Source organism: Arachis hypogaea, chromosome 7 (assembly GCF_003086295.3).
Source record: "Arachis hypogaea cultivar Tifrunner chromosome 7, arahy.Tifrunner.gnm2.J5K5, whole genome shotgun sequence".
Classification (NCBI taxonomy): Eukaryota; Viridiplantae; Streptophyta; class Magnoliopsida; order Fabales; family Fabaceae; genus Arachis; species Arachis hypogaea.
The window spans coordinates 60,328,272-60,393,290 of record NC_092042.1 but is presented as its reverse complement, the minus strand read 5'-3'; the positions used below and the strand labels follow the sequence as shown (position 1 = coordinate 60,393,290).

The following is a 65,019-nucleotide window of genomic DNA, read 5'->3' as shown; positions in this document are numbered from 1 at the left end:
TCGACAGGGCCCGACATGACGAAGTCAGCTCAGAAAGATAAGTTACAAAGATAAATCCCTGAAAGAGACCTGAACAAGGTCCAAGAAAGAGGATTATCAAGTAACTCAACAGGGCCTGACATGACGAAGTCGGCCCAGAAAGAGGTAAAGCTATAAAAGGTAATCCCCGAAAGAGACCTGAATAAGGTCCAAGAAAGAGGATTACCAAGTAACTCGACAGGGCCCGACATGACAAAGTCAGCCCAGAAAGATGTAAAGCTACAAAAGGTAATCCCCAAAAGAGACCTAAATGAGGTCCAAAAAGGAGGATTACAAACAAAATCCCTGCCTACAAAGGCACCAAGATGAGTGCAAGCAGACATGATATAAAAACTACTAAGTTATGATAATAGCAAGCTTCAGAGGCCACCAAAATCAGCTCTGAAAGCTCGGAAACTACTTTGTTTTTCAAAATAAAGTTGCTAAACAAGTAACCAAAAGAAGTACCAACAGTCAGCAAAACACCATAAAGAGTTCAACAGCCCACAAGCGGGGCTATTTACATTAAACAGGAAGAAAACTCAATCAACATTAGAAGACTTCTCAGCAGCATCAACTCGGGGTGAAGGAGGACGAGTCTGAAGAGGCACCGCATCTACCGTCCCATCGTCTCGGTTCAAGATTTGGCAATTCGATTCCCCTTCTGGATGATTGATCCCAGCAGTAGAAATCAGAGAAGTCGGCACAACAGAAGTCTTGGTAGCAGGTAGTGAAGGACGATCATCATCATCATCATCGGGATCGTCAGGGATAATCTTACCATCCTTAACAATATTGTCCAGGCTGATAAGGGAAAGGTCGAGATCTGGCGCAAGAACTCGAAATTGCTCTTTCATATTCTCATAAGCCGCAATAACACTACCTACAAGATGACTTTGAAGTTCGATGTAATTGGCCTGAACAGATTCCAACCTACTCCTGAGCTCCATAATCTCTCTATAAGTAGTAACATAGCTATCCTTATGTTTTAGCGTCGTATCCTCGGCCAGTTGCGCGGCAGCCGCCAGACCAACAGCCCGGGCCTTTTCCCCCTTCAGCTCTTTTTCCAGCTCGGCCACTTTCGCCTCAAGCTCCTCCTTCAAACCCTTAATTTGGTCAAACTCTGATTTTGCCTCCTCCATAAAAGCCTTGGTAGCATAGATAGGAAGATCTTGAGCAGTTCGGTATAAAGCCGCTCCCATGTGTGCCAGTGTAATACCACTCCGAGTAACAAAATCTAAATGACAAAGAATGGATACATCGTCGGTAGGCATGACACCATAGGGAGTAATCTGTTGGTCTACAAACCCAACTGCATCAAAGTCGGGAGCACCAAGGTTAAAAGGCTCGACAGTCCGAGGTCTTTTTGGAGGAGGAGCGACTGAAGGAGCAAAGGTACCAACTGAAGTCTGAGGCAGATCGATCAAACGAACCCGGGGAGCTGGGATCATCCTCCTCGGCCCAAGAGAGCTCGGGACAGACGGCTTCGACAAAACCTGGGAGGACCCTTCTCCGACCACCTTGGCCGGGACGTTCTGAGCCGCAGTAGCCTTCCTCGCCTTCTTAAAGGCCTTCAGTGAGTCATTATTCTTCGACATCTCTAAAAAACAAGAAAAATACAATGACTTATGAATATCCAAAAAGGAAAGTAGAAAATAAAAGACATGGGAACACAGTTTATAAAATACCCAGCATAGCACGAATCAAGGATGGATCCCCCAGAAATTTCTTGGTTTCAAGATGAGGAGGTTCCCCCCAAATATCCTCCAAAGCAGCGACAAAGGCCTGCTCGACCTCGTCTAACATCTCTCAGGTATACCTAGACACAACTACATTCCTGTGCCACTCTAAAGGAAAATGAGGCTTGCCATTCTCATCCAGGAAGAAAGGGTGAGCTCCTTCAACAGCTCGGATCTTGAAGAAGTAATTCTTAAAATCGCGGAAAGACTCATCATACATGGAGAAGACCTTATGTCCCTGGGCCGACCTAAAAGAAATCCAAGAAGCTTTCTTTTTGGTAGTTCCAGGCTTGGTCAACACAAACAGATACAAAAAAAGGGTTAAAGAAGGCTTAACACAGAATTCATGGCAAACCAGCTGAAAAATCTTAATAAAACCCCAAGAATTCGGATGAAGCTGAGATGGGGCCACGTTACAAGACCGCAACAAGTCGGTCTCAAAGGAAGTAAAAGGAAGGGTAATATCCATCTGGCTAAAGAAGAAATCATATGCATAAAAGAAAGGATGCTCCCCCTGGGTCGAAACAGGAAAGCAGACCCTGTCATCAGAATCGGATTCCACCAGCTCATAGTTGCGTTCTTGATTCTCACTACTACATATCCGATGGTATTTTCTAATCTCCACACAGAACTCCGCGTTAGCTAGAGATACACATAGCAACACAAGGGGGTCCAACCAGTCGGACATCCCCTCAGGAACCTTAGAGGACGCCTCGACAATATTTTTGCGAGATGACTGATGAGCGGATAATTTGTATGCTTTTTGGCATTGTTTTTAGTATGTTTTTAGTGTAATCTAGTTAGTTTTTAGTATATTTTTATTAGTTTTTAGCTAAAATTCACTTTTCTGGACTTTACTATGAGTTTGTGTGTTTTTCTGTGATTTCAGGTATTTTCTGGCTGAAATTGAGGGTCCTGAGCAAAAATCTGATTCCGAGACCAAAAAGGACTGCAGATGCTGTTGGATTCTGACCTCCCTGCACTCGAAGTGGATTTTCTGCAGCTACAGAAGCCCAATTGGCGCGCTCTCAACGGCGTTGGAAAGTAGACATCCTGGGCTTTCCAGCAATATATGATAGTCCATACTTTGCCCAAGATTTGATGGCCCAAACCGGCGTGGCAAAACAGCCTCAGAAATTCCAGCGTTAAACGCCGGAACTGGCATAAAACTTGGAGTTAAACGCCCAAACTGGCATGAAAGCTGGCGTTTAACTCCAGAAAAGGTCTCTACACGAAATTGTTTCATTGCTCAGCCCAAGAACACACCAAGTGGACCCAGAAGTGGATTTTTACGTCATTTACTCATTTCTGTACACCTTAGGCGACTAGTTTACTATTAATAGGATCTTTTGACATAGAACCTGAGGACCTGATGACACTTTACACCTTTCTTTGTGTACTTTCCACGGCATGAGTCTCTAAACCCCATGGTTGGGGGTGAGGAGCTCTGCTGTGTCTTGATGGATTAATGCAATTACTACTGTTTCTCATTCAATCATGCTTGCTTCCATTCTAAGATAATACTTGTTCTTAATCCGGATGAATGTGATGATCCGTGACAATCATCATCATTCTCAACTATGAACGCGTGCCTGACAACCACCTCCGTTCTACCTTAGATTAAGTAGTTATCTCTTGGGTTCTTTAACCGGAATCTTCGTGGTATAAGCTAGAATTGATGGCGGCATTCAAGAGGATCCGGAAGGTCTAAACCTTGTCTGTGGTATTCTGAGTAGGATTCAATGATTGAATGACTGTGACGTGCTTCAAACTCCTGAAGGCGGGGCGTTAGTGACAGACGCAAAAGAATCACTGGATTCTATTCCGGCCTGATTGAGAACCGACAGATGAATTCCGCTATGCTGTGACAGAGCATATGCAATCGCTTTCACTGAGAGGATGGGAGGTAGCCATTGACAACGGTGAAACCCTACATACAGCTTGCCATGGAAGGAGACTTGCGTGTTTGAAGAAGAAGACAGTAGGAAAGCAGAGATTCAGAGGATGGAGCATCTCCAAACCTCAACCTATTCTCCATTACTGCAAAACAAGTAATCATTTCATGTTCTTTTGCTTTTCACAATCAATCCTGATAATTTCTGATATCCTGACTAAAATTTACAAGATAACCATAGCTTGCTTCAAGCCGACAATCTCTGTGGGATCGACCCTTGCTCACGCAAGGTATTACTTGGACGACCCAGTACACTTGCTGGTTAGTTATGCGGGATTGCAAAAGTGTGATTGCAATTTCGTGCACCAAGTTTTTGGCGCCGTTGCCGGGGATTGTTGAGTTTGGACAACTGACGGCTTATCTTGTTGCTTAGATTAGGACTGTTTTATTTTTGTTGGTTTAGAGTCTTTTAGTTGAGTCTAGTTTCATATTCTAAGTTTGGTGTCAATTGCATGCTTTTGTTTTTCTTTTAATTTTCGATTTTTGCATGTTCTTAGTCCCTTTTTGATTCATAAAAATTCTAAGTTTGGTGTTCTCTTTGTATTTTTCCCTTAAAAATTTTCGAAAACTGTGTGTTTGATTTTCTAAAAATTTTAAGTTTGGTGTCTTTTTGTGTTTTTCTCTTTCCTCTTTTCAAAATCAAATCTTTTTCATAAAAATTTTTCAATCATATCTTTTTAATTGCTGTTTCCAAAATCTTTTTGATTAACTAATTGATTCAGTTTTCAATTTGCTTTGATCTTGTTTGCTTTTTGATTTTCGAATTTGTCTTCAATTTTCTTTTGTTTTATTTTATTTTTTTTCGTTTAATTCAAAAAAAAAAAAAACAAACAAAATTTATCTCTTTGCAATCATTATCATTTCCCTTTTGTCCATTATGGACTTAAGTGGGATCAATCAGTCCAAAAGGACTCTGGGGTCATATGCTAACCCCATTACAGCTGCATATGGGAGTAGCATCTGTACACCTCCCATCAAAGCAAGCAGCTTTGAACTAAATCCTCAACTCATTATCATAGTGCAGCAAAATTGCCAGTATTCCGGTCTTCCACAGGAAGAACCTACTGAGTTTCTGGCACAGTTTTTACAAATTGCTGACACAGTACATGATAAAGAGGTGGATCAGGATGTCTACAGACTATTACTGTTTCCATTTGCTGTAAAAGATCAAGCTAAAAGGTGGTTGAATAACCAACCTACAGCAAGCATAAAGACATGGAAACAGTTGTCAGACAAATTCCTGAATCATTTTTACCTTCCTAAGAGGATGACACAGCTAAGGCTGGACATCCAAGGCTTTAAACAAGAGGATAATGAATCCCTTTATAATGCCTGGGAGAGGTATAGAGGTATGCTAAGGAAATGTCCCTCTGAAATGTTTTCAGAGTGGGTACAGTTAGACATTTTCTACTATGGGCTTACAGAAAAAGCTCAGATGTCTTTAGACCACTCAGCTGGTGGATCTATACACATGAGGAAGACAATTGAAGAAGCTCAAGAGCTTATAGACACTGTTGCTAGAAACCAATATTTGTACTCTAGCAATGAGTTCTCTCCAAAAGAGGAAGTCATGGCAGTAGTCACTGACCCTAGTCCTCAAGAACCGATAACTGAGCTTAATCAACAATTGCTCCTAATGACAGAACAGTTAGCAGACTTTAAAGAGATGCTCCATGAAACTAAAGTTGCTAACAAGAGCATAGAACTGCAGTTGAATCAAGCAAAACAGCAATTATCTAAACAGATAACAGAGGAATGTCAAGCAGTTCAACTGAGGAGTGGGAAGACCCTGAATAACACTGCTCAAAAGAGTAAAAAGCCAAACAAGGAACAATTGACAGAGGACAACCAAACCACTGTTCAAAATCCCTCTGAGGACAGTAAGAGCCCAGAGAGGAATGTCATTGGCGTTCAAACGCCAGAAAGGGAAGGAAAGCTGGCGTTAAACGCCCATTCCTTACCCAGTTCTGGCGTTCAAACGCCAGAAAGGGGGGAAAAGTTGGCGTTAAATGCCCAATTTCCTCCCAATCCTGGCGTTCAGACGCCTGGGGAGAATCAGACACCTGAGAGTGCTGACAGTAATCCCTCTAACAAGGCTTCTTCAACCACTTCTGTAAGGAATAAACCTGCAGCATCTAAGGTTGAAGAATATAAAGCCAAAATGCCTTATCCTCAAAAACTCCGCCAAGCGGAACAGGATAAGCAATTTGCCCGCTTTGCAGACTATCTAAGGACTCTTGAAATAAAGATTCCGTTTGCAGAGGCACTTGAGCAAATACCTTCTTATGCTAAGTTCATGAAAGAAATCTTAAGTCATAAGAAGGATTGGAGAGAAACTGAAAAAGTTTTTCTCACTGAAGAATGCAGTGCAGTCATATTAAAGAGCTTACCAGAAAAGCTTCAAGATCCAGGGAGCTTTATGATACCATGCACATTAGAAGGTGCTTGCACCAAGACAGCTCTATGTGATCTTGGAGCAAGCATCAATCTAATACCTACATCCACTATCAGAAAGCTTGGGTTGACTGGAGAAGTCAAACCAACCCGGATATGCCTCCAACTTGCTGATGGTTCCATTAAATACCCATCAGGCATAATTGAGGACATGATTGTCAAGGTTGGGCCATTTGCCTTCCCAACTGACTTTGTGGTGCTGGAATTGGAGGAGCACAAGAGTGCAACTCTCATTCTAGGAAGACCCTTCCTAGCAACTGGACGAACTCTCATTGATGTACAAAAAGGGGAAGTAACCTTGAGAGTCAATGAGGATGAGTTCAAGTTGAATGCTGTAAAAGCCATGCAGCATCCAGACACACCAAATGACTGCATGAGCGCTGACATTATTGACTCTCTGGTAGAAGAGATCAATATGGCTGAGAGCCTAGAATCAGAGCTTGAGGACATCTTCAAAGATGCTCAACCTGATCAAGAAGAACTAGAGGAGGCAAAGGAATTTTCAAAAATTCCTCAGGAGGAGGATAAGCCTCCCAAGCCTGAACTCAAACCACTACCACCATCCCTGAAATATGCATTTCTGGGAGAGAGTGACACTTTTCCAGTGATTATAAGCTCTGCTTTAAATTCACAGGAAGAGGAAGCACTGATTCAAGTGCTAAGGACACACAAGACAGCTCTTGGGTGGTCCATAAGTGATCTTAAGGGTATTAGCCCAGCTAGATGCATGCACAAGATCCTGTTGGAGGATAATGCCAAACCAGTGGTCCAACCACAGAGGAGGCTAAATCCTGCCATGAAGGAGGTGGTGCAGAAAGAGGTCACTAAATTACTAGAGGCTGGGATTATTTATCCTATTTCTGATAGCCCCTGGGTGAGCCCTGTCCAAGTTGTTCCCAAAAAGGGGGGCATGACAGTGGTTCATAATGAAAAAAATGAACTGGTTCCTACAAGGACAGTCATAGGGTGGCGCATGTGTATTGACTACAGAAGGCTCAATACAACCACCAGAAAGGATCATTTTCCTTTACCATTCATAGACCAAATGCTAGAAAGACTAGCTGGCCATGATTATTACTGCTTTTTGGATGGCTATTCAGGCTACAACCAAATTGCAGTAGATCCTCAGGACCAAGAGAAAACAGCATTCACTTGCCCTTCTGGCGTGTTTGCCTATAGGAGGATGCCTTTTGGTCTGTGCAATGCACCTGCAACCTTTCAGAGGTGCATGCTCTCTATCTTCTCAGATAAGGTAGAGAAATTTTTGGAAGTCTTCATGGATGACTTCTCAGTATATGGAGACTCATTCAGCTCCTGTCTTAATCACCTAGCCCTTGTCCTGAAAAGGTGCCAAGAGACTAACCTGGTTTTAAACTGGGAGAAATGTCACTTTATGGTGACTGAAGGGATTGTCCTTGGGCACAAAATTTCAAGCAAGGGAATAGAGGTGGATAAGGCAAAGGTAGAGGTAATTGAAAAATTACCACCACCTGCCAATGTTAAGGCAATCAGAAGCTTTCTGGGGCATGCAGGATTCTACAGAAGGTTTATAAAGGATTTTTCGAAAATTGCAAAACCTCTGAGTAACCTGTTAGCTGCTGACACACCATTTGTGTTTGACACACATTGTCTGCAGGCATTTGAGACCCTGAAAGCTAAGCTGGTCACAGCACCAGTCATCTCTGCACCAGATTGGACATTGCCATTTGAACTAATGTGTGATGCCAGTGACCATGCCATTGGTGCAGTGTTGGGACAGAGGCATAACAAGCTTCTGCACGTCATTTACTATGCCAGCCGTGTTCTAAATGACGCACAGAAGAACTACACAACCACAGAAAAAGAGTTACTTGCAGTGGTCTATGCCATTGACAAGTTTAGATCCTATCTAGTGGGATCCAAAGTGGTTGTGTACACTGACCATGCTGCTCTTAAATATCTACTCACAAAGCAGGATTCAAAACCCAGGCTCATCAGATGGGTGTTGCTTCTGCAAGAGTTTGATATAGAAATAAGAGACAGAAAAGGGACAGAGAACCAAGTAGCTGATCATCTGTCCCGAATAGAACCAGTAACTGGGGCGTCCCTCCCTTCTACTGAGATTTCTGAGACCTTCCCAGATGAGCAACTATTTGCCATTCAGGAAGCTCCATGGTTTGCAGATATTGCAAATTTTAAAGCTGTGAGGTTCATTCCCAAAGAGTACAGCTACGTGCAGAGAAAGAAATTAATTTCAGATACCAAGTACTACCTCTGGGATGAACCATATCTCTTTAAGAGATGTGCTGACGGAGTGATCCGCAGATGTATACCCAGAGAAGAAGCACAAAGGATCCTATGGCACTGCCATGGATCACAGTATGGAGGACATTTTGGAAGTGAGCGAACAGCCACTAAAGTCCTCCAATGTGGCTTCTACTGGCCTACTCTCTATAAAGATTCCCGAGAGTTTGTGCGTAACTGTGACAGTTGCCAAAGAGCTGGTAACCTGCCTCATGGATATGCCATGCCTCAACAAGGGATATTAGAGATAGAATTGTTTGATGTATGGGGAATTGACTTCATGGGGCCATTCCCACCATCATACTCAAACACTTACATTCTGGTGGCAGTGGACTATGTATCTAAGTGGGTAGAAGCAATTGCTACACCCACTAATGATACCAAGACCGTACTGAAATTCCTCCAGAAAAACATTTTCAGCAGGTTTGGCGTTCCCAGAGTGCTAATTAGTGACGGGGGCACTCATTTCTGCAATAAACAGCTACACCTTGCTATGGTTAGATATGGAATTAGCCACAAAGTGGCAACTCCGTATCATCCACAGACAAATGGGCAAGCTGAGGTCTCTAACAGAGAGCTAAAAAGAATCCTGGAACGGACTGTGATAGCCCGAAGAAAGGATTGGGCAAAGAGCTTGGATGATGCTCTGTGGGCATACAGAACAGCATTCAAGACTCCTATAGGAACCTCCCCATACCAACTGGTGTATGGGAAGGCCTGTCATTTGCCTGTGGAACTGGAACATAAAGCCTACTGGGCAACCAGATTCCTAAACATGGATGCACAGTTAGCTGGTGAAAAAAGATTGCTCCAGCTAAATGAGCTAGAGGAGTTCAGACTCAATGCTTTTGAAAATGCAAAAATCTATAAGGAAAAGGCAAAGAAATGGCATGACAAGAAGTTGTCAACCAGAGTCTTTGAGCCAGGACAAAAAGTTCTGCTCTTCAACTCTAGGCTCAGACTGTTTCCAGGAAAACTCAAATCCCGTTGGAGGGGTCCGTATGTGATTACAGGAGTGTCACCATATGGATATGTTGAGTTTCAGGATATTGATTCTGACAAAAAGTTCATTGTTAATGGACAGAGAATCAAACATTATCTTGAAGGCAATTTTGAGCAGGAATGCTCAAAACTGAGACTTGCGTGATTCTCAGTGAAAGTCCAGCTAAAGACAGTAAAGAAGCGCTTGCTGGGAGGCAACCCAGTCATTAGGAGGTTATATGATTAGTTCTTACAGAGGCAAATATCAAAAATAAAGGAATTCACAGAGTTACAGAAGGATTCAGCTCAAAAAGCAGAGAAAATGAGCTTACTGGCGAAAAAACGCCAGTAAGGGGCATTTTGGGCGTTAAACGCCAGAATGGGTACCATTCTGGGCGTTTAACGCCAGGAATGGTGCCATTTTGGGCGTTAAACGCCAGAATGGGCACCATTCTGGGCGTTTAACGCCAGGTGTGCAGCATCCTGGGCGTTCAGAAAAACGCCCAGTGATAAAGGTTTTCTGGTGTTTAACGCCAGCCAGGGTACCTGGCTGGGCGTTAAACGCCCAAAAGGGGTGCCAATTGGGCGTTAAACGCCAGAATGAGTGCCATTCTGGGCGTTTAACGCCAGAAAGGTGGGGGGACCACATTTTTGTTTTCAATTCAAATTTTTTCAAACTTTCCTCTTTTTACCCATACTCTTCTACATAAATGCACTTCAACCTTTCATCATTCACTTTCAAATCTTCACAAATCAAAACCATTCTTCAAATCTATTTCAAATTAATCCCAAATTTTCTTCAAAAAAACTCACCCTTTTCTCAATTTCTTTCCATATCTTCTCAAATCTCCTTTCAAATCTCTCTTTTTTTTCGAAAAAACTCTCCCCCTCACCTTATAAATTCGTGTTTGGCTTCCTCTTTCCACCACACCATTCGAATTTCCTCTTCCTCTCTCTCTCTCTTCTCTTCTTTCTTCTCTTTTTGCTTGAGGACAAGCAAAACCTCTAAGTTTGGTGTGCTTTTCCGTGATCACTAAGCCAAGATTCATCAAGATCATGGCCCCTAAGGGAAAACAAACCAACTCAAGAGGAAAGAAAGAGACTAATCCAAAGAATCTTTGGAATCAAGAGAAGTTCTTAACCAAAGAACATGAAGACCATTATCACAAAATAATGGGTCTGAGGTCAGTGATCCCGGAAGTTAAATTTGATCTGAAAGAAGATGAATATCCGGAGATCCAAGAGCAAATTCGAAACAGAGGATGGGAAGTTCTGACCAATCCTGAAATAAAGGTTGGAAGGAACATGGTTCAGGAATTCTACTCTAATCTGTGGCTAACAGATAAGCAGAGAATGACTGGAACTGCTTACCATACCTACAGAACTATGGTCAGAGGGAAAGTTATGTACTTCCATCTGGACAAAATAAGAGAAATCTTCAAACTACCTCAACTGCAAGATGATCCTGACTCCTTCAATAGGAGGATGGTGAGAGTAGATAAAGGGTTGGATCAAGTTCTAGAGGACATATGCCTCCCTGGGACTAAGTGGATAACCAATTCAAAGGGTGTCCCAAACCAACTCAAGAGGGGAGACCTCAAGCCAATTGCAAGAGGGTGGCTAGACTTTATTGGGCGTTCCATATTGCCCACTAGCAACCGTTCTGAGGTCACCATCAAGAGAGCAGTGATGATTCATTGCATTATGCTTGGAAAAGAAGTGGAGGTCCATCATGTGATTGCTTGTGAGATCTACACAATTGCAAATAAGAATTCCACTGAAGCCAAATTGGCTTATCCAAGCCTGATCTCCTTGCTCTGTAAAGAGGCTGGGGTGAAGATGGGAGTAGATGAGTTCATACCCATTGAACACCCAATCACCAAGAAGTCAATGGAAGGACAAGTGCAAGACAACTCTATCAAGAGGAGGGCGCAGGAATTCCTCCCTGAATTCCCAAGAATTGACTACTGGACCAGCCTAGAAGCATCTATCTCCAAGCTGCAAGAGACTATGGAGCAACTGAAGGAAGAACAGCAGAATCAGAACTGCATGCTCTGCAAATTGCTGAAGGAACAAGAGAAGCAGGGGCGTGAACTCCAAGAATTGAAACGCCAAAAGTTCTCCTCTCAAGCTGAGGGAGCATCCACTTCTCAAAATCAAGGTTGTTGAGTCCTAACTCTGTGAAAACCTCTATCATTAGGAGCCTATGTTTGCGTTTTTTTTCCTTTGTTTTGTTTTTATTTTTCGTTTTTTCTGTTTCATTTTATATCTATTTTTTGAGTCTTGTTTTAATTCATAATTAATAAAATTGAAATTTTATGCCTTAAAGATATGAATGTCCTATGAATCCATCACCTCTCTTAAATGAAAAATGCTTTAATCACAAAAGAACAAGAAGTACAGGATTTCGAAATTTATTATTGAAACTAGTTAAATTAGTTTGATGTGGTGACAATACTTTTTGCTCTCTGAATGAATGCTTGAACAGTGCATATGTCTCTTGAATTTGTTGTTTTGAGAATGTTAAAAAATTGTTGGCTCTTGAAAGAAGGAAGAAAAAGAGAACTGTTATTGAGGATCTAAAAATCATTAGATTGATTCTTGAAGCAAGAAAAAGCAGTGAAAAAAAAAATTTCGAAAAAAAAAGAGAAGAAGAAAAGAAAAAAGAGAAAGAAAGAAATAAAAGTTTTGATCCAAGGCAACAAGAGTGTGCTTAAGAACCCTGGACACCTCTAATTGGGGACTTTAGCAAAGCTGAGTCACAATCTGAAAAGGTTCACCCAATTATGTGTCTGTGGCATGTATGTATCCGGTGGTAATACTGGAAGACAGAGTGCTTTGGGCCACAGCCAAGACTCATACACTAGCTATGTTCAAGAATCATTATGCTCAACTAAGAGAATCAATAACACTATCTGAGTTCTGAGTTCTTATAGATGCCAATCATTCTGAACTTCAAGGGATAGAGTGAGATGCCAAAACTGTTCGGAGGCAAAAAGCTACTAGTCCCGCTCATCTAATTGGAGCTATGTTTCCTTGATATTTTGGAGTCTATAGTATATTCTCTTCTTTTTATCCTATTTTGATTTTCAGTTGCTTGGGGACAAGCAACAATTTAAGTTTGGTGTTGTGATGAGTGGATAATTTGTATGCTTTTTGGCATTGTTTTTAGTATGTTTTTAGTGTAATCTAGTTAGTTTTTAGTATATTTTTATTAGTTTTTAGCTAAAATTCACTTTTCTGGACTTTACTATGAGTTTGTGTGTTTTTCTGTGATTTCAGGTATTTTCTGGCTGAAATTGAGGGTCCTGAGCAAAAATCTGATTCCGAGACCAAAAAGGACTGCAGATGCTGTTGGATTCTGACCTCCCTGCACTCGAAGTGGATTTTCTGGAGCTACAGAAGCCCAATTGGCGCGCTCTCAACGGCGTTGGAAAGTAGACATCCTGGGATTTCCAGCAATATATGATAGTCCATACTTTGCCCAAGATTTGATGGCCCAAACCGGCGTGGCAAAACAGCCTCAGAAATTCCAGCGTTAAACGCCGGAACTGGCATAAAACTTGGAGTTAAACGCCCAAACTGGCATGAAAGCTGGCGTTTAACTCCAGAAAAGGTCTCTACACGAAATTGCTTCATTGCTCAGCCCAAGCACACACCAAGTGGACCCAGAAGTGGATTTTTACGTCATTTACTCATTTCTGTACACCTTAGGCTACTAGTTTACTATTAATAGGCTACAAACAAAAGGAAACGAGTTATTAACCCAAAAACAAATTCGGACAATATGGAAGCAACTCGGACAACGCGACCTCAAGCACACAAACAGTAAAAGGAAAACCCCAAGACGCACAACGAGGTCCAGGGGCATCCTTTGGAGGCAATGACAGAGTAAAGTCTCAGAAAAAGCTACAAAGATAAAACTCTCTCCCAAACAAATAACATCCCGAGGAGAAAAGGCAAAAGTCAAAGAAAAGTCATCAACAAAAATAAAATCATCAATGGAGCAAACAAGTTATCAAAGGAGCAACCTTTTTCAAAATAGCAGTACGGAAATCAACAACAACAACGAAGCCCTAAAAAGAAGCCAAAACCAGGAAAATCACCCAAAGCATACATAAGGATGAAAGAAAGACCAGGAAACAGACGTCACAGCAATAAACCAAGCACAAAAACAAGAAAAAGGTTCAAGCTTTCCAACGTACAAAATCAGAGCGTCATCAAAGAAATCAAAAACAAAGTAGCAGAAATAAAACGGTGAAGAGAAAGCAAAACCAACCTGGAAAAAGGAAGAAAGCTTTGAAAGAAAAAAGCTAAAGAAGCAGAGCAGAGCAGCGAAGATCGACCGCGAAGCAAAAGCACTAGCAAATACCAAAGCGTCACAGAGAAAAAACGAGAATGCAGGATGAAAGCAGCGAAAAAAAGGGGAAGTTATAGGAAAAAGAAAACCGTCTCTTGGATACAAAATTCGAATAAAAGAACCAAGAGAAATGGGGCATTAAAAGCCAATTAATGAGGGTGTTAAACCCTTGCACGTTTCCAAAGCTAGAGCACTAAAGCGCGCTCTTCTAAAGAAACAGAAACGTTCCACATTCAAAAAGGAGCTCTACAAAGATAAAAGCGACAAAATGCTCGAGTTCAGTTTCTCCCGAGAAGGTTCGAAGTCCTAAAAACTAAAGACTTTACCTCCAAATAAAGACCGAGCTCGAGCAGGGCACTGTTCATACCCTGGGTCGAGCTGTCCGACCCGGGATATTCTACAGACAAAGTGACCGACCTCTTCATGTTAGGACGACCCGACCTCTTCTCAGAGAGTTCGGGCAAGTTAACAGGGAAGCCCAAAGAAGGGCCCTAAACAGAGGACCGCATACCAAAGCCCAAGGTAGTCCAAGCTTGTTGGGAGAAGGGCGGTTCCTTTGAAGATAAGATGATCTCACTCAAAAGATAAAGATAAGATAAGATAACTAACTTATCTTATCTAAGAAGGTCACTCTGCACTATTATAAATACACTGGAGCACCCAGGTATAACTCATACTCTGATTCTACTGAATACCTGCTTAATACCCTTGCTAACTTAAGTATCGGAGTCCCTTGCAGGTACCCCCACCCTCTGCGGATGAAGGAATCAGCACCGTCACCTAGTCCAACAAATCGGACACAATAGCTCCGATCATTACAGAAGATCTCATCTGAGATCGACCTTCAGTTTCAGGTAACCCTCGGAACAAATCCCGTAAAAGAACTTTTTTCTTTTGGTGGCTCGTTTGATTTTTTTGCGTTGTTTTGTTTGTTGATAAGCTAAGACTGTGAATTTGAAAGGTAGCTATCTTGATGGCCTTCTGGTGGTAATGACTTTCTTTTTTCTTTTTGGGATGTTGCTTTCTGAGAAAGGGTTTCTCTTTGTTCTTGCTACGAGTTTTGTTGGGAAGTTAGCCTTGTAGATTTTCCTGAATCTTTGTTCCCTGATTGCCTCCAAAGGATGCCCCAGGACCTATACCAAAAAAGGTCCAGGGGTCCTGGGGTTTCCTTTTGCTGTTTGTACTGTATTGGACTGTGCTGGCTGAGTTGTTTTGATTTCGTGCGAGATGTTTTTAGTAATCCAATCTCCTTTTCTTGTTTGTAGGACTAGTTGGCTATGTCTTCTCGCAAAAATATTGTAGAGACGTCCTCTAAGGTTCCTAAGGGTATGTCCGATTGGTTGGACTCCCTTGTTTTGATGTGTGTTTCTATGGTCAATGCTGAATTATGTGTGGAGCTTAGGAAACATCACCGTCTCTGTAAGAATAGAGATCAAGAGAAGAATTATGAGTTGGTGGCACCTGACTCCGAGGAGCAGGTTTGCTTCCCTGTCCTGACCCAGGGGGAGCGCCTTTTCTTTTATGCTTATGACTATTTCTTCAGCCAGTTGGACATCACCTTTCCCTTTACTTCGTTTGAGACCGACTTGTTGTGGTCGTGTAATGTAGCTCCGTCCCAGCTTCACCCAAACTCCTGGGGCTTTATTAAGATTTTTCAACTTCTTTGTCAAGAATTGAATGTTACCCCTTCTCAAACTCTTTTTCTTTATTTGTTTATTTTAACTAAACCCAGGATTTCTTCAAAAAAGAAAGCCTCGTGGGTTTCTTTTAGATATGCACAAGGACATAAGGTTTTTACCATGTATGACGAGTCCTTTAGGGACTTCAAGAATTATTTTTTCAAGGTTCGAGCTGTTGAGGGAGCTCGTCCCTTTTTTTTAGAAGCGAATGGTGAGCCATCCTTCCCTTTACATTGGCAGCAGAATGTAGTAGTATCCCGATATACGTGGGAAATACTTGATAAGATCAAATAGGCCTTTGTGACGGTTTTGGAGGATCTTTGGGGGGAACCTCCTCATCTGGATACCAAAAAATGTTTGGGAGACCCCTCCCTCGTCCGAGATGTATTGGGTATTACTTGATATATACTATTTCTTGTTTTTTCTTTTCTCCTTTTTTCCCAATCTGTAAAACTGTTGTTTTTCATTTTTCAAAAATGGTCAAGAATAATGATGCAATGAAGGCCTTCAAAAAGGCAAGAAAAGCTATTGCAGCTCAAAACACCTCGGCCTGGGTAGATGGGGAAGGGTCCTCTCAGGTCCCATTGAAGCCGTCTGTGCCGAGTTTTCCTGGCCCGAGGAGAATGATCCCTACTCCTCGGGTTCGTTTAGTGGATCCTCCACAGTCTTCCACTGTTGCTGTGGTTTCTTCTTTGGCCGTCCCTCCTCCTAAAAGACCTCGAACTGTTGAATCTTTCAATATGGATGCCCTTGATTTTGACCCCATTGGCTTTGTTGACCAGGAGATTGCTCCTTATGGTGCCCTCTCCATGGATGATGTTTCTCTCCTTCATCACTTAGATTTTATAACTCAAAGCAGCGTTAAGATGGCTCATATGGGAGCTGCCCTGTATCGAACTGCTCAAAATCTTCCTCTGCATGCTACCAAAGCCTTTATGGAGGAAGCTAAGTGAGAGTTTGATCGGATGAAGGGTTTGAAGGAGGAGCTCGAAGTGAAGGTGACTAAACTGGAGAAGGAGCTGGAGGGGGAAAAGGCCAGCTCTCTTGCCTTATCGGCTTCTGTGCGGTTGGCTGAGGACACGACATTGAAGCACAAAGCAGCTATGTCACGACCTACCCAGAAGTGATGCGTCTCAGGAGGGAGTTAGAGTCAGCCCGGGTTGATTATTCTGAGCTCCAGGGTCACCTTGTAGGTAGCGTAACTGCTGTTTATGAGAACCTGAAGGAGCAGGTTCGGGTTCTTGCCCCGGAGGTCGACCTTGTTTTGTTTAGTTTGGATAATATTGTGAAGGATGGCAAGATTGTCCCCAGTGATCCTGATGATGATGATGTTGTGCCTCCCTCTGAGCCTATCGCCAAAGCTTCTGTTGTGTCGACCTCTTCAGCTTCTGCTCATCCTGAATTAGATCCTGATTGCCAAATACTGAATCGGGATGACGGGACAGTAGACGCAGCGCCTCTCCAGACTCTCCCTCTTTCACCCTGTGCTGATGCTTCCGAGAAGCCTTCGGGTATTTAACTGATTTTGTAATTACTTGTGTAGATAGCCCGGCTTGTGGGCTTTTGAACTCTTTATTTTGCTGACTTTTGGCACCTTTTTAGTTGCTGGTTTAGCAACTTTATTTCCACAAACAAAGTAGTTTCCAGGCTTTTTGGGCTGAACTTGGTGGCCTCTGAAGCTGGCTATTATTATAACTTTGTGTTTTTATATCATGTCTGTCTGCGCTTGTGTTGGTATCTTCGTAGGCTTTGGGAGTGTTGGAACTTTGTCTGACATGATCGGCTTGATTCCTTTGCCTGATGCTGTTTTCAGCAATTCATTTTGTTTGAACTTTGTTCAGGTCTTTGTTAGGAATTATAATGCTGAGGTTGCCAATTTCTTCAGGTCGGTTTTTCGTCCGAGTTGTTGTTTGTAACCCTCTTTTTTGGACCTTATTTAGGTCTCTTTCAGGGGTTACTTATGTAGCTTTATATTTTGGGTCGACTTCACCAGGTCGGGTCCTCCTAAGTTATTTTGTAATCCTCTTTCTTGGACCTTGTTCAGATCTCTCTCTGGGATTACTTTTATAACTTGTTTTGTGGGAGTCCGACTTCATCATATCGGGCTCTTCTAAGTTATTTTTGTAATCCTCTTTTTTGGACCTTGTTCAGGTCTCTTTCAGGGACTACTTTTATAACTTGTTTTGTGGGAGTCCGACTTTATCATGTTGGGCTCTTCTAAGTTATTTTTGTAATCCTCTTTTTTGGACCTTGTTCAGGTCTCTTTCAGGGACTACTTTTATAACTTGTTTTATGGGAGTCCGACGTCATCATGTCGGGCTCTTCTAAGTTATTTTGTAATCCTCTTTCTTAGACCTTATTCAGATATCTTTCAGGGAGTGCTTTTATAACTTGTTTTGTGGGAGTCTGACTTCATCATGTCGGGCTCTTCCAAGTTATTTTGTAATCCTCTTTCTTGGACCTTATTTAGGTCTCTTTCAGGGACTACTTTTATAACTTGTTTTGTGGGAGTCCAACTTCATCATATCGGGCTCTTCTAAGTTATAGTAATCATCTTTTATAGGGTTGGCCAGACCTCTTTCCAGGGCTTTACTTATAACTTCGGTTTATGCGACTGGTCCGACTTCTTTTATGTTGGTCAACCTTTAAGTTATTTTATAGCAATCCATTTTATTAGGACCTCGTCAGGTCCTTTCTATGGATCACTTTCTATAACTTCTTGCATTATGCTGTTTTCATCTTTGTCGATTTTGTAGAGATTAGGTTTTAACCCTCATTTGGTCGACCTTTTAATGAATTTGATTTTCATTTTTGGTCTTTATCGTGATCGCGTAGTGAATTTGACTTTCACTTTCTATCGATCTGTAGTTTTATAATCGAACGATGAATGTTTCAGATTAATGCGGCTTGAGCATTTGTAGAAAACCTGAGCAGATTTTATTAAAAAAGAATGCAAATATATATGTGAGGGGTCAGTTCCCTAAGTCGGGTGATTTGTAGGTCTTGGCTTGGCGCCTCGTTAAAAAAACCCTTTCAGAAAAAAGAGTACGCCTTGTCCCAAGATCCTTTATCATCCCTAACTATAATACCTTCTTAGGTTGCAGGCGTGCCATGACCTAGGGAGCTCCCGCCCATCGGGTTCGGATAGTCTGTAGTAGCCCTTCCCGAGTACTTCTCAGTAGGATCCTTTCCAGTTTGCTGCCAGCTTTCCTTCTCCAGGTTGAGTTGTTCCGATGTCATTTCGGATTAGGATGAGGTCATTCTCAGCGAAAGCTTGTTGTATTGCCTTTTGATTATATCTGGAAGCCATTCATTGTTTTAATGCTTCTTCTCTAATCCGGGCTCCTTCTCAAACTTCTGGAAGTAGGTCGAGCTCTTCCCATTTGAAGTTGGGAGTTGGCTTCTTCGCTATAGTGGATCACTCTAGGTGACCTTTCTTCGATCTCTACTGGGATCATTGCCTCCATTCCATACGCTAATCGGAAGGGTGATTCCTTTGTGGGGGAGTCTGGCATTGTTCGATATGCCCATAAGACTTGTGGGAGCTCTTTGGCCCAGGCTCTTTTTGCATCCTGTAATCTCCGTTTCAACCCAGCCAGTATGACTTTGTTGGCAGCTTCGGCTTGTCTATTGGCTTGGGGATGTTCTACGGAAGTGAATTACTATTTTATATTCAAGTCGGCCACTAGCTGTCTGAAGCCTGTATCTGTGAACTGGGTACCGTTGTCTGTGGTGATAGAGTATGGAACCCCGAACCTTGTGACAATGTTCCTATATAGGAATTTTCGGCTTCTTTGAGCAGTGGCATTAGCTAGGGGTTCTGCCTCGATCCACTTTGTGAAATAGTCTATCCCCACTATGAGGAATTTGACTTGTCCCGATCTTTGAGGGAAGGGCCCGAGGAGGTCGAGTCCCCATTTTGCGAATGGCCAAGGTGAAGTTATGCTGATGAGTTCCTCTGGTGGGGCGATGTGAAAGTTGGCATGTTTCTGATATGTTGGACACGTCTTTACGAACTCTGTGGCTTCCTTTTGTAGAGTCGGCCAATAGAACCCTGCGCGAAGTATTTTTTTGGTAAGTGTGTGTGCTCCTAGGTGATTGCCACAAATGCCGCTGTGTACTTCTTCTAGGACTTCCTTTGCGTTAGAAGTCGGTACACATTTTAACAATGGTATTGAAATCCCTCTTTTGTATAGCGTATTGTTTATGATAGTGTAGTATTATGCCTCCCTTTTCAACCTCTTTGCCTCTTTTTCTTTTGTGGGGAGTGCTTCTATTTTGAGGTAGTTAATTATGGGATTCATCCATCCTTGATCCTGACCTGTTATGGTCTGGACTTTTTTTCTTCTTAGATTGATGAATTTTGTAGAATTTCTTGGATGAGGCTTCTATTGTTGCCCCCTGGTTTGGTGCTGGCTAGTTTTGAGAGTGTGTCAGCTCGGGCATTCTGTTCTCGGGGTATGTGACGGATCTCATATTCTCCGAGTTGTCCGAGATGTTTCCTAGTTTTGTCCAAGTACTTTTTCATAGTGGGATCTTTGGCTTGATAGCTTCCTTCTATTTGCGAAGTGACTATCTGTGAGTCACTAAAGATGATGAGCTTTTGAGCTCCAACTTCCCTGGCCAGCTTCAAACCAGCTAGCAGTGCCTCGTATTCCGCTTGGTTGTTTGAGGGTAGGAAAACCAAATTTGAGGGAGAGTTCGATTTGGGTTCCTTGGTCGCTTTCAACTATCACACCCGCACCGCTTCCAGTTTTATTTGAGGACCCGTTGACGTAGAGATTCCATTTTGTGGGGATTTCCAATGTATATGTAAATTCTGTAATGAAATCGGCCGGGTATTGTGATTTGATGGCTGTCCGCGCTTCGTATTTAAGATCGAATTCGGACAACTTGACTGCCCATTGCAAGATTTTGCCCGCCAGGTCTGTTTTTTGTAAGATCCCTTTTATGGGCTGGTTGGTCCGGACCCTGATGGTGTGGGCTTGGAAGTATAGACGGAGTCATCGAGATGTTAGTATGAGAGCGTAGGCAAACTTCTCTATTTTTTGGTAGTTCAGCTCGGCTCCCTTTAGCGCTTTACTGATAAAGTATATGGGTTGCTGCCCATTGTCGTCTTCTCGGACTAGTGCTGAGGCTACTGCCCGACTTCCTACTGCGAGGTACAATATGAGTGGTTCTCCTTCCCGCGGTCGAGTTAGGATAGGTGGCTATCCCAGGAATCTTTTGAAATCTTGGAAGGCCTGCTCGCACTCCGTTGTCCATTCAAACTTCTTTCCCTTCCTTAGAGTAGCGTATAAGGGAAGAGATCTTACTGCCGATCCGGCTAGAAATCTGGACAAGGCAGCCAACCTCCCGTTGAGTTGTTGTACCTCTTTGACACAAGTTGGACTCTTCATGTCGAGTATAGCCCGGCATTTATCCGGGTTTGCCTTGATTCCTTTCTGTGTGAGCATAAAGCCCAAGAATTTGCCAACTTCCACTGCAAAGGTGCATTTTGCGGGATTGAGTCGCATGCCATGTTGTCTTATAGTGTCGAATACTTGGGTTAGGTTGGACAATAGAATCTCTTCATTTTGTGTCTTTATGAGCATATCATCCACGTAAACTTCCATGATTTTTCCGATATGATTCGAGAAGACCTTATTCACTAATCTCTGATAAGTAGCTCCCTCATTTTTAAGACCGAAAGGCATGACGATGTAGCAGTAGTTTGCTTTTGGGGTTAAGAATGAAGTTTTTTCTTGGTCGGGTGGATACATTGGGATTTGATTGTATCCTGAGTATGCGTCCATAAACAAGAGGTATTTATATCCAGAGGAGGCATCAACCAGTGCGTCGATACTTGGGAGTGGATAAGGATCTTTTAGGCAGGCTTTATTGAGATCAGTGTAGTCGGTGCACATTCGCCACTTCCCATTTGATTTTTTCACCAAGACGACGTTAGCCAGCCATAGTGGGTATTTGACTTCTCTTATGAATTCTGCCTCTAGTAGAGCTTGTACCTGCTCTTCCACAGCTTGAGAGCGTTCTGGTCCGAGCTTCCTACGCCTCTGTTGCACTGGCCGAGATCCTGGGTAGACTGCTAGCTTATGGCACATTAACTTGGGGTCGATGCTTGGCATGTCTGCGGCCTTCCATGCAAAGAGGTCAACTTTATCTTGTAAAAACTGTATGAGTGATTCCTTTATGTCTCCATGTAGAATTGTGCCGATACTGGTCGTTTGGTCCAGGGTATCCCCAATCTGGACTTTCTCTATTCTGCCTTCAGGTTGTGGGCGGAGTTCTTCCCGCCTCTGAACTCCATCGAGCTCGATTGTGTGAAATTCTTTTCCTCTGCTTCTGAGGTCTAAACTTTCGTTGTAACAGTGGCGTGCCATCTTCTGATCTGCTTTTATTGTAGCTATCCCTTCTGGAGTTGGGAATTTCATGCATAGATGTGGAGTTGAGACTATTGCACCAAGCTGATTTAATGTGGTTTGGTCTATTAAAGCGTTATAGGCTGAACCTACGTTGACCACTATGTAATCTATTTTGAGTGTTCTTGATTGGTCTCCTTTTCCAAATGTTGTGTGCAATGAGATGTATCCTAGTGGTTGAATCGGGGTATCTCCTAGTCCGAACAGGCTGTTCAGATACGCGCTGAGTTCCTTTTCTTCCAAACCGAGCTTGTCGAAGGTAGTTTTGAACAAGATGTCGGCGGAGCTCCCCTAGTCTATCAGTGTGCGGTGGAGGTTTGCATTTGCCAGTATAACCGTGATGACCATGGGATCATCGTGTCCTGAGATTACCCCGGATGCATCTTCTTTAGTGAAGGCAATCGGGGGGATGTCGGGCGCTTCCCCCTTCCCCTCGACATGATATACTTCCTTAAGATATTTTTTGCGAGATGATTTGAAGACTCCTCCTCCTACAAATCCGCCGTGTATCATGTGGACGTGTCTTTCTGTGTACGAGGTGACTTCTCGGTTCATCCAACATCTTCTTCCCTTCTTCTTTTTCTTTGCTCATCATCCTGGGTGGCTAGAAACCGATCTAGCTTTCCCTCTCTTACTAGCTTTTCGATGACATTTTTCAAGTCAAAACATTCATTGGTGGAATGCCCGCGGATGCGATGGTATTCACAATATTCAGCTCGATTTTCTCCTCCTTTTTTGCTTTTGAGTGATCGAGCTGGGGGTATTCTTTCAGTGTTGCATACTTCTCTGTAGACATCCGCGAGAGACACCCGAAGGGGGGTGTAATGTGATATTTTTTTATTTTTTCTCCATGCCGATCTTCTTTCTTTTTGGATTCTTTGTCTTTATCCCGGGAGGTGAATTCGGATTTCGAGGTCTCTCATAGTCGAGAATTTTCTTGCATGTTGATGTATTTTTCTACTCGTTCTTGTATTTCGTTTAGAGATGTGCAGTATTTTTTCGATATAGATTGGCTAAAAGGTCCCTCTCACAAGACATTGATGAGGCCCATAATGGTAGCCTCTGTTGGTAGGTTCTGTATGTCTAAGTATGTTTTGTTGAATCTTTTCATGTAGTTGCGGAGTGTTTCTCGTTCTCCTTGCTTGATTCCCAATAGACTTGGAGCGTGCTTAGCCTTGTCTTTTTGGATGGAGAATCTGGCCAAAAACTTTTTGGCCAAGTCGTCAAAACTCGAGATGGACCTAGGCGGTAGATTGTCGAACCATCTAATTGCCGTCTTTGTTAAGGTAGTCAGAAAGACTTTGCAACGGACTGCATCTGAGGCGTCGGTGAGGTACATTCTACTTCTGAAATTGCTGAGATGATGGTCGAGATCTGTAGTGCTGTCATACAGAGTCATATCTGGGAGTTTAAAGTCTTTAGGGATTTTGGTCTTCATGATCTCTTTGGTAAATGGATCTTGTTCTTTGCGGGAGCTGTCCTCATGAGGGGATCGGTTGGCTTTGGTTTTGAGATCGGCTTCGAGTTTTAGGAGTTTATCCTCTAATTCCCGGCGTCGCCTTATTTCCTTTTGTAGGTCTTTTTCTGCCTCTCGTTGACGTAGGGTGTCTTCCTCAAGTTGTTTTAAACGATCTTGAAGCATCTCCATGGCTCCCGCGCTTGAATTCTTTTTGTTGTTAAGTTGAGGAGTATCCTTTGGGGTAGTGTCCGTGTTTCTGTGCGGCGTTCTATCCTCTAGATCTGAATTGTGATCGTTGTCATGGTCGTCCGCATTAATGTTGGGATGACTTCCAGGTCCCCAATGACGCCAATGTTCCGAGGGTTACCTGAAACTGTAGGTCGATCTCGGACAAGATCTTCTGTGCTGATCGGAACGGTTGTGTCCGACTTGTTGGACTTGGAGGTGGTGCTGATTCCTGCGTCACCGGAGGGTGGTGGTACCTGCAAGGGACTCTGATGCTTAAGTTAGCAAGGGTATTAAGCAGGTTTTTAGTAGAATCAGAGTATGAGTTATACCTGAGTGCTCCAGTGTATTTATAATGGTGTAGAGTGACCTTCTTAGATAAGATAAGTTAGTTATCTTATCTTATCTTTATCTTTTGAGTGGGGTCATCTTATCTTCAAGGGAACCGCCTTTATCTCTATAGGCTTGGGCTGCCCTTGGGTTCGGGTCGTGTTCCTCTGTTTGGACCCTTTATTGGGCTTCCTGGTAGTTGGGCCAAGCTCTTTGAGAAGAGGTCGGATTGTCCTGACCTAAAGAGGTCGGTCGCTTTGTCGGTAGAACACCCTGGGTCGGATAGCTCGACCCAGGGTATGAACAGGGTATATCCTATTCTACTTGCACTCCTAATATATTATATAATATATATGTAGAAGTTATGTATGTAGTAAAAAAAAGTGAATGTTAAAACCACAATCTTCCTCTTAAAAAAATTTGAAATAACCACTAAGTTAATTGCTGATCATATTATTTGTAATTTTATGTTAAATTTCTTTAAGATTTTATTATTTTTAATTTTAATTTGAATTTAGTTTTTTATTTTTTATTTTATTTATATGTATGAAATTTGAAATGGTTGAATTTTATATTTGCTTATTTTTTTTATTTTTCTACGGATAGGATCAGATAGAGTAGCGTTTAGAACTTTAGGATGAGGGTAGGATTAGGGTTGAAAAATTCTCAACCTATAAATAGAATAGAGTAGAATTTAAAAAAAAATTTTTATTCCGCAGATAGGGTTAGGATAGAATTCAAATCCTACCCCTATCCTACCAATTGCCAATCCTAGTTGCAATTCTCTTTCTCTACACTATAATATATTACTCCTCCTACACATTAAACTCCTCTTGGGTATTGTATATGTGTTTTTCCTCTACACATTTCAATACTCTTCATGTATAGCATTTCAATGCTCGTGAGGGTTTTTATCTCATTCTCATTTTTACATTCAGAATTTATTCTAGTTCACTATAATTCACTTGGATTGTTCGGTCTCTTTTATAATTATGTAAGCCATTATTAAATGTTTTCTTTATAAATTTACTTACTCTTAATTTCTATTCTGAATCTCTTTTTTGTTGCTAATCTATTTTTTTGAAATTATATTGAAATAGAAATAAATAAGATCGATTATAATCCAATCTAAAATATTACCATTTTAATTAATGTACGTTTGATTTGGATTAAATTGGATAACCTCTTTTAATTGGATTTGTTTAGATGTGAACATTCCTAGTAAAAAACTTTTTTCTTTTAATCTTACCGAAATACAATACGAAAGAAACAAAGATATCATCATAGAGCATAATTTATACCTACGAAATTTTATTAAAGTTAAACATTCTCTGGCATCATCTTTACGAAGAAATAGCTTCTCAATAATCCAATCCAATTATATGTTATAGAAGTTCTAGTGTCACTCATAAAATAGGTGACTCAAAAACATGAATATAATAAAAATCTAAATGAGACTAATTTTACCCATAATTCATAACAACAACCATGAAGGCATAATATATATCTCAAGAATATATTGATTGCAATAAACATCTTCTCCCTTTTGAAACTTTATAGTAGAGGAATTCAACAACTAATTAGCAACAAGATATAGCAACAAGATATATCTATTGTTGTTCTTCACTTTTTGGTGCTGCTTCTTTAATTTCATCTGCACCTTCATCCTGAAACCAAACCCACATATAAACCAAAATCAATACATATAGATTAAACAGAAGAATAATATTAATAACTTAGATTTTCTCTAAGACAATTGTACATACTAGAATATACAAATGACACGGTAAAAAAAAAACAAAACAAAACAAAAAGGCCATACCTGCGTGTCAGAAGTCCAAAGGGTAAGGTTATCACGAAGAAGTTGCATGATCAAAGTGCTATCTTTGTATGATTCCTCTCCCAATGTATCCAGCTCAGCAATTGCCTTGTCAAAAGCCTAATGAATAAATATTTGAAGAACGAAATTACTTGTAAGTAAACAATGTACTATCCATAAACTAATAGATGCACCAATAAACTTATTAACAAAAGTAATTAAGACTATGATTTTAATGGGTTTTCTAAAGATGAATTTATTGTTATTTTCAAAAGCACAAAACAAGGATTAATTCATGTAGAGAACCTAGCAATTCATGTAGAGAACCTAAAAAGGAAAAAAAGTTCATTGAAAGAATTAACATAGCTGCCCCAAAACGAACCTGTTTAGCAAGGCTACAAGCTTTGTCAGGAGAATTAAGAATCTCATAGTAAAAGACAGAGAAGTTCAAAGCAAGACCCAGCCTGATTGGATGGGTTGGAGGCAACTCCTCATTCGCAATATCCTGGAGCCAAAGTTAAAACAAGAAGTCAAAAATAAATAAACCACAAAATCACACATCTATTTTCCATTGTAAAAGCTTAGAAGGATGACAATTCTAATAAAAGCAAATAACGCTATAAGTCAGTGTCTATGAAAGTTTTAGTCAAATATTTTAGTCTTCGATAAATTTTAATGGCTAAATCATTTTCCAAATTTTATTATATTTAAAAAAAATAATTTTTTCATCAAATTATTCATCTATCTATAAAAAAATTAATAAGAGAATTTTTAAAAATTTATAGGTATTATTATGTTTTTATGAAATAATAATAAAAAATAATTTATTTAAGTTTTACAAAAATTTAACGTAAAAATTAATTTTTCAAATAAAATAAAATATTAAATATTAATTAATGATTAAAATTTGTTAAATTGATCAGAGATATTTGAAAGTTTATAAAAGTATTATGTCTTTATTAAATAATAATATAAAATAATTTATGTAATTTTTAATCAAAAATTAATATAAAAACTGTTTTAGTTAATAAAATAAAATATTTAAAACTAATGTAATAATTAAAATTTGTTAAAAATGAAATGATCCTACTAAATATTCAATGAGGAGTGATTTTTGTTCTAAAAGCAAGTAAACTGAACCTGAGCGGATTGGTAGGCGGCAAGGGTGCTCTCCGCAGCCTCCTTGCGGTCTGCACCAGACTTGAACTCCGCAAGGTATCGATGGTAGTCACCTTTCATCTTAAAATAAAAGACCTTGGAATCGCTGGTGGTTGCTGAAGGCACAAGGCGAGAGTCCAAAAGCTTGAGAATGCCATCACAGATGCTGGCCAGCTCAGACTCTATCTTGGAGCGGTATTCCTTAATGGTAGCCACATGTTCTGTGTTCCCTTTGCTCTCCTCCTTCTGCTCAATGGAGGAGATAATGCGCCACGACGCGCGTCGAGCGCCGATCACATTCTTGTATGCGACGGAGAGAAGGTTCCGCTCCTCCACCGACAACTCCTCGCCGTCGGTGGCGGCAGCTGACACCTTCTCCATGTACTCCACCATCTCCTCGTAGCGCTCAGCTTGCTCTGCTAGCTTTGCCATGTATACGAACTCCTCTCGTGGAGTGGGAGCACTTGCCATTGTTGCTCTGAAGAGATCTTGGTCCCTGGCTTGTAGAGAAAGAAAGAAAGAAAAGCGAATGGGAATTGAGAAATTAAATAGTAGCTTTTGCCTTTTATATGCTATTATTGTTGTTATGATGCGTTTTTTTATGGGGGAACCCGTAGGTATTGGGTTGTTGCTTATTCTATTTGTGATGGTGTTACCGATGAATGTTGCGGGTTTAGGGAGAATTTCACAAGTGGTGGAAAGAGGTTATTTTTGGAGCTGGAATAATCCTCACTTTTAGAACTTCTCCTGTACAAAAATAGGCATCATCGTTCTTGTTAATTAGTTGTGTTTCAGTGTTATCAGTTTCTATTTTTTAACATTTTCGCTTCGACAATCAAGACCAGTTTGTTTTTACCACCGTTCGGGATTATGCTCCTTCCTATCGAATTTTAAACTCTCAAAAGCCGATTTAAATCATGACCATAATTTTGGGAACAAAAATAAATTTCTACTAAACAAAGTTGTGTAAAGATATTGGAACAAATTTTAAGAGAAAAATAGGGATTAAAAATTTTATGTTCGACGATAATTACTAAGTGTTGAAATAATTTTTATTAGAATGATTTTTTATGTTTACTAATTGCCAACTTAGGAAAATTACTCTAAAAGATTACTAGAGATATTTAATTATTAAAAAAAAATTTTAATATGAAATTGATTAAATGAGATTATTTTTTTAATATTAAAATTTTTTAAAAAGACAAATATATTTTTAAATTATTTTTTTATTTAGTTCTTTCCTATAAATATATATTTTTTAATTACTTATTTTTATTAGTACACTACTTTTACTTATAACAAAAATTTATTATTGTAAACTACTAATTTATCATTAGTAAATAATTTCAATGTTCAACTGCATTCTAAATAGTAAAAAATTATTATTTTTTAATTTATTTATGAATAATATATATTAATTATAATTATAAATTAAATTATTTTACATTAAATGACTTATATAATAGTAATTTTATTTATTATTATAAATATTACGTTAAATAAGTTTTTATTTTTTTTATTTATTAAATCATTAATAAATAATTCTTTTATTTATTAGATTAATTTTTTATTTATTAGATTAATAGTCTTGTTAATATTCTTTAATAATGATATTGAAAATAGGTATTAAAAAGAAGAGAGCTTGTGGTCCGACCGAACTCAAGTATATTCATACTATGGAGGCACAGAGTTAACATGGTACAACGGCAAACTAATAGACCCAATAAGCACAAAGGTTTAATTGTTTAGTCATTTCTTGGATATACTTGCACGAAATTTTAATTGGTCATGTTATTATATACTAATTGGCAAACTGTGGCAAGTGAGACTAAAACTTCAATGTTGAATTATGCAAAAGTGAGTAGATCATTCTTTATTTTAAATTGTTTAGTGTTAGGCTTAGCATGGTAAAATAATCTAATTCTTTATTTTTTCTAGTCTAAATATAATATTCCCAGTGGTGCTGAGCATTGGATGATAGATACTATTGGAGAGTCATGGAAGCTGATAGTTATCAGTGGCTAAGAGAAGGGAGGTTGAATCTTGGTCTCCTTTTAATTTTGCTTTCAACCTTGAATTTAGTTGAGATACAATGAGCTAAAAACTAGAGAGACTGTGGTATTATCTCTTGACGTGGTAGGAGCCAAAATTGAGTAATGTTCAAGGAGAGTAATAAAGAAGAGTTGCAGGACAGTAGAATCAAGAGATACTTCTGTTTTGTCTCCTTTAATGTAGAACCAGAAATAGAGAAGAGAAAGGATAATAACACATAGATGTATCCTGGTTCAGCTACTCAGTGCAATGTAGCCTACGTCCAGTCTCCATCACAATAGTGACAAAATTTCACTATCTTTCAACAAATTACAAGCACCAATTCTCTCTAGGATTCTAACTAAACCTATCTAGGACAAGTCCAGTTTCTAATCCAAACTAGACTTGACTAGGAACTCACCTTAACTTTTCAACAGCAAAGTGCTAACCCAACTTGCAAGGAAATTCCCTCAATATCATGACAACAAAATATAAACACTTACAAAAAACTTTCTGAAATAACTATGACTTTTTCTCCAAGTCTAACTCTGCCTTTTTTCCACTCAATGACTTTTTCTTACAAACCTCATTAATTTGGCTTTTACCATTGAAATACAGTAAGACTAAACTGAGAAAAAGAGATACTCAATGAAATCCATGAAGGAGAAGAATAAACAATTCGGTGAGCTATAGGAACCCAAATATTGTGCTCTCACTCCTTGTTTCAATCCTTGGCCGTTCATCCCTTTAATAGAGGAACGAAGCTTCCTAATAGGCTTTAAGCTTACTTCAGCACCTTATTTGACTTCTTTTCCAAAATTAGATGTCGTAGCAGCGTTCACACAAAACCAAAAAATTGCTTATTATAGATAGATTTACAGACATATTTAGTCTCTTTGACTAATGGATTTTTTATTATCGACAAAATCACCGACGGATTTTGTTCCTCTGTAAAAGTCTCGTAAAAAATTACTTACCGACAGATTTTTTCATCGAAAATTTACCGACAGATTTTTCCCTTCGATAATTTACCGACAGATTCTTTTTCATTGCCGATAGAATTTTCCTCGGTAATAGTCCCCCTTTGCCCAAAAAACCGTCAAATTGTTTGACAGATTTTCTGTAGATAATTTACCGATAGGTTTTTTTCAATTACTGATAGATTTTCCTTCGGTAGTCGTCACTTCAATTTTGCTTGAATCGTCCAATTTTCTGTCAGATTTTCCGTCAGTAATTAGAACCTAGAAAAGCATTTTCAACTCTGAATACAGACGAAAAATTCGTCTGTAAATCCATCAGTAAGGTAAAATAACATTTTTTTTAGATTTTTTCATTGCAAAATAAACCTGATTTCATACAAAATAAATGTAAATTTAAACAAGTTCATCGTATTATCAAAATAAAAGAAAAGTACTATAAATAAACAAGTCAGTGTAATTCAAAACATAAACAAAGTATATTGATACATCAACTATAATAATAAGTAACAACCATACATCAATAAAGTGTATTGATACATCAACTATAATTCAAAATATAATCACAGTGTATTGTTCAACCATACTAAATTTATCATGTATTCAAAACATAAACTTTAGTGTATTCTAATACATACCATGTATCAACAATTTTACTGGTCTTTCTTTGATTTTGGTCCACAATAAATAATCGTGCCAATCCAGAATCTGACAGCTTAGAATTCATCTCTTCGTCTAAGAGAATATTGCTTGGTTTTAGGTCTCGGTGTATAATATGTGTCTATGTTATGTATATATAAAAAATAAGTCATTAAATCAGTTATTAGTATAAAAATATATTAAAATATAAAATATATATTAAAAATAATAAATTAACAAAATATATAGTTATATACAAATACTTATAAGAAGTTGCTTTTTTTTTTTGAAAATAGTATTTTTGGAAAAAAAATCCAATATAATTCTTGTCTATTTATGAAGGACAAAACGCTCCTTGTAAACAAAAGAGATATTTTGGCCATTAACTTTATTATTTTAAGATAATAGGACTCATGTGTCAATAAATTTATTAAATAGTAACAAAAATTAATTGTATGAGAATTTTATTTGTAATTTGTGGGGATTATAATCCCCCATAAATTATTAATAAATTTATTTTTAAAATTTTTTTTCATTGGTACTAATTAAGTGGAAAGAGACCATTATTAAAAATAATGTAAAATAAAGTAATTGCAGTAGAGAATATTTGTACTAGTGATGATGATATTAGTAGGAAATATTTTTCTTTAATTTGCAGGCAGGAAAGATGACAACCCCTTCATCAAATAGCAGAAAAATGGGAAGCATTGTAAAATGGTTTCATCAGAAGCAGAAGGGTGGAAGTGGTAACAACATGAGTGTAAGGAAGAAAGACAAGGCCCGGCTGGAATCGTGTCGAGTCCATTCTGCTGTGTGTATTGCAGGGCTGGCTTCAGCCTTGGCTGCTGTGGCTGCAGCGCAACAGAACTCTAACAATGGCTCGTCTAATTCGAAGCTGAGCCTAGCCCTGGCTTCAGCCATGGAGCTGGTTGCGTCGCATTGCGTTGAAATGGCTGAAGCGGCTGGAGCTGATCATGGCCGTCTGGCTTCTGCTGTGAAGTCTGCTGTTGATATTCAAACCCATGGAGATCTCATCACACTAACCGCCGCTGCTGCAACAGGTCATTTCTCACCTTCTGCATTAATTAGACAAAACGACACAATCAACTATTTATTTTGACTAGTTTTGTCCAACTAATTCAATTTTAATAGATATTAAATTAGTTTCTCTATTTCATTATTAGAGAAAGGTAATTACATTCTTAGATACTTCTAGAGTTTTTTTTTTTAATAGAAGAAAAAAAACTTATGTTTCATCAGTTAAATAATTTTCAACTTTTTTGGATGAATTATGAACAATATCAGTGATTATTATCAGTTAATTGATTTACATTTGTTTTTACTTTTTCCCTTGGAAATCAGCTTTGAGAGGAGAAGCAGCACTAAGGGCAAGATTACCAAAAGAAACAACGAGGAATGCATCAATAAGTCCCTATGATAAGCGAGTGCCACAATCTCATTCTCATTGGTTTGCACCTTTTGACGACCAAATGTTGGAACATCATCCACCGTGTGTGGGAGAATTGTTGCAACTCACACGAAAAGGTAAAATTGGAAACCCATTTTCCATCATTATATTCCATTTTTCCAATTATTATTTATTACTTTTTTAAATGTGAGGCACACATGCATGTATGATAAATATAAGGCGAATTCTCTGGTGTAGAATGACTGGCGCCTTCTACATGTGTAGAAATGCGGTGGCAGATTTAAAATTTGACAACTGTCCCTAGAGATAGACAAGTTCTGGTAGCTGGCAGGAAGCGCAGAAGCTGTCCCTAGAGATTTAAAATTTGTCACGTGTGCTCTGTTATGAGGAGATTAGGTTAGCAGAAAATTGTAATTAATATCACTGATTTTATTGAGTTAAGAACGGGCTTGACTTTGTTGGCCTTTTTTTCCTTTTACGTTTCCTAGATATAGATAAAGGGCCTTAGACAAAAAAAAGCCTCCATTGCCATGATAGTGGACATTAACACAAAAAGAAAGTTATACACCCAAAAGAAAAAATTACACAAAAGAAAACTTATAGAACGTGACAAAAAGAAAAGTTGCAGTATTGAAAATAATATGCACTTCCACCATTTAATTTGGATTGTTAGTCACCTCGTATGGTATACACTTGATTTATGGAAAATAAAAAAAAAGAGAAAAAGATAGATAAGTGGATAAAAAAATAGGATTTATTAATTTTAAAAAATATGTAATTTTAATTTTAATAAGAGATTGTTATATAATACATTTTGGTTATTAATTAATAATATAATATAATTATATTTTAATTTTAATTTTAATTTAATTTCAAAATATAATTAGAATGGGAGAGCATTTTCCAAAAGATTCTGGTTTAAGTGATTTAGAATGAGGATGGATCATAAAATATATAGTATGATGCCCAAAAATAAAACCAACAGTCATAGACTAGTATGCACACCACTTGGTTATGAACTTAATTTAGAAAGATATGTTTATAATTCTATATAAGAAGCAGTGTTTAATGCATTACTAGACTTGTCAATTATTAATGTTTTCGCTCATTCTAATTATGATAATTGTGAATCATTCCAAAGGTAAAGCTCTCGAATAAACCAAATACATGCCAAAATAAAGCGAATCATCCAAAGGAAAAAACGTTATGTTGATGGCCTGTAGCTTGTAACTTTATAATCTGAGTTAGACGAATTTGACTTTTTTACGTTAGCAGAGTCAATGGAATTGAGTTGAATCGATTTAAATAGGAATGTTGTGTTAACCAAAAATCGAATGGAGCATCGGCGAATTAGATAAACTCAGGAAAAATAGACTCAGACATGTTCGATTTACACGATTCCTAGTTGTAAAAACCGAACTGAATCGGCCGGCTCGACTAGAAAACCGGTGAAGCAGACCTTAGTCCAGTTCGGTTACTCGTTGTACTGTTTAAGAAATTCTTACCGGTCGGATGGAACTGGTCGAAAGTGGTCTGCTTGAAAAATTGTTTAAAATGTCTCCACCGGGTCTCGAACCAAGAACCGTGGAGCAAAAACAATATCCAGTTGCCATTCAGCCATTGCACTTCCAAGTACTTTATTTGAGAAGTACTAATTATATAGTATAGATAGATATCTAATTTAATCTGTTATATTTATTTTTGAAGTTAATTATATTTTAATTATAAACCAATATTAATGTAAATTTAAATTTCAGTAAAAATTTATTAATTTACTTGATATATTTTATTGCTAGTATTGTGATTAAGGTAATTTGTGTTGATATTAACGTTAAAATCTACTCACATAGTGATATAATAGTTGGATGCTAGGTTTTGTGAATTCATTATTTTTTTATTGTGTCAAAATAAAATACTATTGTAGTATTATTGAAAAATTATATGATTTTTTGTATTAGTTATTTTTAGAAGTTGAGAAATGATTCTTCGTAAAATGTTAGTGAAGATATTTATTTCGAATTTTTATTTTAAGTTTTTAACAATTTTATATTTTATATTTACGTGAGACCGGTTTTATCAATTTGACGAGTGATTTATAGGTTGAACCAATAAACCAGTAAACCAGTAGGTTGACCGATTCGATGACCGGTTCGGTTCTGACAATTATGACACGAGTCAACAATAAAATGAAAGTAGCCAAATCGATTTATAGAGATGGTGGCTTTAGTAAATCGAATACAACGTTGTCGACTTAATATGCACGTAGCCATAAATCTTGAAAAAAAATTTACATTATAACAAAATTATAATATAAAAATTAAAACCCTTGCCAGACAAGGTAAGTAAGAAATTATAAGTAAAAAATTGTATACTACAACTCTTTTCATAGTAAGAAAATTGATAATAACTATGTATATTATGTTATGTATTATTTATAATTTAATAAATTTATATTAATTTGTATTATAAACAATATATTTAAAAATTATGAAGTTTGATATTTAATTATAATTTAATAAATGGATATTAATTTTTATTATGAAAAGAGTACCAACAAATATAAATAGAATTATGTTAAGTCAAAGTTAAAATTAAAGTATTAAAAATTAATTTTAATTATGTTATATTAGTAACTATTAAATATAGTTATGTTATATTAATAAATATATAAATAATATATAACCGTTATGTAGTTAACCAAGTAAATGAGGATGTAGGAGTTATTTTGTAGTGTCAATGGTAATTTATATGTTTTGATTTTTCTTCTAATAATTTATATGCAGCAGGCTTATTTGGTAACCAAAGTACTTAAAGGCGTGCAGTATCTGCCCATATTACCCATGTATTAGAATCATGAAGGCTTGCTTTGTTTCGAGAAGGCTTTTCAAGACTCGTTGGGCTCCACTTTAAGTTTTCACATCAACATTGGATACTTTCGTGTGAGACACTTAAGCTGGGTTATATAGTCAGTAGGTTTCCTAGATCTGTCGTTGAACACTCGTTAGTAAATTCAAATAATAGAGAGCGCAAGAATGGAAGGTGGCCGATTTCAATACTACGCGGTGAGGAGGGGCCGTGTTCCTGGGATATACGGCACATGGTTAGAGTGCAAGCGTCAGGTAACTGAGTTCAAGAACAACGACTACAAGGGTTTCAAAGACTTGGATGAGGCTAAGGCGTGGCTTGGGGCCGTTGCAGAACCAGCAGATTTGGGGGGGGGGAGCCTCAGCAGCTTGCTATCGAGGCAGGGGAGCAACATCAACAGGGAGACCTCGGGCAAGACCTTCCGAATCCGATCCAACTACCCCGCTATGGAAGCCCTCCGTCCCATGAAACTGAAGACACCCGTGGGAGCTCGTCAACTAGTCTGGATGTTCGCGGTGGCAGCAGCAACCCGTTTGCCTTAGGAGGTTTGTGAATAATTGATTCAGAAAGCTTTTGTTAGCTTTTAGAGTATGATTGGTTTGAGGGATTAAGTAATTGAATTTGGTTTCCTGATGCAGGTGGTGTCGAAGTCTGTCCGATGAAGGAGGGACCTTTCTTGCAGGTGGAGGACATGGAGTTGTTGCTAATGCGTGCATGCTCAACCCTTGGCATCGGGGCTCCCATTTTTGTATGCCAGGAGAACAGGTCTAGTGAGGAGGCCATTCGCTTTGCGTTCACCATGGTTCTGCCTTATAACAGCAGGGGTCTGGAGCTCGTTGCACATGGACCCACTTCAGCGGATGTGCGAGTGGCTCGTCAGGAAGTATCATTTGCAATGTTGGAGAAAATAGTAGCAGCAACTGGATATTCCATATGCGACTACAATTACCGCACAGTTGCCCGCATGGAGGAACGCTGGAGAGAGATTCAGGATGCCAGTTTAGCTTCCATGGCAAACCGGATTCGTCTTCTAGAAGAGGAAAATGCTGATCTTCGGCATCAGGTTGAGATGATAAATGAAATGCTGGAAGAGTAGTGGTTCATTTTACAAATTAGGTCCGGGTCTGAGGTATGTGTGCTTAGGACAATGGCTGTTGAAGGTTAAGGTTTTTACTCTAGTAGAATATGTTGTTACTTTAGGATTAGTTAAAGTTTTGGTTGCTAATATGACTAGGATTGAGGTGAGTATCTCTGGTGGAGTAGTAGGCATTCATGTTGAAGTTGAATGTAACTTGGATATGTATATTCTAGATATGATGAAAATGGTGGATGATTAAGAAAGTGAAGGCTTGATTTCCATTTCTGAATCAGTAGTTGACTACGTGTTTAAACACTAACAATGGTGTTTTGTTGCTAATTTCATGGTGTTGGAGTCTTGATTTTTTTTTATTGTTCCTGTTGACGCCACTGGCAAGCGCCGAGGGGGTACGTTGTTATTTGGTAGGGACACAGGTGGAAGAAGCAAATTAGTTGTAAATCATGGTTAAATATTTGGTTGATTAGATTTTTCAATTTTTTGGTTTAAAATGAACCCAATTCCATTAAGTAATGGTTATTTTGAAATTAAATTTGTGATTGTTTTACCATTTTAACAAAATAGGTGGTGATTAGTGTGCTTTAGCTGTGAAGCCGTGGATAGTGGGGTCGGGGAAGAAGTAGCCAATGGCCTAAAAGAATATAAACCTGTAACTAGCTTTTGAAAATTCAATGTTTAAGTTAATTTTTTGCAGCCATCAATCCTGTCAAATCAATCTATCTATCTAATAGCATGACAGATAGCAGTGGGAAGGATTTGGTTGAGTGGCTCGGTGAACACCTCGTGACTCGTAACAAATCTTGCAACAGAAGATTACCATCAAAAGATGGGAGAAATCTTGTTGGGCCTCAATGGTTGGGCCTTTGGATACATTTCATTCCCTTTGTGTAAAGTGGGGCCTACCCCAGGAAAAGAAAGGATTTGACACCTGGGTTAATAAATTAACTGGACCCGTTGTACTGGTAGTAGGAACCCCCCACCAATCTACCTAAGTTCCATTTGGCGCGTAAAGTTTGATTCTTGAGGGATGAAAATGGGTGATCAAAAGGATGGCATATGTGAAGCTCCAAGATCAACGGAAGTTCCTCCAAACTTTGCATCGGTGGAGGCATCTGTATTGGACGAGATTGTGAGGTATGTCTATGGTTTCCATGTCTATATACCCATATCCATGTCAAGGGTTCATGTTTGAATGTACTCAATCATTTGTTATTTGCATCAACAGGGAGAAGAAGAATACACATGAAGAGGATGGATCTGCTCCGGAGGACAGGATCATGGCTGTGTTCAACAAGATACATGAGGTCAGTATGGTGATATTGTTGATGGTACTAGTGTTGCAAGTTTCCAAACGCAGTTTATCATTGTCGACATTACACGTTTTTCTGTTCTAGCTGTTGATGGACAACGATCGAGATGTGCGGAAAGTGATGGAGTCTCAAGGAAAGCAGATAAAAGGATTGTTGGAGCTTGCGGCAGAGAACTGCAAAGTCATCGCCTTGTTGTGGGAAGACTACGCGGCGAGGTGCAAAGGAGAAGCTATGGTTGCTGATGTTGAGATGAAGAAGCAACGTTCTGTGGGTTGTTCAAGTACACGAAGGGGTAATGTCACTTATGCGAGTTCCACAAAACAGAGGACGAGAAAAAAAGGGGATCAGCCAACTAGAGAGGTCGAAGCTGTTATCAGAAATGCTGAATCCATTTTAAGAAACATCAGAGGGGAGTTTGAAGACCCTGTGAAGTCAAGTAAGTGCTCGGCAAAAGGAAAAAAGCATGCCAGAACATCCAAGGTCGTGTACAAGAAGGGGACACCAAGGCAACCTTTGAATGTGGTTAAGGTATGTTTTGTTATCTTGGTACAGTTGGCAGTTAGTTTTGGTTAATATTCAGCGATTCTAAGGTTCTTACGGATATTTTGTGGTGCGGCAATTTTGTGCAGCGAAAACTTGATTACTGGTCAGGGGACGATGGTGTGGGTGGTTTGGGCTCAAACAAAATCCAACAGGAAGTCCTAAAGTCACCTGAGCATGTTGATGTTGTGGTGCCTGGTTTCGTTGAGCTATGTGAGCTGCCGCTTTGGTTAGATCTTTCGTTCTATCCACCTACCGGAATGAACTTGTCAACTTTAGAGTTGGTGGTCGTGGCTTATGTCTTCGCGCCTGATCTAGATAAGAAGTAAGTTTGACCGTAAAAGAAAGAGCTCCAATATTATGCTTGAAAAGATTTTTTCCTACCTTGTCCAATATTTTATGGCAACTGTTAACCTTGGTTACTGGGGAGGATCTTTCACCCTGAAAACCAGTTTGTCTCACGTGTTACGAAAGCTTGGCTCCAAGAAATGTGATGTTACTTGCATGGAGCATTTCAGTTGTGGAGTCATCCAGAGTTGCACTGTGTGAAATGTTATTTGTATTGTGGTTTTCATTGAGATCCCTGCATTTTCTTCCACTATACCCCATGATATAGTAGACCCATTATGCATTATGCACTATCATCAAACCACGATGAGTTGGGGTTCCATTATTTTAACCAATTTTTTGTCTTTTTTATGCCAAGCTTTATTTATTTTTGCTGATATTTTCTCCGGGCCTTTAAACCTTTAGATCCATAAGTTCCGTTACTGAATGGATGTTAATTTTCCTTACCTTATGAATGGGGTTTCCGTTTGTTTAACAAATTTTCGTCCTTTCTTCTGTTAGGCTAATTTTTTTTCCTGATATTTTGTCTTAGCATTTTAATACTTATGCATATTGATTAACAGTTAATTGATGATATCTTCCTACATATGTTTCTGCGTAATTTTTATCATCTCTGGGATATTCGTTGACACCCCAACATTTCTTCAACAACATTTCTTCCACTATACACTATAATAGAGAAGACCCAATATGCATTGTGCAGTATGAGCAAACTATCGGCACTCATGTTACATAGTTATTCCAATGGCGCTGTGGGTTGTTTGATGGTGTTGTCCATGTTTATCTATGCATTGCTTGGAAGCTAATTTTTTTTACTTTATCAATGGGTTCCCCTGCGTGGTCCCAATTTTTCTCCTTCTTGTATGTCAGGCTTTGTTTTTCTTGTTGGTGATAATTTCTTTACGCATTTGAACTGTGTTGCATATCATGTAAGAGTTTAATGATGCTATCTTCCTGCCTATGTTACTACGTAGCTATCTAATTAAATGATAAGTCTTTATAAAAAAATTAACGGGTCATGCAGGGAATTTTTTGGTCTAATGTTGTGCTGGTTTTTGTAACTGAACCCATCATGTTGTCGTCTTCGATGATGCAGAGAGATATTGGTGCCCAATGATCACTGTCTTGGAGACAGGAAAGCATTCTGGACGCTTCGACCAGGGAAGGAAGTCGTCGACGATGTAAACTTGTGTTAAAAAATAAATTTATCCTGGACTTGTACTCTATAACTAGTTTTATCAACTGTTGCTAGTCGTGACTGATCCTTCATTTGCAACGACGCAGGTGCTAAACTTGGTTGCGACCATGTTGACAGATCAGCGGACAGAGAATACTTGGTGGCTTCCGACGACTTTCTCGGTGAGTTCTCATTCTCCTCGCATAAAACTGTAGAGGGAATCCTAGCGCTGCAGTTCATTATGTACGTTGAATTTATTAGACAGCTAACAATGTGTTGTTCTTTTAACCCAATAAAGCAAATAGCTCTCAACCCAACAACCTATTGCAAGGAGTCGTTGGAGTACGTTGAACGCCGCTACATGGGTCCGGTTGACGACATAACTAAGGTGATCCAGTACCCCATTCTTAACCCGTCTTTCTTATTACATAACATGGTTTGGACTGGGATGTAATGTTGTTGCACTCGTCTGTCGAAAATTTGCTAATATAACTTGTCTTGGGAACCAGATATACATACCAATGTACACGGAGGGGCATTGGTACTTAATGGTAGTAGACATGTGCAATCAAAATTTAATTTATCTGGACTCTCTCAAGGATGACAAGTTTTACGACCAAAGGGTCGGCCAGATGCAATTTGTGGTGCGATACATTATCTCAAGATTACACAAAATGTTTCCTTATAGTTTCATCAAACCCTATTAATTCTGATCTCACCTTTCTATGGTACAGGCTCTCTTTTTGCATACAATGCTTAGGGGGAGGAGGTTTTATAAAAAAAAAAACTAGCGTTCCTGCAATGATTAAGGACTTCAAACTGGCAGAACCCATTACTGGCCAACAAGAAGAGTATTCGTAAGATCCGAATAGATACCTCGAAAATTAAATTATGAAACTAAAAATATTAGTCTAAAAAAATTGAATTAATCGTTAAGTAAGGATAAAAAATAACAAATTCTAATTGTTATTACAAAAACTATTATGCAAGAAGATAATTAAAAAATTAAATAATTAATTATATTTAATTAAATTATTATCGAACTATATATGAGTTTTTATTATATTATTGTTTCCCTCCCAGTTCAATTTATACTAAACAGAATTAAATCCTGTTTTTAAGATACTTATTAAATTTCAAAATAGAAAAAATATATATATATTGTAATAGCTGAATATATAGGTTTTTCACTTTTACGTAGCCTAATCTATCCATTAGCTTGAATCTAATTTTAATACATTTTCGGTAACTTTCGAAGTTGAGTTGTCTACTTTCAGGCAAGACTGCGGGGTTTGGGTAGCACAGTGGATGGAATTGTCACAGTTGTGGAAATCTTACAACCTAGAGGTAATCAAAACTCATAACTTATCATGAAGCTCATTTCCCAAATTGTGGTTGATGATGTAACAAACTCTCATGCATTATCTTCATACAGGTGGTAAATAATCAGACAAGAATGAGGCTGGCATTAGATTTAATTTTGTCAAAGTCTAACTCTAAGAAGGATGAGATTTGTAAGCTAGCTGTGGAGCATCATGACACACTGCTACACAAGAAAACAGGTTACAAGCGTGGAAAAGCAGGAAAAGATCCCAAGATGGATGTCTGCTCTGTTGATAGCAGTAGTAGCCAAAGTCTGACCATCTAAGTTGGGGGATGGCTTTTCATCAATTAGGTAGTGAGGTGCAGCGCTGACAGCGCCTTTTGCATTTTGATTTCTGATTGATATGCTAATGTATAAGCATGCATGTTAGATGCCTCTTTAGATTGGTTCTCCCTTTTGTATTTTGTAAACATTAGGCAAGCTGTTGTTATATTTTCCTTTTATTCGTGAAAGGAAAAGCCGGCAACACGTTATTGCAAGTATATTATGGAGGCAGTTGTAACGGATGGACCAATTTCCTGCAGTAAATTATGCAACCTGTTGATGATCAGTAGTGTCTATGCTTGGTTAGCAACTTTGTAGTTTGCCTGTTTCGTATATTTTTAATTTTTTTCCTCCCTTTCCATTCACTCTAATTATGATAATATTTTTTAATGGGATAATACATGTTTTATCCAGCTGTTTGAAATTGTTTATTCTGAAGACCTAGGCTAAGAAGTACATAAACATAACCTAAAAGGTACATAGTACACATAACGAAGGTACTTGTGTCTCGTTTTTTCCACAACTCAAGGTTTTATTACCGAGTATTTTTTTTTGCAATTAATTTTATTTGTTAACTTTGAATGGATAATGTGATTACAGTAAACGATAAGAACTTCACATAGGTAGGACTTTGTGAGCAGCACTGTTCACAACCAAACTTGTGACAACTCTTCTTTCTTTTAATGCCCAAGATGATTACACTATATCATAAGAACTTCAAATAGATTTCCATTTGTCAGCAAAACTAATAGCAGCTACATTTATGGGTACTCTTCTTTCTTTTAATGGATAAGCTGATTATAATATATTATAAGAAATTCACATAGGTCGGAGTTTTTTTGGCAAAAGTATTAACAAGCAGATTTGTGGCTATCTTTTCTGAGTTACATGCCTCTAATAACGAATTGGGATGAGTTAGTGCATGCCAATTTATAGGAAAATCAGCCCGGTTAGGTTTGTAAAGTTTTTTTACTTAGAAACAAGGATATTCAAACAAACACAACTGAGCCTCTTGCTGCAGGTAGCTTGCTGACTTCCATAGTAACATGGGTCTTGACATGGTCAAGACGTCCAAAGTTGACAAACCAAAAGCATACTAATATAAGACCAAACTCCACATAGGTCAACTCTTCAATAATGTTTTAACGGAGTTCTAATGTGACCATCTACATTTAATATTCATAGCATACAAATTAGTATACCCAAGGTCCAATTAAGAAGTACATTGCTTCGACATCATCAACTATATAACAAACTCTTGAATGGTAAAACTTGTCACTTGTGTCCAACATGTGCATGGAGTGAACGAAGGAGGTTCAGCACGTCAGTGGCCCAGTTTCCATCCGGCTTGCACGGCTTGGCCTTAACCGTCTCACTTTGCGCTGTTCCAATGACGCAATCAAACTCACAATGGTCGCTTTGCCTTCCTCCCCATCCACCTTGGCAGTTCTACCCTTTGCTACCTGGTTCAATTTTGGGGACTCGATCCAGAAATTAACTTATCACGGTACAGAATAACAACATATTGCAACAATGAATCAGCAAGAAAATGAATGTCACATATAATCACTAGGAGAGGGAATGCTTTGGATTTTGAAGAACACGAAGAAGATGCACTTTAGCCCCATTTTTGACATGCCTGTTTCAAATTTGGATTTATCAAGCCTCGAAAAACATTTTGTTAAACCACATATCCAATGTCAAAACCAGGTTTCATAAATCCAATTTGAAAGCCATACTTTTGTTTTCAGCAAACCAGATTTAACTATAAAATTCAAAGAGTGCTATACCTGATGTCTTTCTCAGGAACGGCCAATAAAACTTATTGGTAATGCACTGTTATCAAAACGATAACTTTTCACAGAGAGGACACATACTGAGAATCAAGAACAACATCACAAAGACAAATAACAAAATATACTATACAATCTTGTTTTTAACATAGCCAGACCTCCTATAAGTTTTAATATTCAACAAAAAAACAGTTCAAATAATCGACAAAAATTAGAATTAGGGACAAAAACTTTTAAATTCTAACTCCACCTATACACCATAACCAAAATCATATACCTAGTTCAGCACAACAAAAAAAAAATGTATAGACCAACCTTGTCTTTGTGTGGTATCACATCAGCATCCTCTTCCATGTCATGCAGCTTTACAGACGCCTTTTTTAACCCTTCTGCGCACCTTCGCTTGGTGTGTCCAGTCCGCCTGCAAGTCGTGCATCTTCTTTTTTTACCCCTTACCCCCCGGGTACTAGGAGCCCCTTTCGTCCGCACGACAGCTGGATCACGCACACCTAGTTCAGCATCTGTCTTGGTCTGATCATAGCCATCCCCGCACAATCCCTCCATGTCAACACACATGCGACGAATTCCCCTCATCGCTACATTAAAAAGGTCATGGCTTTGCGCACCAAGAAACAACAACCATTGAGCTGCCGCATGTAACGCACCATGCAGAAGCAAGAATCCCCGATCATCGGCTACATCCTTGTTCTCCGTGTAGTCTTCAACGGCCTTGGCGTCCTTACGCCATCGTTTCAAAATTAACCGATGAGGAATTGTCTTCAAGTGCTCATGCTTCATCACAAAAAACATATGTCGACAAGGTATCCCCTCTCTAGCACAAAAGTAACATGTACACTCCATCTTTGTCGTGTTCATGTCGATCAAAGTAACCACTGCCTTCCCTGGATTACCATACTCCTCCATTGTGTACACTACTGTCGTCGACACCCTTCGCTTACTAACAAAGTTTAGAGCTCCAACCGCATCTATCTCCTTTTTCACGTTGGTGAACATGGTCCGCGTATATACAATGGCAGCACATTTTTCGATTGGATCAAGGCACGTCGTCATAACAGGGACGTTGTAAATGGAGTTGAATTGTGCAACCATCTCATTGTTCCGATATTCACGAAGGACTAGCTCAAGGTTTTGTACAAGCTCCAGTATAGTGTGCTTCGAGCTAAGGAATTTCTTCACATGGGAATTTATACCCTCACATCGCGATGTGGTACGAAACCCAGCACAGAACTTGTCCCCAAGGTATGCATTCGCCCACATCTTTCTCTTTTCGTACATCTGCATTGCCCACAACTTATCATGCAACTCGTATTCATCCGCTGCTTCAGCCCATTCCGCTTCAAAGTCATGTATCGACATATCTGCATACAGCCACCTTGAAAACAAGTCCCTGAACATCTGCTCGTTCCCGTTAGATGTAACATTCTTTTGTAGATGCCAAGCACATAGGCGGTGGGTTGCACTAGGAAAAACTTCTGTGACTGCGGCAATAATGGCATCATCGCCATCCATGACAACAACAGATGGCAATTTATTACACATCACCTCAACGAGATTCTCTAGCATCCACTTGTACGAAGCAATCGTTTCGTCCAACACTAACCCGAACCCAAAGATAGTCGTCTGTTTGTGGTTGTTTGCACCTGAGAATATTACAAGCGGTCTCCTGTACTTGTTCTTTTTGTACGTCGAATCGAACGCAATGACATCACCAAAGTGTTGGTAATCAACTCTGCTCATTCCATCGGCCCAAAACAGGTTGGCCAACATACCCTCCGTAGTCAGTTATACCTCGCCATTGCCATGGGGTCCACAGAAGCCTTTCCCTCCAAATAGACAATGGCAGAATTTGCATCCCCATCTGCAATCCTTGCGCGCTTAGTCCGGTCAAGGTAGTTATAAGCATCCTTCTTTGTGAAACCCAATAGTGAATACCCCCCCGCAATCCCTGCCATGTACCCGAGTATCTTTGACGTAGGTAGCCCATAACTTTGCATACCATCTAGCTGATCCTTTGCCGCACCTGAAACCCGACGGAACTTTGGAATCAAGTGTACCATACACCTAGCCACTAAGTCATGGTTGTGCTCGAGGATGACTTTCCGGACCCTCCAGATCGAACTTTCTTTGTCAAGATATATCGACAACTTAGCCTGGCAGTTCGTTCGTGTCTCAGGCTTATGACATCTTTTTCCGTCTAATCTATTATAGTGCTTTTCATCCCTTAACCCAGCTCTATTGCAAAAGAATCTCCTCCTAATTACATTTCCGTCATCATCCTTCCCATAGTCTCCCTTGCGTACACCAAACCCATAGCACTTCCCAAACCTCATATAGAATTCATAAGCACGCTCCTCGGTTCTGAAAACCTTGTTCTCAATTTCAGCTGCAGTAAGACCAAATACATCTCCATAATCCGACAGGTCATCCTGCCCACTTGGATCCAATTGCTCAACATCAAACTCATCAGCATCTGAACTGACTACTTCGCCAAAACATTCGCTTTCATCCTCCATGCAAAATTCCTTGCTATGACCCGTGTATTCCATCTGAAAATAAAAAACTTCATAAAGGAATTACTCGCCATGTAATTTCCTCACGCTCCCTAATATATTCCGATTCCGATCCGTATGAAAAGTATGTTGCTACTACTTAATATTTCTGTGACACATTACAAATCCCTCCGGCAGTACTAGGCACATTCACACTAACAAGTATCACTCCACAAATACAACCACTGCTAAAATTACATCCACCACATACTTCATCGAAGGTACCAAATTAAATAACAATTAATCAAAATTCAGATAACACTACCATGACTACATTAAAAAAGTGGTCTAATATATTTTGTAACTTAAATTCCCAAGGCCTAGTTTCACCGATTTCAGTTTACCACAACTCACAACTCATCTACTAAATACTTACAAAAACCATCAAGATCATGTTTTTTGTTTGGAACAAGTTGTTCATCTGATTTCACTCTTCTATATATTCTTTTCATTACACATCAACAAACATTTCAATTTGACTCTCATTTTTTACTTCAAGATAGCAAAGATAAGCTTATCATGTTAAATTACATCGAACTAAATGAAATCCAACAATGAAATAGTAAATAATACAAACAAATAATTTTATACTATTTTATTCATTCTGATGTTTCATAAAAAAAATTACTCGTCACCTAAATTATAAAAAGGATAAACATGTCTCAGCTAAATTATAAAATAGATTACCATTTATACCCTTAGAAATTTTATGTTTGCATTACTTCAGAAGCAGTCATACAGCTCTAAAATCAGAGCCATAAATAGCAACTAAGAATTCGTTCACACATTCATACCTTTAACACCATCGACTTTACACTGATGGCACGCAGATTTCCCGTAAATCTACCACGTTAAAGCAAGGTTCTAAGAACCGGACCGGTCATCAAATCGTTCTAGTCACTAGTTTATTGATTTATTGGTTCAACCAGTCCAACCGTGGTTCAACTTGAAAAACCGTTTTAAAATAAAATAATAAATAAATTATAACGTGCTTTATACAAGTGAGCTTATTACAAAAAATGCAAAACCCTAAAAACATCAAAAAGTTCCAGTTGAAATTTCCCAATTACAACTGTTACCAAATATATATGTCCTCTGTATAAGGCTAAATTTAAACGGAAAAGCATCTTATGTGCAATAACTCATAGACGTGACATTCAATAATTTTATTCACTTGAAGGTCGTTAAAAAAACAAATAAAAATTAAAACTTCTTGATTCTTTGGCAACCAAATGATTGAAAAGATAAGTGAACATAGACCAAATATGCAGGGGGTTGAGCACTGACATTTTGAAAATTAGCAACACTGAACATCAAAAACAGATAGCACAATTGTACAAAAATAGATAATAACAGTTAGCATTGACATTTGCTTATGCTATCGCTGTGAAACATGCTCATTAATAAACTTCAATACATGGAATTAATCTAACTTGGTTATGCTACTGCTTATTAACAGTCTATATATTTTACATAACTCAACATTTGCTTATGTTTTTTTGTGGGAATTAACTTAATATTCTATAGTTTATGGAAGCTTTCTTCTCCTACTAGTTTCTTTTTTTCAATGGAAACAATATTTAACAACAAAAATTGCATCATTCATTTAAATCGGTTCAAAACAAGATACAACTTAGCGAAACTTAAGTAAGAAATTTAATAAATAAATTCAGTTCAATACAATAGAGAAGACTCAATCATTCAGATAAAAGCTCAGGCTTTAGTATCATTTTAATAGTGATTACATTGAACAAATAAAAGCTCACACCTCACCATAATTTTAACAAACATTAGTAACATTTTCATCAGACAGCATATTGATCAAAATTTTAACATAACTTAACAAAGAATTATCAAAGTTTAAGCATAAATTTTTTCAATACACCATAAAACAACCAAACAGAGTACAGCCCAACAGTAGCAGCAGCCTTATTCATTCAACAACAGCATTAACAGTACTAAAATCCTAAACCCATCCTTCTCACTTCTAAATAGAGCACATAAAAAAAGAAGAACAAGCACTAGCAATGTGCACCGACCTTCGATCTGAGCAGCTGAGCGCGACAGCGAGTAGCCAACGCCGAACAGGACGCCCACCAGACGACGACCACTGTAATCCCTTCTTCTCCACTTCGCCACTTCCTCAGAAATTAAAAAGAGCAACAGAAGATTTTTAACAACATAAAATCAACAATTTAATTTCAATTGCCCTTTCAGAAATCCACTAAACAGAGCATAAAAGCAAGACCCTAAGCAGTGCCACTAACCTTTGAGGAAGAGCAGATCGACGAACATACGATGGCGACCGGGGAGATGACGGCAACAACCACGCCGCAAGTAGCTCCAACCCTCAACCAGACGACGTCCCGAGCTACAACTTGGTGCTGGGTTCGAGACGGGGGGGAGGAGGATGCCGCGGAAGGGTTGAGAACAATGGCCGTTGGGGAGGCACCGACTTCGACGGACGGTCCAGAGGCGCCGAGAGCCAGGGACGCCGCCGCAGGACCAAGAACCCTAATTTGATTACTTCCAAGTGTTGCTTTTCAAATTTGAGTTTCACTTAGGGGGTGTTGCCGTGTTGGGCGAAACGGGGGTTGGTAACACCCTTATAGAAAAAAACCACAATTGATTTTGTTTCTTCAATTAACTTTTTTCTTTATATTTTTTTTCTTCTCCTATAAAATTTTATTCTGAGTCTTGTATATTACAAAGCTCAACAAAACTTAGCCCATCAAAATTTTAGGAAACATTCCACAGGTGCAAAAAAGGCCCAATAACATGAGGCCCATCTTAAACTAATACTAATTATCTTTACTTAGCCTAATTACGCAAGCTTATAATGTTTCCTCATCACGTGCAGGAAGTTGCACTTCCTGAATTGACAGGACGCCTTTCCTGCAGCAGGTCACATCTGCCACTTCAGTCATACACTTGTCGCCTGTTGGAGTTGTCCACGCCATTTCTACATGTGTGGAAGCCGCATCAGTTTCTACACCAGAGACTCCGCCTAAATATAATAGGATTTTTGGTGCATTGGGTTTGCTTTATATCATTATTTCTAAGTTTGCTTTTTGACCTTTTTTCAGGCGCACTAAGATGGAAGCATGTCACTGTTTACATTAACAAGAAATCTCAGGTATATATTAACTATTAACAATTATTCATGTATGTGATGGATGGAGGTATCAATTGCACAGACGAGGAACAATATTTTATCTGAATTTTCATGATTCTGTTTTGGTATAGGTCAAAATTAAGATCAAAAGCAAGCACGTGGGAGGAGCCTTCTCCAAAAAGAATAAATGTAAGTGTTTTTAATTATATAGATCCCTTAATGTTTACCTTCATCCAACCTAACCGTATTGTAATTTGTATGAAATATTATTATTATGTGACAAAAGTTTGATTTAGTTGTTCACTTAACTTGAAATTTTAGAAACTTAAATAATTTTTTTTTATATAATTATTTCTAAGTATATTTAAAAAAATTATACTGTCATATATCATTTTGATAGTAGTTATAAAATTTTTAAAGTTAAATAGAGGATGCATGATTAAATTAAAAATCATCCTAATATAACAATAAGTCTAACAGATTGTATTTGTGACAAAAATTGTATACTTAGGTGTGGTATATGGAGTGTGTGACAAACAGGGTACATGGCCGTATAGAAAAGAAAGGGAAGCATTGGAAGAGTGTTATATTGGCCTCAAAACAGCACAAGGCCTTTTAGAGTTCAAGTGCAAGAGTAAATTCCACAAGATGAAATGGGTTGATGGGATTGAGGCTCTACTTCGTAGATCCAACTCTATTGAAGCAATCGATACTTCTCTGGAAATTTTATGTATCAATGACAGCATATGAATCAATGAATTTGAATATATTTATATAATTATATATATTATGTATTATATTATTAGGAAAAGTCTAGGAGACCAGCAATTTTATTGCATTTTGGCTAACATGTAACTAGTAGAGAAAGGTGAGTTATTGGATGAAATCTCACACTAATCTCACACCATTAAATTATCATTAATGACTAATTGATGGCTACTAATCACAAATGTTGCTAGCCCTAGCATTGCCCATATTATTATGCATGCGTCTAAGTAGAAGAGTAGGACAGATAAAAATTATGCCAAAATGCATGTACTCTTTTATGGCGGCTGTATTACCAGTTTACCACTATGTTAAAGAAAGTAAAGCAATAATGTTGCACTGGCCTCATCACTTTTCCAGTTCACCATTCAAAAGAGAATTCCGCTAGTACCCAATAGGAGTATAGTCAATAACAAGTCAACAAATATTTTTAAACTGTATTTTATACTCATTAATTATTATTAATTAATAATTATTTAAATTTTAATTTTTAAAAGATATAAAATTAATGATTATTAATTACTTCTTTTTATTCTAATTTTTTTTTATTATTTATCACACAAATCCTAATTTTTCTTTCTAAAAAAACGTTCAAACTCAAAAAAAATCAAAATATAAGATAAAAAATAATCCAAATCATAAGAAAAAAACATACAAAACATAAGAAAAAAAATCATCCAAAACTAATAAAAAAATATCTAAATTCTAAAAAAAACATACAAAATATTAAAAAAATCATCTAAAACTAATAAAAAAAATCTTCCAAATCCTAAATAAAAAAACTCATTAGCTAAAATAAAACAAAAAAACGCATTCACTAGTAAAAATTACAAAAAAATCTTCTCATTAGACACTCAAATAATAACAATAGCATTTCAGAAATATCCAATCAAATGGAGAAAAAAACATCCACTTAGTATAAAAAAACATTCACACAAGACTAATCAAATACAATTCACTTACATGAAAAAAAAAATGAAACAACATCCTCTTTTCCGCACTTACCATGAAAACAGATTGAATTATTATCACTCACATCAACCAATGGACTATTCAATTCTCGTTCCGAAATTGATTGTTCCATGGTCGAATGCTCTCTATTGGAAATTGTACACTGCGACGTCGACTTCTTTAGATACAACAGCTCGGCGAGAAGAACTCTCTAACCACCGTGAGCGACTTTGGTTAAAGATGCAGCCGCGTTGTGGTCCTTGCAGCAAAAGGCAATCAAGCAATGAACAACAATAACATCTCGATGACGAACGGTAACGATAATAACAACAAAAACGGAGGTGGGGATTCAGTGGTCACGCGACATGGTGGTCCTTGCAGCAAAACGTAATCAAACAATAAACAACAATGGAATCCCGATCAGGAACAATAACGTAAAAGGTGACAAAAAAGGCATAGCACGGTGAAGGTGGAACTCGGTGTTCACGTTGTTGAGAACGTCAACGCAATGAATCAAACACAACAACACACTTAATGTGTGGAAAAAGAAAAAATACTAACAGGACGTGAATCATGTTCCAATTAGACGGTTAATTATAAATTCTATTTTTTAAAATAATTATTAATGAGAATGATTTAAATCAATAAATTAAAATTAGTATAATTAATTGAATTATTCAAATTGGTTGGTTAAGGAGTTGATTCCTGTACTTTTTCTTCAAAAGATTGCTTATAAAGTAACACATTAGTAATCAGTTAATGCGAAATTAATTATAAGGATTAAGTCTACGTTGCTCCTTTCGATTGCATACAATTATTCTTATACTGATCACGGTTGGAATTTTTGGATTCTTCAATCAATCAAAAGATCATTTATATTAAAGAGGAGCATTAGGAGTCAGTAGATATTATAATTTATATTCATCAATTAATTATTATTAATATTTTTAATGATGTGAGATTAAATTTAGTGATGTAAAATTGTTCATTTTTCTTTTAATAATTAAGTGCCGATCAAATTTCAATAAAAGTGTTAGCCCTTAAACTTTTTCTATATTAATTATTTAAAAAAATATTTAAAAGTTAAAGCTACTTAAACGAGCGTAATTGATGAAAAGCCTTAATATTTTATTTTGATCAGGGACAGATTAAAAAAATTATTAAAGGAAGCTATATATATATATAGTTATAAGAATCGAACCGGTGATCGAAACGATCGAAAGTTATTAGTTTATTGATTTATTAATTCAACCAATAAATTATTAGTTGAATTGATAGAATCGATTTTACGTAAATAAAAAATATAAAATAATAAAAAATCTAAAATTAAAATTTAAAAATAAATATCTTTATTAATATTTTAAAAACAATCAAGTTTCAACAAATTATAATTCAGTTATCATTAAATAAATATATAAAATTCTAGTATCTTTTTATAATAAAAGTTTTTTAATTTTATTTTCATATTAAAGTAACTATTTTTTATTTCAATAACTAACTAATTAGTTTATATTTATTATATTATTTTTATTAAAAAATAATATTTAATAAATATCATAAAATCATAAAAAGGATAATGATATTGTAATTAATAAAAATATTTGATATTTTTATTTATATATGTTTAATAACATTTATATTAATAATTATGAATAATAAAAATTATAATAATTTAAATATAAGTGAGTATGAAATTAAAATAATATTAACAAAATTGTTGTATGTTTTTATTATGTAATTAATAATTAGCATATAAAGTAACAAGGAATGACATAACTCAGTGGCAAGGGAAGCATGCAGTAACAAGGAGGACCCAGGTGCTCAATCCACATCTTTAACAATTTTAGAATTTTTTCTAGAGTGATTCGATTGGACCGATTTTGACCGATTCTCATCGGTTTTAATCCTTAAATAGTCATATCACTAGACTGAATTGGTCGAGAGTCAGGTTTACCAATTTTTCGGTCGAACTGGCTAGTCCGATCCGCCTCTTACAACTATGAAATAAGGTCTATACAAATAAGTTATATAATATAAAATACATTACAAAAATATATTGATGGAGAATATATTATAAAGTGCAAAATTATGTATGTAACTTTTACTAGCGCATTGGTACACGAGGATTTTTCATATCATAAAATTTATCGATAACAGAATTCATATCAAATATTTTAACAATCTTCTTCTCAATGTAAATTAATTAGGAGACAATTAGCAAGAATTCATCTTCTATTTTATTTCTAAGTCTATTATTATTCACAATATTCATAGTTAAAGACTTTTTGTTATTCACAATATTCACAATTAATAGTAATTAATAAGTTAAAGTCTATTATTAATAATCATTAATTTTATATCTTATTCACAATTAATATTGATAGTTAAAGACTTCTTCTTATTCACAATATTCATAGCAAGAGTTACTTCTATTTTCTTATTCTAAGTCTATTAAACGATCAATCAAAGGATATTTAAAGACTTTTTGTTTTTATTAACCCTTGACATAACTGGAAAATTGTTCACAAGTGCATCAATTCACCATGATCAAAATCATCAAGTTCATAATGTTAAACTTATATTATAACATAAAATTTCTTTTAATCATTGAAGTCATCCATACTACAAAAAAACAGGGTTAAAACGGCAGTTATTTTTGGTAATTACGGTGGTTAGAACCGCCATTATTATCGAAAATGACGCCCCCAAAAAATGCCGTTATTCTGGGCACCATTATGGTTATTACGGCAGTTTTCAGAAAACTGCCACAATTACCCGAGGTTAATACGGTGGTTTTTTTAGGGTTAAAATGGCGGTTTGTAACCGCCATTATTTCTGTATAAAATGGCGGTTTCTGAATTGTTTAAAATGGCAGCTATAACCGTCGTTTTTACCCTAACAGAGTGGCGTTTTGGTTGGTTAAAACAGCGTTTTTGGATAGGTTAAAACGGCAGTTTGAACCGCCATTATTACCCTGACAGAGTGGCGTTTTAGTTGGTTAAAACGACGGTTTTTGGATAGGTTAAAACGGCGTTTTTGAATCGCCATTTTTACCCTGACAAAGTGACTTTTAGTTGGTTAAAATGGCATTTTTAAAATGCCATTTTTACCCTAACAGTGTCATTTTTATTGGTTAAAATGGCATTTCATGTTGTTTAAAATGACAGTTACAAACTGTCTTTTTACGGGATAAAAATGACATTTTTAATTGTTTAAAAAGATAATTTTTACCGTGTTAAACAAATAATTTTTTTATTTAAAATTTCACAATAACAAGAAATCATAACTCATCAACAAAATATTACATAACTCATAAATAAAATATTAAACATAATATATAATTTTTTTAGTATTGGAAATAAAAAAATAACTCCTATACAAATAAAGCATTGAAAGTCTTAATATGTAACTCTTAATACATCAAGTCTCTATCATAAAAAAAATCACACTTCTCTATTATTCGCTTCAAAAGATCTACTTTCTAACTCCTTTGGCAATGGAATCTCACTTTTTTTATCCAATTCCTACAACAAAAATATAATTTGAAAACAAAATAAATAAATAAATAAATAAATAAACCATTAACTTGGACAACACAAAATAAATTTAAACAAAAAAATGAGAATTAAGAACAGCCAAACAGTAATCTTATTTATATATTCATGTATATAACATAGTGGCCAGTGAAAGAAATCAAAGGATTTGATCTGCAGGAGCAATATGATTATGCATATATCCATATATAAAATCTAACAGTTGACAATATAAAAAGGGGAAATTGGAGAAGAAAAAATGCATATATCCATATTTCCAAGCACACTTCCATCAGCTTGCCTCTCAAAAACATGAGTTATATGGCTCACCTAATCACTTTTAGTAATTTACTTTGATACATGTTGCCAAGTACCTGTAAATGTAGAATTAATTTCAGTTTAATCCTACTTTCTTTGAGAAAACTAAAGAGGATTAATTAGCATATAATCTTTGTTCTCATATGATCAACCCAACAATTTAATACATACTGCATATATCCCCACTCATCTTTTTATCACATATAAATCCATAGTGACTAATCTTATATGCAAACTCAGTATTTTTGTATAACAATTCAGAATGTTAGTGGTATTAATTCATTATTTGTCCTTAATAATTAATATCTGAAAAAAATATGATTCAATTGTAGTTATTAATTCAAAAAGATATTGGTATCCTATATAATTAGATACAATTTTTCAAATTCTCCTTTTAATTCATCTATTTGTTGATGTTTTTCATGATAAACTTAGATAATGGTCCTAAATTTCACCTATAAGCATGGATCGGTATAACACAGATTCATAGAGTAATAATGAAGTTCACTTATAAGCAGAGACATTTCTATCTCTAGTATCTAAGAAGAAAATTAGTTTATGAATCTACTATCTAATCTCAAGAATGACTTGTGCACAAGACAAAAACCGTCTAAACGAATTATATCTAAATTTACATAATTCAACTCCTAATCCTAAATAACAGAAACAAGTCACAAAATCAATGACATTCTACATACAAATCTGAAAAGAATTCGATTGTTAACCACCAATTTAAAAGCACAATAGAAGCTGATATACAAAAGTACCAATTTAGATACATTAACCATCACACACACATAAAAACAAACACATGGTGCTCAAAACACAATAAGCTACAATTCCTGTCTCTCAAAACCCTAACAACCATACAATTAAGATGTCATTCTTAACCTTAATTATTAATCAAATTGAACTAGTAACACAAGAACAAATAGTAATTAATTATATTGTTATACCGCAAAAATAAAATAAAAAATTAAAGAAGGGACAAGAGAAAGGATGAGAGAGATCTATAGTACTTACATAAGAACAGAAGAAGCAGGTGAGAGTTGTGCTTGTTCTGTTTGTGATGGTTTGGATTTACAGATCTTCAATAGAGAGATGTCATCGAAGAAGACGCTGAGGGAGGCGTTGAGGATTTTGGCAAAGAAGGCGCAGAGCTAGGATGGAAAAGAGAGGAAGCTAGAGGTGACATCACCGGAGGAGATTACCATGGGAAGAGATGTTGCCAAAGGAGATCGTCGCCGGATGAGATGTCAACAGAGAAGATCCGAGATCTAAAAGAAGATCCGCTATCGTCGTACATTAAGGAAACAAGGTGTGTGGCTTGGAACCTTTGATTCTGTTGAAGAGGAAGCGATGGTGGAGGGTGAAAGTGGCGGTAGCGATGGATTGAGCACGAGGACGAGGGAGAGATAGAAGGGGGATTGAGCGAGCCATCATACGTATATGTAGTGTTTCAATTAGGGATTGCATTTTCCTCTTATATATGTGGGATAATGGCGGTTCAAAACCGCCATAATCACCAGAATTGCCAATACACAGTCAATTATGGCAACAACCAAAAATGCCATAATGTCTGGATATTACGGCGGTTCTTTAAAATCGCCGTAATATAAATGCCATTTTAAACCTTTTTTTTGTAGTGCCAGATAAAATCGTTCTACTAATTTGCATACTTTATCGATGTTAAAGAACTTATAATTATCTTGGAAATCTAAAGTTGAATTTAAAGCAAGCAATTTCATTATATTATCACTGAATCTTCCATTAAACTCTTGCAATTGTATGCCAATTGTAGTAAGAAATAAATTAACACGATAATTATGGTCCATTGAAATCTGATCAATAATTTTAAGAGTCGACCTCTTTTAGGAATATGCAATGCATTCATATTAGGAATTTCAACTTCATGTTTCTCATAAAATAATGTAACTTCTTTTATGAAAGTCTCTCATTCTTATTCTCGCATTTCTTTAGATTAAAGTCTTGGTAGTAGAAGTCAAAGCTAAATCATTTAATGTCTTAATTTTTTCATTGCAAATCAAGGAAAAGATCATTATCAACTTTCAAAATATTTCTCATCAAATGCAAAATAAAGAGAAATTTAATAGATGTACAAACATCACCACGGCTAGAAAAATTATCTTTTTTATTGCGTTTTTTAAGAACTTCACAAGCAGCATCAAATATACATAGCAAGCTATGTACATAATTCAAATAAGACTCGTATTTAGTATCTCCAGCTTTTTGTAAAGTACCAATTTGATTAACTCCACTGCCTATCACAATCATATCATTAGCAATTAAGTTTGCAATATTGTTTACTTGAGCTACCCTTAACTGATCATGACTTTGGTGAGAAACAGTCACAATTTAATGAACATAACAAACCTCTTTGGCTACTGAAACAAATGTTTATTGTAATCGATGAGCAAGACAATAGATGTAATCAACAAAAGTACAATTTTCATTAACTGACGTGAAGCGTAAGCTATGACATTCTTATTCTGCATCAGCACACATCCTTGACTTTTTAATGGGGTATCGCAGTATACATTAAATGGTCCTTGAGGATCTAGTAACACTAGAAATGATGCCAAAGTTAGTTTCTCCTTCAAAGTTCTGAAGCTTTCCTTATACTCATCCATTGAAACAAAAGGAATTTCCTTTCTTGTGATTTAAGCCAAAGGCAACGCTATTTGTGAAACTCTTTAATAAATCTCTAGTAGTATCCAACCAATCTGAGAAAACTACGAATCTTTGTGATGGTCGTAGGCCGCTCCCATTCTAACACTACTTTTATCTTGGAGGGATCCATACCTATGCCTCCTTAGGGTACTATGTGTCCTAATAACTTCACTTCTTTGGCCTAAAACTTATACTTTAAAAGCTTTACATACAACTTCCTTTTTTTCAGAATCTGCAGTAGAGTCCTTAGGCGTTCCTCATGCCCCTTCTCTGTCTTTAAGTAGATAAGTATGTCGTCGATGAAGACCATACAAACTTATCTAGATAGGAAAAAAATCCAATTCATGTAGTCCATGAACATAATAGGAGCATTAGTTAGTCCAAAAGATATAACTGTTTACTCATAGTGACCGTATCTGATTCTAAAAGTAGTCTTAGGTATGTTGGCTTCCCTTATGAATTTGATGATACCCTGATCTCAGATCTATCTTTGAGAAGATGGTTGCTCGTCTTAATTGTCCATCAGATAATCAATCCTTGTCCGAGGGTATTGTCTTGATAGTGATCTTGTTTAGCTGCTAGCAGTCTATGCACAACCTCATTCTGCCATCCTTCTTCTTTACCAACAAAACTGAGACTCCCCATGGTGACGCACTCAGATGGATAAACTTCTTTTCTAATAGTTCTTCCATTTGAAACTTCAATTTTGCGAGTTCCAACGGTAGGGTGCATAGTGATTGGTCCCGCTCCTAGCACAAGGTCTATGGTAAACTCTATCTCTCGCTAATGAGGAAACTTAGGGATATCTTTCGAAAATATTTTAGAGAATTCTCTTACCACTAGGTATTTTTTATTTTATATTTTGTATTTTAACATGTATTATATACAAGTAGTTAATTTTTATATACATGTAGTATGATTGTATTTGCAATTCCTATTTTTCTCTAATAAATTAAATCCCAAACAATTAAGAAGTGAATCTTTTCTATTTCAACTTATTATTATGATTTTAAATTTTAATTTACAATTAGCAAAAAAAAGTTATGTGATAAGAAAAACTTTGTATGTGGCAAGTGAGACACTAACATTGGTAAGTGAACCACGATCGGATATTTTTGGTATATTTTTAAATTATTTTAGGACATTTGTGTTAATAACAAAATTCGAAAATATTTTTATCAATACCAAAATAATTCAAATATATTTTTGGTAGTTTACTTTAAATTTTTATGAGACAAATAAAAGATAGTCTTTAGTAATTGTGGTCTTTATATTTAACTATTTAATAATATTTTACAATAAAAAAGCTCCTAAATTTAAAAGGGAGTTAAATATACATTTCTTTTTAGCTGAGTAATATTGTAAACACATAGTATTTACCAGTATAAGTCATAGAAGGATTAACTTGTTAAGATAAATTTTCCAAAAGTGCAAAAATATCATTAGTAAACAACACATATAAAACTATGCATAAAACTATGCAAAAAAGTATTTGTAACCAATTTATTAATACGTTTTAAGTGAGTGCTACCGTGATGAAGGATAATTTTATTTTTCAGATGAGGAAGTGGCATAGAGTATGCCATTGCACGATGCATGGCATGCGTAGCATCATGCGCAGACAATGTCCGTAGACCTCTTACTCATTGTGCATAGGGGTGGCAAGGGGCGCGGGTAGGGACGGGTTTTTGCCCTACCCGACTATGCCCCGTCCTACAATAATCCACATTGAATTTGTCCCGCTTTTATCCATGGATAGTAAAAAGTTAAACTCTAACATGCCCCTACAAGTACTCGTCCCGTTCCAACCCGCCCCTATAATTATTAAAACCCAACAAATAAAATTAAATTTTAAAATTTATATAACCATCATTACATACATAACATAAATTAAAATAAAAATTTAAATGATACAATATTATTAATTATTTTACTAATTATTTTATATGTATTACATATATTATATATTAAAAATATATATTATATATATCGGGGGGGATAGGGGAGGGTTTAACCTAAACCCGACCCCATCCCACCCTGCCCAAGAACCCGCCCCGTTAAAAACCCGCCTCAGTGGGTACGGGCAGGGTGGATACCGACAAATTTGTGTTGCATTGCCACCCTTAATCGTGTAGTGGGATTGTCAGGGACGGGTCAATTAGAATAGTTTGGTTATATTTTAACGAAGGTGATTAAATTTTTAGGTTTTTTGACATTTTGTGGGTGCATATTTTTGTTACGGTTGGCTTTTTATTATTGAGCTTGAAAGAAATTATGAGCTTGCCTTGTCCTTTGTAGGCTATGTTTGGGGTTTTAGAATTAAAACGAAAAGTACTTTACTAAAAAAACAAAAGAAAAGTAATACATATATTTTAGATTCCATAATTAAAAAGAAAAGAATTAAAAAAAGAAAAAAATAAATATATATGTTTATACCCTGTCCCAAAACATGAGCCAATACCAATAAGGCTAAAAGGCCCAACAACCAGGGTGGCTCCAACCGCACGCCTGACCTTCTGTAAAGGTCGGATTCCACGAGAACGAGCAGCTTATACTTATCCAAGTAAGTAACTGCCTCCCTGAATCTCTCACCCACTTCTAGAAGAGAGATCTCAACAGCCCTAAGATAAAGGGATAATTATCCACCACCAGAAGTGGAACTACTCTAACGGTGGTTATTGGCTCATCTCCTATAAATACCCTGACACATTCAGGTATCTTTAAGTTCCAATATATTAAACCTGCTTAACCCCTTGCTGACTTAGGTATCGGAGTGTCTTGCAGATACCACCCCCAATCTCTCCAAACACCCAGCTCGAACGGTGGCACACGGACGTGTAACAAGTTAGGCCACCCCCTTGAACGCTCGGGCTTCACATCCAAGCCCAATCATCATCCGATTTCAGGTAACCATCGGAACATTGGCGCCGTTGCCGGGGACCTGGGAATCAACGCTTCATGGCGGACGACTAGTATGAAGGCAGACATACAGCGTCTGAATCAGACACAGAGTACCAAGACATGGTCAATAACGACCAGGCTTTAGTGGTACCTCCTCCAAGAATGGAAGGACCACATGGTAAAGGTCCTTCAGAAGATCAACTCCACAGAAGGATCCCATCTGAGGTGTGCCTCCCTGAAGTGGAGGACCAGCCTCATAGCGCTGACCAGCCTTATAGAGCGATAACGCGAGGCAGAGAGAAGCTCAAGAAAGGAGATCAAATGACGAAGGGAGCTGAGGAGAAGCTCTCAAAGCTGAAATCCAATCTTCGAGATAAGAATTCTCGCATAGCTCGGGATGACTCCCCATTCGGAGGAGAAGACCCATTCACAGAGGACATCATGAGGGCTAGAGTTCCTAAAAACTTCAAAAGCCCAGACATGAGTCTCTACGATGGGACCACGGACCCGAGGCACCATTTGAGTAATTTCAAAAGTCGGATATATCTGGCTAACGCCTCGGATGCTACTCGTTGTAAGCCTTTCCAACTACTCTAACAAAGTCGGCCATGAAACGGTTCGATAATTTACCCCCAAGATCGGTTGCTAGTTTCGACGATCTCGCTCAAAAATTCCTCACCAGATTCTCAATTCAAAAGGATAAAGTCAAGCACGCACCTAGCCTACTCGGAATAAAACAGGAAGCCGAAGAATCCCTCAGAGATTAAATGGAGAGGTTCAACAAGGCTTGTCTGGAAATCTAAAATCTGCCCACGGAGGCAGTGATTATGAGATTGGTTAATGGCCTCCGAGAAGGTCCCTTTTCCCAGTCCATATCAAAGAAGCACCTGACTTCCCTTAACGATGTGCAAGAACGAACTGAAAAGTACATCAATATAGAAGAAAATGGCAGATTACATGAACCGAATTGGTGACTTGGCCACCCTCATCAACCAAAGGAAAAAAAGGGATCCCAAGAAGAAAGAGGAAGTCGGGTCCGAGAAGCCTAGAAGGTACCATAACTATACTCCATTACGAGTTTCTCTCGCGGACATTTACAAAGAAATTTTTTACACCGAGAAGCTCCCTCCCCCACGTCCAATAAAAAACAAGAAGGGTGGAAGCCGTAATGAGTATTTTGAGTACCATAAGTTGTATGGACACTCAAAAAATGATTGTTGCGACCTAAAAAATGTGATAGAAAAGCTGGCCAGGGAAGGTCGGCTGGATAGATATCTCATGGAAAGGTTAGACAATCATAGAAAAAGAAAAAGAGATGACGAAGACGTCGAATGAAGAGATCATCCCTCACAAATTCCAGAAAGACACGTGCACATGATATCAGGAGGATTCGCCAGAGGGGGTTAACAAAGTCGTCTCGGAAGAGACATTTAAAAGAGGTCTACCAAGTCAGAAATGACGCTCCTGACCTCCCAACAATCTCTTTTATCAAAGAAGATGGACAAGGCATTGTGCCCGGTGATAACGACCCGATAGTAATCACTATGATACTGGCCAATGCACATTTGCACAAGACCTTGATAGATCAGGGCAACTCAGCTAACATACTATTTAAGCTGGCATTTAACAATCTGGGGTTAGAAGAAAGCGAGTTAAAAGCTTATCCGGATACTCTTTTCGGATTAAGAGATGCTCCTATCAAACCATTGGGCTTCATCTCCTGTATACAACTTTTGGAAATAGATCGAAGTCTAAAACCTTAAACATCGACTTCATTGTTGTCGATGTAACCTCAGCGTATAATGCCCTGATCGGGAGGACAACTTTAAATCGACTGGGGGCAATAGTCTCTACTCCTCATCTCTGTATGAAATTTTCGATGGAAGATGAGATTGCTACCATTAGGGGGAGATCAGAAGCCGGCAAGGAAGTGTTACAATGAGAGCATAAACCTAACAGGTAAGGGCAAAGATGTCAATTCTACCGAACTCGGAGGAGTCTGAGGAAAAGATGAACTCCGACACCAACTAGAAAGAAGGACCAAAGAAGTCCATATCGGGAAAAAAGTCGGGAAAAATACTAACATATGAGTTAGCATAAGGGCAGATTTGAAGCAAGAGCTCGTAAATCTCCTACGAAAAAATTTTGACCTTTTCGTTTGGAAAGCCGCTGACATGCCCGAAATAGATCTTGAGCTTATGACACATAAGCTGGTAGTCCATCCAGGATCTCGACCTATTCAGCAAAGAAAACGAAAGCTCGAACCAGAACGAGCTTAAGTGGTCGAAGAGCAAGTACAAGCTTTATTAGAAGTCGGTTTCATTAGGGAAGTTAAATACCCGGCATGGCTGGTGATAAATCCTAATTTGAGGGTTTATCTTGTATTAAATTTAGAGTATTTTGATGACCTTTTCTCGCATTTAACCTATGAATTAGCATGGTTTTGTAATCTCTCCCGTATTTGTGCTTAAGTGTAAAAACATGCTTTTTAAGCCTTATTTTGATGAATTCTAATTCCACTTTAATTCCATAAGATGCCTTGATGTGTTTGCTAGTAATTCCAGGATTGAAATAGGCTAGGCATGGATCAAATGGGGCAAGGAAGGAAGCATACAAGTGGAGAGAAGCATGAAAAGTCAAAGAAGTGAAATCAGCCAAGCACGCGCACGCGCACAAGGCGCTCGCGCGCACATTGCAGAATCGGCCAGGGGCGCGCACGCGTCGCAGTCGGCACATGACTTCATTAAAACAACAGGTGCCTGGCGCTTTGGAAGGGTTTCTGAACCCATTTTGGTGCCAATTGCTGATAGAAAGGATTAAAAGGATCAAGGATTGAAGGGAGAAGGGAGTTAGTTCATTACCATTAGTCATAGTTTTAGTTTTAGAGTAGTTTTAGAGAGAGAAGATCTCACTTCTCTCTAAAATTAGGATTAGGTTTAGGTTAATCTCTCTTCTTAGATCTAGGTTTAATTCATGCTTTGATTCACTTTTCCTTTATCAATTCTTAATCTTCCCCTCTTCCTCTTTCTAGTTATGTGCTTTAATAATTGTAATTCTTCATTTTATTTTGGATAGATTGTTGTTTCTTTGTTTTCTTTCAATAATGCAATTTGAGGTAATTCATGATAATTGTGATTTCCTTGATTGTTGTTGTTAATTCTTTGCAATGATTGTTGTTAGATTCTATTCTTGTTCTCAATTTACTATGCTTTTCTTTTGTGCCTTCCAAGTGTTTGATGAAATGCTTGGTTGGATTTTAGTGTAGGTTTTGTTCCTCTTGGCCTAGGTAGAGTAATTAGAGACTCTTGAGTTATCTAATTCCCTTGTTGATTGACAATTAGAAGTTGCTAATTGATTTGAATGCCTCTAAAGCTAGTCTTTCCTTTAGGAGTTGATTAGGACTTGAGGAATCAAATTGATTCATCCACTTGACTTTCCTCCATGGTTAACTAAGTGGGAGTAATGGACAATTTGTCATCACAATTGAGGAGGATAACTAGGATAGGACTTCTAGTACTCATATCTTGCCAAGAGCTTTGCTAGTTGTTAGTTTATTTTCTTTGCCATTTATATTTCTTGTCTAAAATCTTAAAAACCCCAATTATAACTCACAACCAATAACAAGACACTTTATTGTAATTCCTAGGGAGAACGACCCGAGGTCCAATACTTCGGTTTATAAATTGTAGGGGTTTGTACTAGTGACAAACAACTTTTTGTATGAAAAGATTATTGGTTGGTTTAGAAACTATACTTTACAACGAGATTTCATTAGTGAAATTCTAAACCGTCAAAAATCTAATCATCAGCTAGCAAATGTCGTATTGGTCAAAAAACAAAATGAAAAATGGACAATGTGTGTCGACTATACCAACCTCAACAAAGCCTGTTCGAAAGACCCATATCCTCTACCCAACATTGATACTCTAGTATATTTCAGCTCAAGATACCAGTATCTATCATTCATGGATGCTTACTCGAGATACAACCAAATCCCGATGTATAAGTCGGATCAGGAGAAGACATCGTTCATACACCCAGAACGAACTATTGCTATGTGGTCATGCCATTCGAATTAAAAAATGCAGGGGCCACACATCAAAGGTTGATGAACAAGATGTTTGCACTTCACCTCAGAAACTTAATGAAAGTATATGTGGACGATATGTTAGTAAAATCCAAGGATGAGGCCAGTCTCCTATCCGACCTTTCACAAGTCTTCAACACTATAAGAAGACATGGGATGGGACTAAATCCCACTAAATACACCTTTGCAATAGAAGTAGGAAAATTTTTGGGATTTATACTCACTCAAAGGGAAATTGAGGCTAACTCCGACAAGTGCAAAGCAATCTTGGAAATGAAGAGTCTGACCTGTTTGAAAGAAGTCTAACAGTTGAATGACTGACTTGCAGCCTTATCCAGATTTTTGGTAGGATCAGCCCTGAGATCCCTGCCCCTTTTTTCACTGCTTAGAAAAGGATGCTACTTTGAATGGACTCTTGAATGTGAAGAAGCTTTTCAAGAATTCAAGAATTTTTTGAGCCAACCTCCCATCCTTACTCGACCGAGGCAGGAGAAGAGCTTGTACTTTACTTAGCTGTTGCCGAAAAGGTAGTGGCATCGGCGTTAATACGAGAAGATAAGGTCGGACAGCACCCCATCTATTTTACTAGCAAAGTCTTACAAGGTTCTGAGCTAAGGTATCAAAAAATTGAGAAGTTTGCATATGCTTTAATTAGAGCATCTAGAAAGCTCCAACCTTATTTTCAGGCTCACACTATAAAAGTCAGAATAAACCAGCCCATGAAGCAAATCCTTCAAAAAATGGATATTGCAGGTCAAATGGTTCAATGGGCTATAGAGCTATCCGAGTTCGATTTGAAATACAAAACTCGGACAACAATCAAAGCTCAATGTCTGACCGACTTCTTAGCTGAGTATACGGGCGACAAGAGCGAAACCTCCACGACTTGGCATCTTTATATAGATGGCTCTTCTAACAAAGTCAGAAGCGGCGCAGGTATTATTTTGGTAAACGAGGAGGGAACTCAAATAGAGGATTCTCTGAAATTTGAATTCCCTGCCTCCAACAACTAGGCCGAATACGAAGCTCTAATTGCAGGCTTGAAGATAAAATATCAATTCACAACGCTAGAACATCCCCAAACTAATGGACAAGAAGAAGCAGCCAATACAGTTATACTAGCCAGACTTAAGAAAAGGTTGCAAGGAGCAAAAGGGGCTTAGGTAGAAAAACTCCCACAAGTGCTATGGGCTTATAGAACAACACCCCATTCCACGACCGGGGAAAAACCCTTCCGACTTGCATACGAAATAGAAGCCATGATTCTAGTAGAGATCAATGAACATAGTCCAAGGGTGAGGTTTTATGATGAGATCAAAAATGTTCAAGCCTAAAAAGAAGAGCTCGAACTACTTCC

The 65,019-nt window shown here is 37.6% G+C and overlaps 5 protein-coding genes, 1 long non-coding RNA gene and 1 other non-coding gene across 11 annotated transcripts; 3 read left to right on the top strand and 4 right to left on the bottom strand.

Moving 5' to 3' along the window:
* Positions 1–25,243: 25,243 nt before the first annotated feature.
* LOC112703203 (14-3-3-like protein) lies at positions 25,244–27,738 on the bottom strand. Its single transcript, XM_025754547.2, has 4 exons — positions 26,861–27,738; positions 26,103–26,225; positions 25,724–25,840; positions 25,244–25,568 (listed from the first exon to the last, which is right to left on the bottom strand). The coding sequence occupies exons 1-4, from the start codon at positions 27,347–27,349 to the stop codon at positions 25,512–25,514; spliced, it is 786 nt and encodes a 261-aa protein (XP_025610332.1). The 5' UTR covers positions 27,350–27,738; the 3' UTR covers positions 25,244–25,511.
* Positions 27,739–30,928: 3,190 nt separating this feature from the next.
* On the top strand, positions 30,929–32,427 carry LOC140173151 (uncharacterized). The gene is made up of 3 exons (XM_072199506.1): positions 30,929–31,586; positions 31,888–32,070; positions 32,192–32,427. Exons 1-3 carry the CDS (start codon positions 31,193–31,195, stop codon positions 32,194–32,196), a joined length of 582 nt encoding a protein of 193 aa, XP_072055607.1. The 5' UTR covers positions 30,929–31,192; the 3' UTR covers positions 32,197–32,427.
* Positions 32,428–34,833: 2,406 nt separating this feature from the next.
* On the top strand, positions 34,834–41,224 carry LOC112703201 (uncharacterized). Of its 2 annotated transcripts, XM_025754543.3 has the most exons (12): positions 34,834–35,364; positions 35,458–37,049; positions 37,141–37,219; positions 37,310–37,753; positions 37,855–38,090; positions 39,210–39,294; positions 39,398–39,472; positions 39,589–39,678; positions 39,800–39,934; positions 40,025–40,147; positions 40,568–40,637; positions 40,726–41,224. In XM_025754543.3, exons 2-10 carry the CDS (start codon positions 36,943–36,945, stop codon positions 40,079–40,081), a joined length of 1,308 nt encoding a protein of 435 aa, XP_025610328.1. In that variant the 5' UTR covers positions 34,834–35,364; positions 35,458–36,942; the 3' UTR covers positions 40,082–40,147; positions 40,568–40,637; positions 40,726–41,224. The 2 variants fall into 2 exon arrangements, with proteins under 2 accessions (XP_025610328.1, XP_025610329.1); XM_025754544.3 differs by lacking the exon at positions 39,800–39,934.
* Positions 41,225–42,040: 816 nt separating this feature from the next.
* Positions 42,041–44,519, bottom strand: LOC140172919 (protein FAR1-RELATED SEQUENCE 5-like). 2 transcript variants are annotated; one of them, XM_072199504.1, is made up of 2 exons: positions 43,047–44,519; positions 42,041–42,419 (listed from the first exon to the last, which is right to left on the bottom strand). In XM_072199504.1, exons 1-2 carry the CDS (start codon positions 44,517–44,519, stop codon positions 42,255–42,257), a joined length of 1,638 nt encoding a protein of 545 aa, XP_072055605.1. In that variant the 3' UTR covers positions 42,041–42,254. The 2 variants fall into 2 exon arrangements, with proteins under 2 accessions (XP_072055605.1, XP_072055606.1); XM_072199505.1 differs by having other exon boundaries at positions 42,041–42,401.
* LOC112703199 (protein FAR1-RELATED SEQUENCE 5) lies at positions 42,839–47,880 on the bottom strand. Of its 2 annotated transcripts, none has more exons than XM_025754541.3 (3): positions 47,569–47,880; positions 47,341–47,443; positions 42,839–45,298 (listed from the first exon to the last, which is right to left on the bottom strand). In XM_025754541.3, the coding sequence occupies exon 3, from the start codon at positions 45,296–45,298 to the stop codon at positions 44,531–44,533; it is 768 nt and encodes a 255-aa protein (XP_025610326.2). In that variant the 5' UTR covers positions 47,341–47,443; positions 47,569–47,880; the 3' UTR covers positions 42,839–44,530. The 2 variants fall into 2 exon arrangements, with proteins under 2 accessions (XP_025610326.2, XP_025610325.2); XM_025754540.3 differs by having other exon boundaries at positions 47,341–47,439; positions 47,569–47,878.
* A 462-nt stretch (positions 47,881–48,342) lies between these two features.
* LOC112703202 (uncharacterized) lies at positions 48,343–49,201 on the top strand. The gene is made up of 3 exons (XR_011864049.1): positions 48,343–48,437; positions 48,548–48,605; positions 48,928–49,201. It is a non-coding gene; the product is annotated as an uncharacterized protein (transcript).
* Positions 49,202–53,415: 4,214 nt separating this feature from the next.
* On the bottom strand, positions 53,416–55,570 carry LOC112703198 (uncharacterized). Of its 2 annotated transcripts, XR_003154511.3 has the most exons (3): positions 55,007–55,445; positions 53,996–54,039; positions 53,416–53,656 (listed from the first exon to the last, which is right to left on the bottom strand). It is a non-coding gene; the product is annotated as an uncharacterized lncRNA (long non-coding RNA). The 2 variants fall into 2 exon arrangements; XR_003154512.3 differs by lacking the exon at positions 53,996–54,039 and having other exon boundaries at positions 55,007–55,570.
* Between the last annotated feature and the right edge of the window lie 9,449 nt (positions 55,571–65,019).

Excerpts from the sequence above, each read along its gene's own strand:
- LOC112703203 (XM_025754547.2), bottom strand. The coding sequence starts at position 27,349 with ATGGCAAGTGCTCCCACTCCACGAGAGGAGTTCGTATACATGGCAAAG. Across the intron at positions 26,226-26,860 it reads CCGCCTACCAATCCGCTCAG|GATATTGCGAATGAGGAGTT; the intron begins GTTCAGTTTACT and ends CTTTGGCTCCAG. Across the intron at positions 25,841-26,102 it reads CTTGTAGCCTTGCTAAACAG|GCTTTTGACAAGGCAATTGC; the intron begins GTTCGTTTTGGG and ends TTTATTCATTAG.
- LOC140173151 (XM_072199506.1), top strand. The coding sequence starts at position 31,193 with ATGACAACCCCTTCATCAAATAGCAGAAAAATGGGAAGCATTGTAAAA. Across the intron at positions 31,587-31,887 it reads AACCGCCGCTGCTGCAACAG|CTTTGAGAGGAGAAGCAGCA; the intron begins GTCATTTCTCAC and ends CTTGGAAATCAG.
- LOC112703201 (XM_025754543.3), top strand. The coding sequence starts at position 36,943 with ATGAAAATGGGTGATCAAAAGGATGGCATATGTGAAGCTCCAAGATCA. Across the intron at positions 37,050-37,140 it reads GTATTGGACGAGATTGTGAG|GGAGAAGAAGAATACACATG; the intron begins GTATGTCTATGG and ends TTGCATCAACAG. Across the intron at positions 39,935-40,024 it reads TCGGCCAGATGCAATTTGTG|GCTCTCTTTTTGCATACAAT; the intron begins GTGCGATACATT and ends TCTATGGTACAG.
- LOC140172919 (XM_072199504.1), bottom strand. The coding sequence starts at position 44,519 with ATGTTGGCCAACCTGTTTTGGGCCGATGGAATGAGCAGAGTTGATTAC. Across the intron at positions 42,420-43,046 it reads TGATACCACACAAAGACAAG|TCCCCAAAATTGAACCAGGT; the intron begins GTTGGTCTATAC and ends TTCTGGATCGAG.
- LOC112703199 (XM_025754541.3), bottom strand. The coding sequence starts at position 45,298 with ATGGAATACACGGGTCATAGCAAGGAATTTTGCATGGAGGATGAAAGC.